The 72,089-nt window shown below is 34.4% G+C and overlaps 3 protein-coding genes, 2 long non-coding RNA genes and 2 other non-coding genes across 9 annotated transcripts; 5 read left to right on the top strand and 2 right to left on the bottom strand.

Annotated features, from left to right (window-relative positions):
• The first annotated feature begins 1,540 nt into the window (after positions 1-1,540).
• On the top strand, positions 1,541-1,648 carry LOC112760625 (small nucleolar RNA R71). Its single transcript, XR_003181057.1, has one exon. It is a non-coding gene; the product is annotated as a small nucleolar RNA R71 (small nucleolar RNA).
• Positions 1,649-34,559: 32,911 nt separating this feature from the next.
• On the top strand, positions 34,560-36,108 carry LOC112754559 (uncharacterized). The gene is made up of 2 exons (XR_003178604.3): positions 34,560-34,795; positions 35,850-36,108. It is a non-coding gene; the product is annotated as an uncharacterized lncRNA (long non-coding RNA).
• A 1,196-nt stretch (positions 36,109-37,304) lies between these two features.
• TRNAK-UUU (transfer RNA lysine (anticodon UUU)) lies at positions 37,305-37,376 on the top strand. Its single transcript has one exon. It is a non-coding gene; the product is annotated as a tRNA-Lys (tRNA).
• A 777-nt stretch (positions 37,377-38,153) lies between these two features.
• Positions 38,154-40,219, top strand: LOC112754558 (uncharacterized). The gene is made up of 2 exons (XR_003178603.3): positions 38,154-38,584; positions 39,991-40,219. It is a non-coding gene; the product is annotated as an uncharacterized lncRNA (long non-coding RNA).
• A 1,123-nt stretch (positions 40,220-41,342) lies between these two features.
• On the bottom strand, positions 41,343-46,338 carry LOC112754556 (small RNA-binding protein 11, chloroplastic). Of its 3 annotated transcripts, none has more exons than XM_072220876.1 (7): positions 45,723-45,891; positions 45,003-45,071; positions 44,799-44,905; positions 44,437-44,704; positions 43,909-44,170; positions 43,089-43,179; positions 41,343-41,838 (listed from the first exon to the last, which is right to left on the bottom strand). In XM_072220876.1, the coding sequence occupies exons 1-4, from the start codon at positions 45,826-45,828 to the stop codon at positions 44,594-44,596; spliced, it is 393 nt and encodes a 130-aa protein (XP_072076977.1). In that variant the 5' UTR covers positions 45,829-45,891; the 3' UTR covers positions 41,343-41,838; positions 43,089-43,179; positions 43,909-44,170; positions 44,437-44,593. The 3 variants fall into 3 exon arrangements, with proteins under 3 accessions (XP_072076977.1, XP_072076976.1, XP_072076975.1); XM_072220875.1 differs by having other exon boundaries at positions 43,089-43,174; XM_072220874.1 differs by lacking the exon at positions 43,089-43,179 and having other exon boundaries at positions 45,723-46,338.
• A 2,961-nt stretch (positions 46,339-49,299) lies between these two features.
• On the bottom strand, positions 49,300-53,570 carry LOC112754555 (mRNA-decapping enzyme-like protein). The gene is made up of 8 exons (XM_025802225.3): positions 53,195-53,570; positions 53,031-53,071; positions 52,869-52,918; positions 52,425-52,566; positions 52,157-52,213; positions 51,671-51,785; positions 51,090-51,527; positions 49,300-50,140 (listed from the first exon to the last, which is right to left on the bottom strand). Exons 1-8 carry the CDS (start codon positions 53,357-53,359, stop codon positions 50,084-50,086), a joined length of 1,065 nt encoding a protein of 354 aa, XP_025658010.1. The 5' UTR covers positions 53,360-53,570; the 3' UTR covers positions 49,300-50,083.
• A 15,153-nt stretch (positions 53,571-68,723) lies between these two features.
• LOC112757282 (uncharacterized) lies at positions 68,724-69,320 on the top strand. The gene has a single exon (XM_025805877.1). The coding sequence runs from the start codon at positions 68,724-68,726 to the stop codon at positions 69,318-69,320; it is 597 nt and encodes a 198-aa protein (XP_025661662.1).
• The last annotated feature ends 2,769 nt before the right edge of the window (positions 69,321-72,089 follow it).

Below are 72,089 nucleotides of genomic sequence, written 5' to 3'. Positions count from 1 at the left end.
ACTAATACATCTTCAGCAACACCAACCACTGTAATAATGATTTTATCTGCTAACACAAAACGAGCTGCCGATCTTTTTAAGGGAGGGAGCCTCAAAATATCATATATAGACAAATGCATTATACTCACACATGCTCCTAAATCACACATGCAGTCAGAAATTATCACACTACTAATAGTACAATTAACCATACAAGGACCTGGGTCACTACATTTTTCAGGTAAACCTCCCATTAAAGCAGATATGGAACTACCTAAAGAAATAGTTTCTAATTCATTAATTTTGTCTTTATGTATACATAAATCTTTTAGAAACTTTGCATATTTAGGTACCTGTTGAATAACATCAAAAAGAGGAACAGTTACCTCAACCTTTTGAATATCTCTACCATTTTGGGATCAGGTTCCAGCTGCTTCCTCGGCTTCCTTGCAAGTTGTGGAAATGGAATGGGAGTGGTGTCTTCTGCAGTATCTGCGCCCTGTGGTGCTTCCTCCTATGGTTGAACTTCTTCTTTTTCAGCTATGTCCTGTATGTCCTCTTCCTCTTCAACATCTTCTATTTCCACTACCTCTTCAGCTAAGGCGTGTTCTGGTGGGCTTGGCTCCTCCTGATTCCTCTCCTGCAGTGTGATTCTGGACCTGAGGGTGATGGCATTAATGCCACCCTTTGGATTGGGTAATGGTTGAGAGGAGATTCCACTGGAGCTCATAGGTTGGTTATTGGAGTTATTCATTGATCCAATCTGTGAGACAAGAGCTTGCAAAGTAGCGTTTAGACCATTTAAAGTGGCATTAATGTTATTTTCCATGGTCTGTTGTCTCCGATCAATGGATTGTAGTAAATCATCATTAGAAGATGAGGAAGGATAAGTAATTTGAGAGGTCTGCTATTGAGTATTCTGTGGTACTTGGGATTGTCTCAGGTAAGGTGCTCTGTAAGGCTGGTTCTGGTTCTGCTGCCTGTTGTTGTTATTATTTCACCTCTAATTTCCTTGATTGTCTCTGCCTCCTCTATTGTTGTTGTTGTCCCTCCAATTCTGGTTAGAATTGTCCTGCCATCCATGGTTGTAATTGCCACCTTGATTGTACCCTTGGTTGGGGCGGTCATAGAAGTTATGAGTGGCTGCCACGGTGTTGTCTTCCTGTTGGAGCTGCAGACATTCATCAGTATAGTGGCTATAATCAACACAGATTTTGCAAACTCTCTGTGGGACTAACTGTTGGTTTTGTTGTGGTGGAGAAGGTTGAGCTTGCTGAACTTGTTGTTGATTCAATTGCATCTGCTTCAGCAAGTTGGTCATTTCACAGATACTCTGAGTTAGAGCAGCAGTCTCTCTACTAGAGGATACTTCTACAACGGCTTTTGAACAACCTTGTTTCTGCCTGTGATTCCGAGTAGATTCAGCTAAGTCGCTGATCAATTGCCATGCCTCATCAGTGGTCTTGTACTTTTTCATAGACCCATTGCTAGCACTTTCCAATGTGGTTTTATCTTGGGGCCTCATGCCCTGTGTGACGTAACCGAGTAACACTATCTTGTCAATCATATGGTGGGGGCATGCTTCCAGAAGATTATTGAAGTGCTCCCAGTATTCATAGAGAGTCTCAGATTCATCCTGAACAATCATGGAAATGTCTTTTCTGAGTTTACCAGTAACTTCCGCTGGAAAGAATTTTTCCAAGAATTCTCTTCTTAGTGTATCGCAGTTGGATACAGTTGCTGCTGGTTGACTGTAGTACCACTCTCTTGCCTTCCCCTCAAGAGAAAACGGGAAAGCTTTCAGCAAAATTGAAGTTTCATCTGCACCATCACGCCTGACAGTAGAACAGGCTGCTTGGAAATCTCTCAGGTGCTTGATAGGCTCTTGAGCAGGCAAGCCATGAAACTTGGGCATCAAATTGAGCAGTGCGGTCTTTATTTCAAAGTCTGTAGCCACCGCTGGGTGATGCGCTTGAAATGGTTGCATTGTAAAATCAGGGGCTCCAGCCTCCGGGATAGTAACTCTCCTAGCTGCTGCCATGTTACCTGCACGTAAATCAACCAAATCAGTAGAACGGGGGCTGGTTTCTTTCTCAAGTGACATTTTAGATCTGCCCTCAGAGAGGACTAACCGACACCGAGCTTGCCTTATTCGTGAAATAGTTCTTTCAATCTCAGGATCGAATACTGGCAAGTTTATATCGGGAAGTGAACGCGTCATCTAACGAAAAAAACAAGCAGCTCATAGTAGCAAAATAAAATAAAATGCAAATAAATAAAATCAAATCAATAACTTTAGCACTCTATTACAATTCCCCGGCAATGGCGCCAAAAATTGACGTGGCAGAAATTGGCGAGTCAAGAATTGTTATAAAATATGCGTTGCAAGTATAGTTCTTAACCAACCAGAAATCCGCTTATCAATTTAGAAGGGTTGTCACAAAAATTAAAATTAAAATACTGGGAGTATGAATCCCAGGTCGTCTCCCAACGAGTTGCAGAAAGGTGTGCTATTTTATTAATCAGATATTTTCAGAAAGAGTTTGAGTTGAATAAACAGGAAATTAAATTGGAGAAATTAAGTAATTTAAATAAAAGCCTTGACTGGGAGTAGATTAGTTGGAAGCCCTATTCTTGTTGCAATACTCTCAAGATTAATTGATAATTGAAGGTTGTTCTGTTTAGTTATCCCTTACTAGGTAAGGAAAAGTCAAACAAGTTAGAATGCTGTTTCTATTCACAAGTCCCAATCCGCTTACTTGGAAGGACTGGCGTTAGTGACTAGATGGAAATCCAACAATAAACCCAATTACAATTTCTCTTTTGAGCATTCCAACTCAAGGGTCCCTTTCAATCAACTCCCCATCAAGTTAGGGAACTACTCGCTCATTGTGAATGTAAAACTCATAACATAGGAAAGGGAATTAAAGAAAGACATGATAAATAAAACTCAAAGGAATCAATTAAAAATAAAAGTAACTCTTGTATTAATAAATTCTAAAATAATCCAATAGTAAAATTGAGTAAATTAAAGGACATGGAAGAGTAAAGCCAAGTAAAGAAAATGAACTAGAATGACGAAGTCTTGATGAGGTAATAACTCTTCTCAATATCCCAATGCAAAGAGCAATAGAAATAAAAATCCTAAGAACTATGAATGTGTAGAGAGAAAACCTAGAGGAGGAGTAAAACTAGATCTAAAAACTAAAAACTGTGTAGAATGAATGTTGTTTTAGTTTCTGCATGTTCTCTGGCTCTCGTCTGCTTTTCTGGGCCGAAAACTGGGACAAAACAGGACCCAAAATCGCCCCCAGTGAATTCTGCAGATTATTGATACTCGAAAATTAAAATATTAACGCGCAACCGGCAAGTATACCGGGTCGTATCAAGTAATAAAACTCACTAAGAGTGAGGTCGATCCCACAGAGATTGGTGGATTAAGCAACTTTAGTTAAATGGTATTCTAGTTAAGCAGACATTGTTTTGATTCATAAGATTTTAATTCTTGAACGTAATTGCAAAAATTAAATGACAAGGAATCTAAAGAATTGCAATGAAGAAAGAAAATAAAAGTAAATGACTGAAACTTAGAGTGCAAGAAACTTAAATGACATTAAATATAAATTGCAAGGAAGTATAGTGCAAGAATATAAAGTGCAGAAATTTAATTGCAAGTAATTTAGAGCAGAATGTAAATGGCAGAAATGTTAAATTGCTTGAATGAAAAATGGAATTGGGTAATGGGTATTCAAAATAACTAAAGAACAAAAGAGATGAGAATAATAATAGAAAAGATCATTAGGGATCAGAGATACAAATTCTCATGAATTGATGTTGATCAATTCCTTCTCAATCATGGGTATAGATCCATGGCAATTTGTGGGTAATTGAGTCCCAATCTCTTGGTAACTCAATTTCTCTCAACACAACCAATTGCCACTCTCGTGATCTAATTGTTCATGAGAAGAGATGAAGTTCAATTTCTAATCCAAGCCACACAACTTCCAGAATCTCAACTAAGGGAGGTTACATCTCACATACCAACCCAAAGTGTATTGATCAAAGAAATCATGAAAGGATGAACTCTAAACTGAATTATGTAGCTCCTTTCTCAAGTTCACCACATAACTCATATAGATTCAATCCCTCTCTCGATGGTGATTAAATCTGCGAAGAACAAGAGTTTCCTCCCAACCCAAAGTGTATTGATCAAAGAAATCATGAAAGGATGAACTCTAAACTGAATTATGTAGCTCCTTTCTCAAGTTCACCACATAATTCATATAGATTCAATCCCTCTCTCGATGGTGATTAAATCTGTGAAGAACAAGAGTTTCCTCTTAGATGAACCACTTGAATTGAGAAGGAAAAGAAAAGTTATCAACCCATTCAAATGAGCAGAGCTCCTCCCCCTAATGAAAATGAGGTTTAGTGAATCATAGCTCTAAATTCAACAAGAAGTCCAAAAGTAAACATTCCAATTGAATAGAGAAGAATAATGAAGAATGAAGAAGAAGTTCTTGAAAACTGAAATTCAAAAATTGCAAAAGAAAACTAACTTCCTCCCTGCTATGCTTCCCAATTGGGAGTGTAGCACCAAGCAGAGTGAAAAGCTAGTAAAAGTAACTACTATGATGTAAATTGTAAAAATGTCTAAGAGTGTCCTCTAGTACAAAACTATTCTCTATTTATACTATTCTTAAAACTTCTTGAAATTCTCCTTTTGGATTAGCAATTTGGGCCTTGCTCTTGTTGATTTTGTTTCATGTGAGAATTCTTGTCAAACAGAGGAAACAGGGCTCATTCTCATTGCTCTGGCCCAATGGCCTGGCATTACTGGCAAACACGCCAGCCTTGGTACATGTTGCCAACGTGCATGGCAATTTCCTGGGAGTGGGACATGGTGTTTGGGCGTTGTTGCCCAAGTTGTTGCCCAAGTTGTTGCCAAACACTTGGCTTGTTCTTCATTCTTACTTCACTTTTTATGCTTGATGTTGCCTAAACTTTGAGCTTCAATTCTTTGCTTCAATATAAACTATTATATATCATTGAAAAGCTCGGAATGTCTTCTTTCCAATGCACTTAGGATCATCTCATTTGGACCTTTCTAGCTCAAGTTATGCTCCATTGAAGAGGGCAAGGTCAGGCTGCATTGGTTGGGCATTTTTGCCAAACACGCCACTAATAACGTGCTCAATAACTCCTCTAGCCCAATTTCTTAGCCTGGGCACTGTTGCTGAAGTTTCCAAGGAACACGCCAGTTCATCCTTGCCTTGGCAACTTGTTCGACCCCCTTTTTTTGCTCATTCATACCTCCTTGAATCTCAACCTCATTTTCTTATTTTTGGGGTCTAAAGATGACTCTGATTCGAGCTTCCATTTCATGCTTCACTATGGACTATTATATATCGTTGGAAAGCTCTGGATGTCAGCTTTCCAACGCAACTGAAAGTACCTCAATTGGATCTCTGTAGCTCAAGTTATATTCCATTGAAGAAGGCAAGGTCAGGCTGCCTGGCGTTGTTGCCCAAGTTGTTGGCAAACACGCCAACAACAACGCCCTTAGTGTTTGAGGCTATAAATAAAGCCAGCTTTTGAGTCTTCCAATGAACTCCAATCTCATTCTATGATATATGGTTGGAAAGCTCTTGATGTCTACTTTCCAATGCCACTGAAATCACCTCATTTGGAGTTTTCTAGCTCAAGATATGCTCCTTTGAATAGGGCAAGGTCAGGCTGCCTTGACTGGGCGTTTTTGGTGAAGTTGTTGGCAAACACGCCACCAAAAACGTGCTCGACCTCCTCTGGCCCAAGTTCTTGGCTTTGGCGTTGTTGTGGGCGTTGCCAGGGAACACGCCAGTTCATTCCCTGCCTGGCAACGCTCTCGATCACCTTTTTGTGGTTCATTCATGCCTCCCTAACTCTCAACTCCAAAATATGCCCAAAATTCCTCTTTTCTTCTTTTTAGCTTATTTTGTGCTCTTTTGCTTCTTTTTCTTCTTATTTCCTACAAAATTTATAAAATTAAAAGATTAAGGAAATATACCATTTAAGCACAAAAGAATGCAATAATTAAGCACTAATTATAAATTTCTTGTATGAAAAAGCATAGAAAAATATGACATGGTAACATGTCATCACAACACCAAACTTAAACCTTACTTGTCCCCAAGCAAGAAAAGAATCATGCAATAAAGATTGACAATCCAAGGTAAAAAGAATAGCAACTCAATGTTTATGGTAAGCTAGTTTTCTAAGGATGCTACAATCACAAAAGAAATGTAAATGATTGATGCTTCTATCTACTTCAATTTATGAAATCTTTGTCTTATATTCCTTCCTTGAAACAAGCTTTTGATTTTCTTATTAGCTTCTCCTTTTAGGTGCTTTGCCCCATGAGTTGATAATAAAGCTATGACTCTAAATGCTTTGTTTTCAAGTATTACCACTTGATACATAAGCACCACAAGCATTTAACTAGGGGACTTCATTAAGCTCATTTGTTTCTTTTCTTGATTCTCTAATCATTGATGCTCAGAGCCTTGAGCTTTGAGGGAGTGCTTTTGCACTTGAGCCTAGCCTTGACTTCTAAGTGTTTTGTTTTCAAGCATTTTACTTGATACATAAACACCACAAGTACTTAACAATGAAATTGTCATTGGTACTCAGAGCCTTCAGCTTTCTCATTCTTTCCCTTTTTCTTTTCTTGCTTTAATTGTATTTGATTCTTCAAGGTTTTCATGATTGTCAAAAGATTTCACAAAATGTCCTAGATGAAAACTTTAATTAAATAAAATCTAATGCGATTGAGCAACAATTAACCAGACTAGCCTTTCAATACTTGTATGCACATGCTAAGTTCTTCTTTAATTTCTTGTTTGTTTATGATCATGATGCGTTTTTTTTTTTTTTTTTTTGCTTTTGAATTCACAAAACTCAAGTTGGTAGTCATAATGTCACAGCAACATGTTGCAAATCAAAATTCAAGCTATGCTTATTCATACCACACATGCATACAGAGAGATAAAGACAATCATGCAATTTAGAGTACTAGAAACAAATGAGAGGAAAAGGGACTTTACAACCTTGTAGTTCATCTTCATCATTGTTGTCCTTTTTCGTCTATTCTTCCTCTTCCCTTGCCAAACTCAGAATGCTTGCTCATCCTCAAGCAACAATTAGAACAATGGCTATGGGGCTAAGATGGATCATGAATGTCTTACACAATGAAATGTTAGTAGTACATGTGTTCTAAGCAAGCAAAATTAAAGATAATAATCAAGGCACAAGAGACAGAGACAGTGTGATTGCAAACTTAAGACGGTGAGCACAATACATTGCATAAAAGATAAGTGGCATACCAAACTTAGTGTGACACTTTCACTTGAAATTAATGCAAGTATCTAGTAAAGATTGGAAGCAAATTTTGTTGCATAGCAACACCAAACTTAGAATGCAAACATATGTCAATTTATTTGAATTAAAACTAAACAAAAGGAACTGTTATATGTTGAATACAATCACCAAGCCAAAAATCTGTCATGAATAAGGATCTCTTGGCGCTTGTATTAACAAAAACAGTTAAGAAGCAAAATAAGTGAAAACATTAAAAGCAGAGAAATACTAAAGTAGACAGAATAACAAAGTGTCAAACCAAAAGAAAGATAAATTTGCAGAGGCATTGTGATTATGCAGACAAGTGGTGCTACTGGATGACTTGCATATAAAAATAAGTGGCACACCAAACTTAGAATCTTAGTGTGACACTTTCATGTAAAATTGATGCAATCATCCCAAGGGATTGAAAACAATTTGTTGCAGGGCAACACCAAACATAGAATATAACCATGTGCCTATTTATTGAATTTAAACAAAGCAAAGAAAGAAAACAAAGCAAAGAAGAGAAACGTTACCTACTGTTGGTATGTTGTTCTTCACTTTCTTCCTCTTCTTCCAGTTTGTTAAGAGGAATGACCTCAAGGGGGAAGAGGTTTCAGCTATTGTCCCCTTTCTTGGTTTCCTCTCAGCAAGCTTTCTTTTTGTACATGGCTTGATTGAGCTTGCTTGCTAGTGATCCAGGGGTTGGATTGCTTGTGGTTGACCTCCTCTTGAATGTTGTCCTTGATATCTTGGTCACAATCCTCTTCTTGGTGCTTTTGTTAATTGCCTTCACTTCATTGAATCCAAGTCTTGGTGGTTGTGTGATTGTTGGAGTGTTCTCTTCATCAAGAGCTTTTTGAATTGATGGTTCAATGGCCGCTTCCTTCCTGTAATCTTTTGCTTCAATTGAATGTGAATCTCCTTGATTTTCTTCCTCCATTTCTTCTTCATGATTTTCCATTAAGTCCTTTGGCAAGGAATCTTCATGTTCCATTGTCACTTCAATTAGCCTCTGTGGACATGGAATCCTTGGCTCATGTTCCTTATCCTTCATTGCAATTTCACTTGACATAGGGACCTTTTGTTCTTGTTTTTTCACTTCCTCACCCACAAATTGGTCTTCATCCTCACTGTTTGATGGTTTTAAGTTCTCCCTTGTTTTCTCTAAGGGCCCATTCATCTTCTTGAGGATGATTTCTTTCCAGGATTGGGGTTGTGTGTATCTTTCCACGAGTTTTCTATGTATTTTAATGGCTTGAAGGTAACCCTCATCTGCTGGTTCAAGAGATGAAGGTTGAGAGTAATTTTGGTGACATGGGTGTATTGTGGTGAAGTTGTGTTAAGGGATGTGGAATGAGTTGTGTAATTGATGGGATGACTTGTATGGATTTTGGAAGAAACTTTGTGTTGAGGTATAATCAAGTGATGAAGAACTTTCAAATGAGAAACTGGGACGTGAGGGTGGATGTTCTTTCATTCCTTGGTGATACTCCCAGCCACCATTAGAATAATGACTTGAATCATTTTGTGGTGGTGGGAAGTATCCCATATGATTCTCTTGCTCATCTTGTGTCTCTGAAGCAAATCTCCATGAATTGGAGTGCTCAGAATTGGTATTTTGTTGGTGATATTCCCAGCCACCATTAGAGATTGGTGATGGTGGGTAATATCCCATAAAATTTGTTTGATCATAAGATGAGTTGAACTCCATTTGAATTTTGTAAAACACAACACCAAGGAAAATTGAAATTCATATCTCAGAGATGAATTTCTTAGTGAGGCAATAACTCAAACACTTTAGTGTCAAAAAGAAATAAAAAAAATTAAAAGAACTGTACAAAGCAAAAACAAAGAAAATGCTTAATCTAGACCACCATTCACTTAATCATTGTTAATCTTTGCCAATCCCCGGCAACGGCGCCAAAAACTTGATACGCAAAAATTAGAAATATTAACGCGCAACCGGCAAGTATACCGGGTCGTATCAAGTAATAAAACTCACTAAGAGTGAGGTCGATCCCACGGAGATTGGTAGATTAATCAACTTTAGTTAAATGGTAATTTTAGTCAAGCAAACATGATTTTGAATTCATGAGATTTGATTTATGAACATAATTGCAAAAATTTAAATGGCAAGGAATTTAAAGAACTAGAATAGAGAAAGAAAATGAAAGTGAATAACTGAAACTTAAAGTGCAAGAAACTTAAATGACATTAAAGATAAATTACAAGGAAGTATAGTGCAAGAATATAAAGTGCAGAAATTAAATTGCAAGTAATTTAGAGCAGAATGTAAATGGCAGAAATGTTAAATTGCTTGAATGAAAAAGGGAATTGGGTAATGGGTATTCAAAATAACTAAAGAACAAAAGAGATGAGAATTAATGATGGAAGAGATCATTAGGGATCAGAGATGTAAATTCTCATGAATTAATGTTGATCAATTCCTTCTCAATCATGGGTATAGATCCATGGCAAATTGTGGGTAATTGAGTCCCAATCTCTTGGTAACTCAATTTCTCTCAACACAACCAATTGCCACTCTCGTGATCTAATTGTTCATGAGAAGAGATGAAGTTCAATTTCTAATCCAAGCCACACAACTTCCAGAATCTCAACTAAGGGAGGTTACATCTCACATACCAACCCAAAGTGTATTGATCAAAGAAATCATGAAAGGATGAACTCTAAACTGAATTATGTAACTCCTTTCTCAAGTTCACCACATAATTCATATAGATTCAATCCCTCTCTCGATGGTGATTAAATATGTGAAGAACAAGAGTTTTCTCTTAGATGAACCACTTGAATTGAGAAGGAAAAGAAAAGTTATCAACCCATTCAAATGAGCAGAGCTCCTCCCCCTAATGAAAATGGGGTTTAGTGAATCATAGCTCTAAATTCAACAAGTCCAAAAGTAAACATTCCAATTGAATAGAGAAGAATAATGAAGAATGAAGAAGAAGTTCTTGAAAACTGAAATTCAAAAATTGCAAAAGAAAACTAACTTCCTCCCTGCTATGCTTCCCAATTGGGAGTGTAGCACCAAGCAGAGTGAAAAGCTAGTAAAAGTAACTACTATGATGTAAATTGTAAAAATGTCTAAGAGTGCCCTCTAGTACAAAACTATTCTCTATTTATACTATTCCTAAAACTTCTTGAAATTCTCCTTTTGGATTAGCAATTTGGGCCTTGCCCTTGTTGATTTTGCTTCATGAGAGAATTCTTGTCAAACAGAGGAAACAGGGCACATTCTCATTGCTCTGGCCCAATGGCCTGGCATTACTGGCAAACACGCCAGCCTTGGTACACATTGCCAATGTGCATGGCGATTTCCTGGGAGTGGGACATGGTGTTTGGGCGTTGTTGCCCAAGTTGTTGCCCAAGTTGTTGCCAAACACTTGGCTTGTTCTTCATTCTTACTTCACTTTTTATGCTTGATATTGCCTGAACTTTGAGCTTTAATCCTTTGCTTTAATATAAATTATTATATATCATTGGAAAGCTCGGAATGTCTTCTTTCCAATACACTTGGGATCATCTCATTTGGACCTTTCTAGCTCAAGTTATGCTCCATTGAAGAGGGCAAGGTCAGGCTGCCTTGGTTGGGCGTTTTTGCCAAACACGCCACTAATAACGTGCTCAATAACTCCTCTAGCCCAATTTCTTGGCCTGGGCATTGTTGCTAGAGTTTCCAAGGAACACGCCAGTTCATTCTTGCCTTGCAACTTGTTCGACCCCCTTTTTTTTGCTCATTCATACCTCCTTGAATCTCAACCTCATTTCCTTGTTTTTGGGGTCTAAAGATGACTCTGATTCGAGCTTCCATTTCATGCTTCACTATGGACTATTATATATCGTTGGAAAGCTCTGGATGTCAGCTTTCCAACGCAACTAAAAGTACCTCAATTGGATCTCTGTAGCTTAAGTTATGTTCCATTGAAGAAAGCAAGGTCAGGCTGCCTGGCGTTGTTGCCCAAGTTGTTGGCAAACACGCCAGCAACAACGCCTTTAGTGTCTGAGGCTCTAAATAAAGCCAGCTTTTGAGTTTTTAAATGAACTCCAATCCCATGCTATGATATATGGTTGGAAAGCTCTTGATGTCTACTTTAGAATGCCACTGAAATCACCTCATTTGGAGTTTTTTAGCTCAAGATATTCTCCTTTGAAGAGGGCAAGGTCAGGCTGCCTTGGCTGGGCGTTTTTGGTGAAGTTGTTGGCAAACACGCCACCAAAAACGTGCTCAACCTCCTCTGGCCCAAGTTCTTGGCTTTGGCGTTGTTGTGGGCGTTGCCAGGGAACGCGCCAGTTCATTCCCTGCCTGGCAACGCTCTCGATCACCTTTTTGTGGCTCATTCATGCCTCCCTAACTCTCAACTCCAAAATATGCCCAAAATTCCTCTTTTCTTCTTTTTAGCTTATTTTGTGCTCTTTTACTTCTTTTTCTTCTTATTTCCTACAAAATTTATAAAATCAAAAGATCAAGGAAATATACCATTTAAGCACAAAAGAATGCAATAATTAAGCACTAATTATAAATTTCTTGTATGAAAAAGCATAGAAAAACATGACATGGTGACATGTCATCAATTATACAGATCGCGCACGTCACGCGATCGCGTCATTCGGCGTTTTGCTTTGCCACGCGGGCGCGTCGTCCACGCCTCTGCATCACTTGTGCTATTCCAATCCGCGCAGTCGCGTGAGCCATGCGGCCGCGTCACTGCGATTTCCTCTCTTCCGCGCGATCGCGTGAGCCATGTGGCCGCGTCACTTCTCGCTGGTCATCTCCTTAATTTCTTGTGTTCCTTCCATTTTTGCAAGCTTCCTTTCCAATCTCCAACTCATTCATGCCCTATAAAGCCTGAAACACTTAACACACAGATCACGGCATCGAATGGAATAAAAGAGAATTAAAATACATAATTAAAAGTCTCTAGGAAGCAAGTTTTCAATCATGTAATAATTTTAGGAAGAAAATATAAATGCATGCTAATCATATGAATATGTGGGTAAAGATCATGATAAAACCACACAATTAAACACATTATAAACCATAAAATAGTGGTTTATCACTTCACTTTGAATTTCAGAATGTATTCTACAATTCCAATTTCCATTTTGAGAGCAATGAACAACTAAACCCCTTTCATTGGGTTAGGGAGCTCTATTGTAATTCAATGGACTAATAGTAGTTTTCATCTTCTTTTTCTTTCTTTTCTCTTGATTTTTGTTAGAAAGCTTTCGGTCTTAATTCAATTGGATAGTTGTCTTGAGAGAGAAGCTATCCATAATTGGAATTCTTCGGAGCCTTGAGAGAGGAATGAAGAATTCATGCTAGAATTGCTTTATCACATTGGATTAGATTGGGGTTTGGATGAATATAGTGACATGTAATCCTATCAACACTTTGATCTATTAATTTGTGTGGTATATAGTCAGTGACCGAACTTCAACTCTTTCCATGAGCAATTAAATCAAGACATTGGGCAATTGTTCATGCTTAGAGAGATTGGTGAGCCAAGATATTGGGATCCAATCATCTAAGATTGCCAAGCAATGTCAATGAATGCATTGATTGAGGAAGAGGTGAAAATGATTTGATCTGGAGAATTTAATATCTCCTAAAACCCAATGAACTCCCCATTCTCTGATCTACCCATTCTATTTACTTTCTGCTCTTTAATTTCATGCTAATTATCCCTTCCCATTTAATTTCTTGTCATTTAAGCTTCTGCACTTTAATTCCCTGCAATTTAATTTCCAGCTTCTTTAATTTCTTGCAATTTAAGTTTTCCGTCAATTTTACTTTCTGCGATTCCCAATTCAATTCTGATTTAGCTCAACTAGTAAAATTCTCCAATTATAATTGATCGATCTACCAATCCCTGTGGGATTCGACCTCACTCTTTTGTGATTTTTTACTTGACGACAATCCGGTGCACTTGCCGGAAGAAAATAACACATCGAAGGTTTTTGACTAGCCTCTTTTCAACCAAACTTCCCAGATACTCAAACGAATGAGGATCGCTTTTGGGCTATTCTCTCTCTTTTCCACTCTTGCAAGAATTTCAACAATGATGACCTCAATTTCACCCCTTTTCTGCATCAAAGTTCTGGTCCTGCATGGCTTTAATACTTCCTCTTTCCTAATAATGACGAAGAAGATGAGATTTCCAATAGGAATTGGGAAAATTTACTAGCCGTTCAACTAATCCCAATTGGGCTACCGCAACATAAAAAGCGACGATTTAAAGCAAAGAGTCAAGAAAACTACTCAAAGACTAAAGGAAACATTCTATCAAACACCTAATGTGCGATAAAAGTAAACATCACAAAATGCAAGAATCAGTGGAAACCCATGACTACCACAAGCAAGAAATCAATAATAGCAAGCAAGATCAACATAAAAGAAGCATAGAAACATGAAATTGCATTAAAAGAAAATTCGATCCAACAATGTTCATCAACATAAAAGATAGCAAAACATGAAATTAACAAGAGAAACTAAGAAGATTAAGACAATAGAACACTAAAATGTAAAGAGAATTAAAATCAAAACAAGAATTGAAAGAGAGATTTGAGAGTGATTAACCTAATTTTACCCTAATTTTTATCCTAAATCTAGAGAGAGGATAGAGCCTCTCTCTCTCTCTCTAGAATTCTACCCTAAAACATTATGAAAACTAAACTATGACTACTTTGTTCATTTCCCCCTCAATCCTTGGGTTCAATAGCATCAGAAATGAATTGGATTGGGCCCAAAATGAGCTACAAATCACTGGCCACGATTTCACTTTTAATGGTCCATGTGCAGCATCGGCGCGCACGCGTACATGGCGCGTGCACGCCCCTGAACGTGAAGCAAAATATAGCAAATTTTCTATCATTTCGAAGCGCCGGATGTTAGCTTTCCAACGCAACTAGAACCGCCTCATTTGGACCTCTGTAGCTCAAGTTATGGTCGTTTAAGTGCGAAGAGGTCAGGCTTGACAGCTTTTCAGTTCCTTCATTTCTTCCTGAGTTCTCCCACTTTGCATGCTTTTCTCCTCACTTCTTCCATCCAATACTTGCCTTATGAACCTGAAATTACTCAACAAACATATCAAGGCATCGAATAGAATTAAAGTGAATTAAAATCACCAATTTTAAGGCCTAAAAAGCATGTTTTCACATTTAAGCACAAATCAAGGGAGAATTGCAAAACCATGCTATTTCATTGAATAAATGTGAGAAAATGTGATAAAATCCCCCAAAATAAGCACAAGATAAACCATAAAATCGGGGTTTATCATTAGGTTAGCATTAAATTTTATAGGTTGTAGGCTAGGTGGGAGCTTAAGTCAATCAAAGATTCAAAATTCTAGTCCACTTGACCAAATACAATCTTACCTTGACCCTAGCCCCATTACAACACATGGATAAGTTCTCATGATATTTGTATGCATGCATTGAATAATTGTTGATTGTTAGATGAAAAATAAATCTTAGAAAGCATGATTAGAGGAGAATTGAGTGAATTAACCCTATACACTTGAGCGACTAGAGCGGATACACATCCTGTGACGGTTCGATTGCTCAATTATATGTTTTCACCTATGATCATCTCCTTTCTTGTAAGTTGTTAAAATCTTTTCAATAACTCAATTCAATTATGGGTTTGATTTGATTGCTATTGCCTTAGCCCTCATGTTCATATATGCTTTCTTGGGAATTGATTTATTTTGACCAAGTAGTTGCATTCATTTAGATAGATTGTATTTAGATAGAGTACATATAGATAGTTTGCATTGAATAAATGTTGATACCCTTTATCTCTTTCTTGAGTTTAGCATGAGGACATGCTTAGTTTAAGTGTAGAGAGGTTTGATAAACCCCAATTTTGTGGTTTATCTTGTGCATAATTTAGGGAATTTTATCAACTTATCTCACATTTATTCAATGAAATAGCATGATTTTGTGAATCTCTCCTAATTTGTGCTTAAGAGTAAAAACATGCTTTTTAGGCCTTAAGATAGCTAAAGTTAATTCACTTTAATTCCATTCGATGCCTTGATATGTTTGTTGACTGATTTCCGATTCATAAGGCAAGTATTGGATGGAATAAGTGAAGGGAAAAGAATGCAAGTGGAGAATTCATGAAGAAATGAGCATTTGGAGAATTAACAGCCCGTTTGGTTGATGTCGATGTCCATCAGAGACATGGACACGGTGACACGTGTATATTGTTTGTTTAATGAGACACAAAATTATCATAGACACGGTGACACACAAATGGACAGAAAATACATGTTTTTTGTGTCTCACCTTTAACTTGTGACACAAATTTGAGACTAAGACACAATTTTTTATTTCCACTTTTATCCTTGTTATCTTTTTTTATTTTCATTTATACCCTTCTCCTTTTAACCCTAATCCACTTCTTTTTCTCTTCTTTCTCACCTTCTTCCTCATTACCTTCTTTTTTCCTCCATGCCTCCCACCCCAACCACCGCCTCACCTTCTCTGTCTCTCTTCACCACCTCCATTCCTTTGTCTTTACTTGCCGCCTCTTCTCCTCCTCCTCCTCCTCTCCACTGCCTCAACTCTTCTTTGAGTCTCCTTCTGCTTAGATTCGTCGCCGCCTCTGTCGTGCCTCCCTCTCCCTCTCTCAATCTGCCTCATAGATCTATCTTGGTCTCTCCGACTCTTCCAATTTCGCCTCCGCTTCTCTTCTACAATTTCTCCGCCTCTCTTCCTCGTTGTCAGATTTATTTAGTTCTCTGTTTTTTTTAATTCATATATTATTTATTTATTTTTATTTAAATGTTGATTGAAAATTGTGTTTATATATTAAATTAGATTAGATCTGAATTTTTTATTTATTCTGTGTTTGTTATTATTAATAGTTATAATTTGTATTGAAATGGTGCTAGAGAGGTGGTTATGGTGGTTTTAATGGTGGTAATTTGAACTGAAATAATGGTAAAGAGGTGGTGTTGATGGTTTGTGGCAGGGATAATATTGTCATTTTGTTAGAATGATAAATTACATATAGTGTTATGTCCTTGAGTACCAAACAAGTTCTCAAATTTCATGTGTCATTATGTCTATGTCATTTTGTGTATTTGTGTCTGTGTCTTATTTATCTCCACCCACTAACCAAACGAAGCCTAAGGGCCACGCGCACGCGTCATTTACGTGTACGCATGAGAAGGAATTCAAGTCTATGCGCACGCATCACTCACGCGTACACGTGAGGAGGAAATTTGCCAGCGACGCGCACGCGTCGTCCACGCGCACGCGTGACGCTGATCACGTGACCTCATTAAAGTAAATGTTAGGAGCGATTTCTGAGCTTTCTAGGCCCAAATCCAACTTATTTCTGAGACTATTTGATGCAGAACTCAAGAGGAGGTCAAGGGGGAGCAATTAAATTAGCTTAGGATCATGTAGGGTAGTTTTCTAGAGAAAGAAGCTCCCTCTTCTCTCTAGAATTAGGGTTTTAGGTTAATTTTTCTCTTAGATCTAGGTTTAATTTCTTGTTCTCATTTAGTTTTCCTTGCAATTTCTTGTTCCTACCTCTTTGTTCTCTTAAGTTTTCTTATTAATTTTCCTTTTTATGCCTCTTTTTATGTTGATGCACTCTTGTTGGATTTGGATTTCTTTTTAATGCAATTTATGTTTTATGTTTCTTTGATGTTTAATTGAGTTGCTATTGTTAATCTCTTGCATTGGGTAGTTGTAGAATTTATATTTCTTACAATTTATCATACCTTCCTTTTATGCCTTCCAAGTGTTTGACAAAATGCTTGGTTGGATGTTAGAGTAGATTTTTGAGCATTCTTGTCTTGGAAAGAGAAATTAGGCAATGTTGAGTTATTAATACCCAATTTAGATTGGTGATCTAGAGTGATTAGTTAGTCTTGTATCCATTAACATTACTCTCGGTTATTAATACTCTCGGTTATTTTTATTGGGTTGGACTTGTGACAACCAAAATTAAACTTTGCTTGTGTTACTTGTGGATTTGGAACTATACTTGCAATGAGGTTAATTCTCTTTTACCGAGAAGAAATTCTTAACTGACGGTAACGCTCTTTCAAGTAGCCCCTATGACAACAGCTGCTTCATTCTGCCTCTTTTTTCCTGTTGGAGACCTTTCATGTCCCCAATCATGGCGCTCGTGTTTTCTCGTAACTTAGGTGGGGGTGGTTTGAATTGGTCCTCCCTCACCGTCTTCTAGTTTGCCGTTCTTGCAACCTAGAGCGACGCCTCTCTTGAGGTTGCGTTCTCGAGTGCACCTTGGATCTTGGCTCATAGCGATCCCTAGCAGTGACCTCTCTTTCAAGGTTCTGCAACCTATGGTGTAGCTCCAGGATGATCCAAGCGCTATCAGACCCTGTCTCAACAAAGGGACGCGAGCTGGTTTCGGGGTTCAAGTTTTGGTTGTTTCGTGGTTGGTGACTGAGTGTCACCGCCGTGTGGACCACGGTCGGAAATCTTGCCCTGTTCGGTACATGTTGGTTTTTTGGAGGCGGGGTTGGTATTCCCCATTCTCTTCCAGTAGATTTTGGTTAACAATTGGTACGGAAGCCATCAGGCTTTCTGTCAGCAAAATCCCCACCGACGACACCAATGTTCAGGAGTTACCTAGAACAAGGGGATCTGCGATCTGACGAAGTTGATGAGATTCACGAATTTTGGCTTTTGGAGTGAGTGATGGAGGTGATCTGCAAAGATAGTCCGAGACTCAAGTCAGAATGGATTTTAGAGGTAGGGTTTTAGGGTTTTGTCTGTCATACCTGGGGGGAGTCCAAGACTCCCTCTATATATGCCTTTTTTCCCTCCTCCAATCTTTTAAAATAGGCAAGATTTTATTTGTATTTGAAATTCGAATCTCCTTTGGTAATCTGTGCTGAGTTATCCAAGATCGTGGGTCAAGGAGGTGGATTTTAGGCCAAAGGGGGGGGGGGGGGGCGAGTTCTCGTTAGGTCGTTGAGGCTAGAAAGCGAGCCCGCAACAGTTGCTGATGTTTGAATCTGAGATTGTCTGAGATTATTTTGCTTTTGTTGTTGTCTTTTTGTTGTTATTGTTTTGTTCTATCTTGTTTTTGTATAATGTGCAAAAATGGTAGATCTATAAAAAGAGTAAGAAAAATGGTGTTTCTATGAGAGAGTATTTTTGTCTAAAATTTAGAAAAAAGACTATTTTAAAATTAAATTAAATTTTAGACAATTCTAACAAAAAAAATATTGGACACGAATTTGATTTTTGGATTAAACTATAAAAATAAAAATTATACTTAACTCTCGAATATATTTAAATGAATAAGAAATTTGTCGGAAAATGTGAGTGAGGTGGTGATGACAGTGGTAAATGGAGAATTTAGGTCATTGAAAATAAGAAACGAGGAATTTATTTGGAACTGTAGGGATTCTGCCTGAAGATTTTTCAAAGCCTAATCATAATGATATACTGGGGTCATAGCCGAGTAGTGAATTTGTGTGCTGCTCTTAATTTTTTGGCTTTAATTTTGGTGGTGGCTTCTTAGTGCATGTGTGCCCTTGACTTTTTAACATGACACAATGCCCCCACCCCCGGAACCATAATTTTTACTCACTGAATCAAATCAACACAGAACCACATGCTACTTCCTTCCCCACCTCAACCTCAGCCCTATATATTATGTTCAAGTTAGGATATGTCTAATTTTAACTAGTAATTATAGAAATACTTATAAATTCTATGTTTATGAAAAAGAAGTCTTATTGTAATAGAGAGGAGTCGAATTTGTGTTTTTATAGAATACTTTTCACACTTTTACTATCTGTGTTAATTATTTTTAGTTTGTATTATTTTTTTTAACACGGACTAAACAAATATCATGCATTTAATTTGTCACATAAAAGTATATATTTGAGAATTGTGGTACTGTCAGTCTTACACGAAAATAAAACCCACAAACTTAGATAGCATAAACATACATATAGATAAAGTTCTGAAAATTGGACTAATTATTGAATTGACAAAATTAAATATTCAGATGTTTAAAGATTTAATAAAGGTTCACCGAAATTGAACTTATATATTCAAAATAATTCTCTTTCAAAAGATTAATTTTTTTAAACAGGCTTGTCAATAAAAACCAAATAGTTTTACCGATTTTTTCAACCAAATTTCAATTAATGTAGCTAAATCAACCGGTTCAATTCGATTTTCCTAACTATACATGTACATATGAATGTTCAGAAAAAATATTATAAAATAGAACCATATAAAAATTGTATGTTTATCCATCCCTAATCTAAATTTGTTACTACTCATTGTGGAAAAAAATCATGTAAGCGTGGAAAAGCATAAGGCAATTAAATTTTGGCATGCCAAAAAGCCATGGTCCACCTCCCCCACTCTGCTTTTGCCAGATATGTTCTTAATCATGTTTCCTGCAACTGAAGCCATTTTTGTCCTTTTGCCAAACTATAACCACAACGAACACGCGATGAATAAAAGAAAGAAGAAAAATGGGGGACAAACCCTCACAATTTAATCGAGTTACGTAAAATGTTAAACAAAGATGGGAAAATGGCATATCCTTAAAGAGTATGCATGAAATACAGTATTTCCTTCAAGGTAATGTCGTAATGCTAAGAGAAAATACATTGTCCCTTCATTTGAGTGATAACTGTTATATTCTTCTTGTTATTAATTATATTAATGGGTCATTGAATGGTCTTTTTTTTTAATAAATAAAAAATCACATTTATCACTTTACACCAAAATATAAATATTTATCATTTTTACATAGTATTTTTCAATTTCACCATCAATGTATGCGAAATAAAGATAGAAAGTTAATTTTTTTTCAATTTCGCAGAAAGTGCTGCCAACAAAATTAGAATAGTTGAACACAAATCAACTTATTGACATTTCTCAAATTAATCATTTATTTATTCTACAGTAACTTTAAAATGTAAATTAAATATCAATAAAAAAATATTTTCATTTAACTTCAAATAAAATATTAAAAAATTAAAACGAATAAGAATAAAAATTTAAATTTTGTGTTTTATTTTAAATTTCAAAAAATCTATATTTTCACAAGCTTATCAATTTAAAACGGAAGGATAAACGATTTCTTATAATTCATTAAAATTTATTGTTTGGCTCACTAGCTTCTAAAGAATCATTATCTGGACTTTTGATATTAAAAAAATTAATATAAAGTATATCTCTCCAAAATAGTATAAAAACTCAAAGTTAGATATTTCATAGTTAAAAATAATAGAAAATGCCATCAAAACTTTTGTTCTATACTTAATTTGATAAATTAAATAATAATTTTATTGATATAATATTTTAATTATTCTCATATTATATATTGTATAGATATAGTTGATCTCTTTATATTATATATTTATCTGTTACTTATGACTTTTGAAAAATCTAAATTTTAACTTTTATTTCACCTTAAAAATTTATATTTTATATTAAGTTTTTTAATATTAAAGTCTCGACAATTATTCTTTAGATACTAATGAGTTGAAAGATGATTTTTAATCAATATTAAGACGTCATTTATCATTCTGTTTTAAATTTATAAGTTTGTAAAAAAATAAATTTTCTAAAATTTGTACTAAAATACAAAATTTAAATTTCTATTCTTATTCGTTTTGATTTTTTTGATATTGTATTTGAATTTAAATGGGATTATTTTTTATTGATATTTATTTTTTAAAGTTAATAGAGAGTAAATAAATTGTTAACTACATAAAATTGTAAATATTTGTATTTTGGTGTAAAGTGGTAAATATGAAAATTTTTTACTTATTTAAAAAAACCGTCATTTAATAATGAAAAATTTACTCGTATATATATGTTGGCTTATAACTTTATATTATGTAAACTTTTTAGGTTACATTAAAAGAAATTTGATATGTTTGTAATATAGAAAATTATATGGTACAGATCTAAATCTGTACAGATTTAAAGATTTACTTACTTAAACCACACTTTTCAAAGCCACACTTTTCACTTAAAATCGTAGCTCTTCACAAAGAAAAGTATCACCTAATGGAAAAAAGTAAATTAGAAGATTTAAGAGAAGAAATAATTAAGTTATCAAAATTAATAGATCAAAAATTAATGATTTTAACTAATGTTAACTGTAATGACACCGAATTCTTAAAATCAATACAAAATGATTTTTCTCAAAATCTTTATTTTACTATAAGTTTTATTGAAGGATTTCAAAAACCTGAAAAAACTTATTTTTCACACGGAATTTCTAAAAAATATTACCATGGAAATGATTCCCCACATCTTTATCATACTTTTAACCCACAATTAAATTCTATAGTAGATATGCTTGAAGAAATTTTAGTATCCATAAAATTTCAAAGAAATAAGGAAAAAGAGAATCCCAAAGAAGAAAAATTTCAAAATATAATCAACATAACAGATTTAAAAGTAAAACCACCACTAAAATTATGAATATTGAAGAAAAATTAGAAGAAGTTACAATGCTTTTTAAACAATTAAAAATGGCTCAAGAAAATAATATTATGGAACAGGGTTTTCAGATAGAAGAAGAATTAGTAAATTCTGAAAATATAGAAAATGAAGAACGCATCCTAGATTATTCAAGTGACGAAGAACCAGTAATTCCAATACAAGTAAAAAATGAAGCTGGAACATCTAAGGATAATCAATCTCAATTTAAATGGGAAACAGGTTTTGATAATTATGCTTTTAAAAAAGGATTTATAAATAAAGATTCAAAATATACAAAAATACCATCAAAATACGTTCCTAAAATCCAGAAAATGGAAGGAGAAAGAATGCTCGATTTAGACTGTAAAAAGAATGAAAAAGAAATTTTCGAAAACTGGTTGAATTCCTTCTTATTAGAAGCCTTTACTAATCCAAAACTTAGTGAATTGTCTGGAAGAGACATTTGGAATTACATAGGGTTTCATACTAAAGGAACTATAAGAGATTATATGACATCAATAGAAAACCAAATAATAGAAGAATTAGCAACAAAAGCCACAGCTTATGATAAGATATTATATATAATGATGATTCTATATAAAGAATTTTTTGGAAAAAATATTATAGATCATAGACAAGAAGTTTATAATAAAGAATATCAAGAAGCAAAAAACCATTTAGCTAATATTCAGATATATGATCTATGTAATGTGGAGTCTTATATATGTGAATATAGAATACATTATTACAAAATAAAAGAAGAAGATAAAAATCATTATCTTAGCATGTATATAACAAAACTTCCATATCCTGCTAATGAATTTATAATGGGAAGATTTATAAGAGAAATAAATAGAGGAACAATTGAAAATAACTTTGGTGGAGCAACCTCTGCAATAAGAGAGGAAATAAAAGAACGTTGTATGCAAGAAGCAACTCAAAAAAGATTTGCAAATATAATTAGAATTTGCTGTCAAGATAATGAAGAAATACCTCAAAAATATGGTCTTAATAAAAATTTTCAAAGAAAAAAAATATCAATTTAGAAAAAGAAAATACTATCCAAACTGGAGAAAAAAGAGATATTTTATAAAGGAAAATAATAAAAACAAAAGACAAAGAAATAATTATTGCCCGAATAAAAAAGAAAATTGTAAATGTTGGTATTGCCAAGAAGAAGGACACTATGCAAATGAATGTCCGAAAAAGAAGGATAAAAAGGATCTTACTAAACAAATAGAAATTGCTAAGTCTTGTTTCATGGAACCTTTAGAAGAATCTGATGATAACTTAGACTATATTTTTGAATATGTTTCGGAAACAGACTCAGAGACTGAGTAATAATGCTACATTTATTACTATAAAAATAACAGAAAAGTTTATAAATGTTTTCATAGATTCTGGAGCAACACAATGCTTTGCTAGTTCAAATATAAAACTTGATTGGAAAAAATTAAAGAAACCATTAAGAGTTAGAATAGCTGACAAAGCAATACATAAAATTGACCAAAAAGCAGAGATGGTTGAAATTTTTATTCAAAATTATAGGTTCATTGTTCCATCTATATATATGTTAGATTCTGTAATGGATTTTATCATAGGAAATAATTTTTTAAAGCTATATCATCCATTCATTTAAGAATTAACATATATAGTTTTAAAAGCTCCATACGATTCTTCAATAAATCAAAAATCAAAACGTATAAAAATACCGACTACTACTATAGATAAGATCTTAAAATTTAAAATATTTTCTATATTAGAAACATGTTATTTAAATTTATACTTTCAGATAAATATCCCAAAAAATAATCTTGAAATAAAGATAGAAGAATTTTTAGATGAAATTTGTGCTGAAAATCCTTTAGATATTAAAAATACAAATAACGAATTAGTAAGTATTAAATTAAAAGATCCTACAAAAGAGATAAATGTTCCAAATAAAATTCCTTATTCCGCAAGAGGTAGAGAAGAGTTTTCACTAGAATGTAGAGATCTTTTGGAAAAAGAAATTATAAGATTAAGTAAAAGTCCTCATGCGGCTCCAGCTTTTTATGTTGAAAACAATAATGAAATTAAAAGGGGAAAACGAAGAATGGTTATTAACTATAAGAAGATAAATGAAGCAACTATTGGTGATGCTCATAAACTTCCAAGAAAAGATTCTATTTTAGAAAAAATCAAAGGAGCAACTTGGTTTTCATCTCTTGATGCAAAATCAGGATATTGGCAACTTCGTTTAGACGAAGAAACAAAGAAATTAACTGCTTTTACTTGCCCAACAAAAGAATCAACAAGTGTGTTGCTCTATGAATGGAATGTATTGCCATTCGGATTAAAACAAGCCCCAGGTATTTATCAAAGATTTATGGAAGAAAATCTAAAAGAGTTAAATGAATTTGTTTTAGTGTACATTGATGATATACTAATTTTTACAAAACAGGATAGAGAAGATCATCTTCAAAAATTATTAATAGTTTTAGAAAGATGTAAAGAAAAAGGATTAGTTCTTAGCAAAAAGAAAGCAAGAATAGCAAAACAAGAAATAGAGTTTCTTGGATTAATTCTATCCACTCAAGGAAAGCTAAAACTTCAGCCAAATGTCCTAGAAAAGGTAAATTTATTTCCTAGTAAAATAGAAGATAGAAAACAATTACAAAGATTTTTAGGATGTATAAATTATATTTCTGATCAATGGTTTTTAAAGAATATAACAGAATACACTAAAAGCTTATTTCCAAAAATAAGTACTAAAAAAGAATGGAAATGGGATGAAAAAGATAGTATGCAAATTCAAAAGATTAAAGAATTATGTGAAAAACTTCCAAAACTTTATATTCCAGAAGAAAATGACTACTTAATAGTAGAAACAGATGCTTCAGACATAACCTGGTCAGGATGTCTAAAAGCTAAGAAAGTTATAAAAAGTTTGGAACAAGAAAAAGAATCACTAGATTCTAAAGATTCCCCAAAGGAATTACTTTGCAGGTATATTTCAGGAACTTTTACTCCAACAGAACAGAGATATACCACTCATGAAAAGGAAACTCTAGCAGCAATTAAATCTCTTAAGAAATGGAAAATTGATTTACTACCCAGAGAATTTATATTAAGGACAGATTCAAGTTACCTAACAGGTTTCATACGATATAATTTAAAAGTTGATTATAATCATGGACGATTGGTAAGATGGCAATTATTTTTGTTACAATATCCAATAAAAATTGAATATATTAAGGGTGACAAAAATGTTATTGCAGATACATTAACAAGAGAATGGAGTTCGTCTACAACGCATTAGATCAAGAAATTCAAAAATATGAGCAAGAACTCGAAAAATGCAAGCATTGTCAGCAAATAAGGACACAAATCCAATCTCTCAAGAAGGCCATCGAAGCAATGAAATCAACACAACAAGCAAAACCATCAGTGTTCAGCCAGCTAAGCGTGGTGGACAAATCAAGTGAAGAAAAAATTTCAGAAAATAAAACAATTGCTGAAATCATTAAAAAATCCACCCAAGATAAAAAATATTATGTAATTTATAATGGCCCCATGAAAGGAGTATATGATGCCTGGGAAAAAGCAGCACCATTCACACATCAATCAAGGATAATTCATAAAGGAGGGTTTCTAACACTGGAAGAAGCAAAAGAATCCTTCAGGGAATATGAAACTCTCCATCCAGAGCAAACCCTAAAAAGAGCAGATAAAGCTCCAATTCAAACCCAGAGAATAGGGATAATCAGAAACATTCCTACAAGGGCTGAAATCAAGAAAAAGAAAAGGGTCTGTAGATCAAATCTCAGAGAAACCCTTAACATAGTCCTGAATTGGACTGAAGAAAAAAGGACAATTTTGGGATATTATCCTATTGCCAAAGAACAGCTAACAAAGCTGGTTATATTTCCAGATGCTTCCCCATCTGACACCTATCAGTTTTTTCAATATGGATTAATTGATACAATCTTAATTTTTAATGATCTAAAAATTATTAGTGAGTTTCCTGCAGGATTCGTTGATGCAGTAAAGAGATTTAAAAATATGATTGACAATGTAAATCCAAGGGATATATCCCTAAAATTTACAAACAGTCAACCTATTTTTAATGAAGAAGAAGAATGCTTGGTTCCAGCACACCAAGTAATATTCATGTCCGTCTTCCCAGGAAATTTTCAACCAATTGATCAGATTCAAGATTTAACAATTTACAGTCATGAAGGAAGGCTAGCCAGCACATTAGCAAGGGTCTTTGAAAGAACTCAAAAAATAACGAAGGAATCTCACACAAGGATTAATTATAAAAGTAGAAATACTCTGCTTGTGTCCAGTAAAAGAAATGAAATTGAAGAAAGAGAGATGAGACTCTTGGTGGAATTTGAATCAGCATTCTACAACTTATCTGGACTTTTAGAAAAGCTCCCTGAAAGGATAAAGAGGAATCTCTGCTATTTGATAAAAGACAGAGAAGACCACAAGTGCCAGCTATGTGCCTCAGAGATATCTGAAGAAAGCAATAATGAAACGGAATCAACTCACATGATGAAGGAAGAAGACAATGCATCTGACGGTCACATGATAAAAGAAGAGGACAGCGCATCTGAAGCATCTCTCAACATTATTGCATAGTGACGTAAGCACTTAGGTCATAGAGCACCAACAATGTAGCTGGTGAAAGAGAACAAACAATGACGTAAGCAATGACGTCATAAGAAGGGTAAGGATGGGAATTGTCCATCAAACCCAACTATTATAAATAGGTTGCTTAGGCAATTGTAAAGGCATCAGACAATAGGAAGCAGGAGGCTAAGAGTACTCATATGCTAGGAGAGCAAGGAGGAAGCTGCCGAGGCGATTCTATAGTCTGAGGAAGAATCCCCTTAGGAAAAAATAGTTCTAAACTCCCTTCTGGAGTTAGTATCTACAATCTCCCCTCTGGAGATAAAAACCCCTTATGTAAAATATACTGAATAAAGGAAGTTTTTCTCCAGAAAGGTACATCTTCATTCTAGTCTTTCAATTATGAATTATTTAGAAAGTTTAGAATTAACAGAAGAATCTGATTATTATAGATTAACTGCTTTATTAGATAATAAAAAGCAGGCTGTTCTAAAAACAGAATTAAATCTCAAATCAAATAAAAATTTTAATAAACAAAATCTTTTAAAAGAAGTTTTTAATAGAAAAAATATAATATACTATGGAAAAATTCAACTTGAAGCTCCTATAAAGATAAAATCTGCTAATGGAGAACTTGAAATAGCTTTGATAAATAATGAAGAATTAAGTAAACAGATTGAGAAAATTAAGGATCAACAAAAAAGATCTAAAATTGGATGGATTCATATTAGTACTATACAAGTCTTAATCAAATCTACATATATGAAAGGAATTAATTCACCAATAAGTTTAGCAATCTGTGACAAAAGAATTACTGATGACCCGATAGATCAAATAATTGGAATTGTTCATGGAAATTTGGCAAACGTAAATGTTAAATTTAATGCCCATCTTGGATATGCTATACCTTTATCAACTGAAAATCTTGGAAGATCTATAAGTTTGGCTTATAAATTTCATAGAAAGAATCTAATGGAACAAGATGATGAACCATTTTCAATAACATATGCAATAAATTATGCTTTAACAAATAGTCATCATAGTATAATATTTAAAAACAGAGAAAGAATTTATGTCGATGAACTATTTCAGAAAATTGTAAAAACAGAAATACCAAAATATAAAGCTATTGAAAACTCAGTTCTATTATTAAAAGAACCATCAGAAAAATTGGTTTCATCAAATTTTCAAATAAGAGAATCTAAAATTAATAGCCCTTTAAGTTTATCTAAGTTAAAGATTAAAGAAGAAAATTCTGAAATAAAAGAATTAACAAAAAAGGTCGAAAAATTAAATGAAACCCTAAATACTAAATTATGACAATAAATAAAGAAGAAATATATGTAACTTATCAAGATAAGAAACAAGAGCTCTTTGAAAGAGAAAATCGTTTGAATTATTTGCAGTTTTCTGAAATAAATCAAAGAGCATTTGAAGCTCTAAAAATAATCTATGACAAGTTAAAAAGAGAAGTTGAAGAGCTAGAAAAATTAATAGAATCTCTAGAAAATAGTGATGAAGCGATGATAGAAATTGCAGAAATTCTATCATAAATAATGAAGCATACAAAGATTGAAAGACCAGAAAATAAAATAAAAAGAAAAAAAGCGAAAAAATTAAAAAGTAAAATAAAGGAGTATAAAAGGGAATTAAATAATCTTCAGATCGAAATTGATGACCTTATAATAAAAAGGATAGAAATAAGAATAAATATAAACAAGTTGGAGTTAAACTTAAAAAATTTATAAATGCCTGGAAAATCATATTATGACTTAAAAGAATTAAAGCTGTTGAAAGAAAAAATGGAGAATGAGGTTGAAAAATTAAAAAGATATTTAGAAACAACAGAAAGTGTAGAAATAAAAGAAGTTTTTGAAGATTTGAAAAATTATATTAAAGAAAAAGACAAACAGATAAAAGATTTTATATACAATAATCCTTGCAAAAAAGAATATTATAAACTAAAACAAGATTAAAAAAAAAACTACACAAATGAAATCAGAATTATAAATACTAGTAGAAATGGTCAACATTTTTTATGAATTTACAAATTATACAAATTATAAACTTATTCGAAGTAAAATATGAAGAGTAAAATTGGTATCAGAGCCAAGTTAACGATTAAGGGTAACACTTTCTCTTTAAGCAACATTTTTAGTGATACGCTTTTAAACCAAATAAAAACAAAAATCTGTAAATTTGTACCAAAATGCATCTGTACACTAGATGGACCCTTGTAATATTATCACCCAACTTGAATTTGATCAACTTGGCTTCACTCCGTGACAAAAAAATATATTGATCTTGTTTGGACGAAAGATATTTTTTAAATGCTTTTTTAAAATATATTTTTTTAAAATATAATTTAATATTTAAATATCTTATATAAAAAATTTGTATCAATCAATTATATTTGAATATAATAATAATTTTTCTAAAATAAAAAACATTAAAAAATGAGAATTATAATTTTTTAAAAAAGATATTTTTTATTTTTCTAGTATTTTTATTTTAAAAAAATTTGTCAAACAAAATAAAATTTAAAAAAAAAATCTTTAACCGTATTTGCTAAATATTTCAAAATAGAAAATGCAAGGAAATTAAAACAATAAAAGCAGAAATAATTACGTTTGTCTTATTGACAAACATAATTTCTTATTTTTTTTTGGTGACTAATTTTTTTTGGTGACAAACATAATTTCTTATTGAATAAGAAATTAACCCTAGAATATAATTTTGATTACTCCAAATTAATTTGCACTTTCTAATATTTTAGATAGATTTCTACAGTGAGACAATTAACAAACCGAACATTATGGATATGTTCAATATTGTGTAACAAATATGGGATAAGGATTTACATAGACAAGGCTCTCCTCTGTCTTATTTGTTCCACCCTCGTGCGTCTTTAGACACTGAAGTGCGTCTTATTTGTTCCAAATTTCAGGTAAAGGAAGGTCACTTCACTGTCTAAGAACTAAGAAGTTTTAGCTGCCGTACAACTAACCGCTTCTATAGACGACAAATAGGTGGTTAAAGATAAATGAGGATCAGAGGATGTGACCCCTCAATTAAGTGCTTCTTTCTTTTATCAAATGATTCCCTCCACAGAACAAAATATCCACCTGCTACAAGTCTTCACCACTGCCTCTACCACACAGGAAGAAAAAATAATAATCAAATATTTGAGGACCAAAGGGGAGGAGGGAGGATCTTGAATAGATCACTGTGTTTGAACAGTGGCTTCATAAGTGGCAACATGATCAAAATGCAACTACAAACAACTCATGCTTCTAAAATATAAAGGTTTTTATTACTAACCAAAACCAATACAGTACTTAATAGGTACTCAATAATAAACTTTTTTAATTTTATAATGGCATTGAAAGCATAGCTAATTTTAAAATTTTAAATTGAGTTAATTACTAATTTGATACCCAAAAAATACAACCACTAACAAAAAAGTCTCTGAAAAATATTACCGCTAAAATAGCCTCAAATAATTTGGTAGTTTATTCTTTTAAATTACATCATCTATAAAAATATATTCACTTTTAAAACTTAACAAGTGTTTTAGGCCATACTTGATAATTATTTCAGGACATAAATGCAAAGACATAGATAAATATAAAAAAAATTAAACAAAAAAATTATTCTTATTGTCGCTATGTTTTTGGAATTTAATTTTTATACATGGTCAATGTTAAAAAGTTTTATACATACAACCAATAAGGTATTATCATATCAACAAAAATAACTAATTTTTTAATACATTACTTAAAAAGTCATCTACATATATAAATAAATAATTATGTAAAATACTTTATCCAATTGTGCATTAAAATTAAACTCATATTTAAATAGACCAAAAACAGAGAAATTTATTTGAGATAGATATTTTATCTACTGTTTTATATTTTTATCATGAAACATTTTCCAAACATAAACTTTAAGATACTCATTAGCAAAATCCAACGGTTAATTATGCAAAAGAATGACAGGAGTGCAGAACACCTTTACGAGTAATCAAATACAGTGTCAAGTGATCAATGGGGACCCATATAGATTTAGAAACAAGATGCCATTAACATCTGCTTAAGAAGGCCTCCATTTTCTTATGTCTCTCTCAGTTGTCTTAAAACTGACCCTGCAAGTGGAAGGAGGGTCCCCAAATATATACATGTGGTGTTTATCATTAGCCTCCACATAATGGCCAGTGAAAGAAATCAAAGGATTTGATCTGCAGGTGTAATATGATTATGCATATATCTATGTATAAAATCTAACAGTTGACAATATAAAAAGGGGAAATGGGAGAAGAAAAATACCATGTGAGTCATCACGTTCATTATGTCTCAATTGAATGTTGCCTCAGAACAACAAAATATATGACATGTCAATCTCTTAGATTATGCCTCCATTGTCACAATATGTGCTTCAAAAGATTAGCTTATCATACAGGAGTGAATATAAAACAGAATCCCCACCCACAATATAGATAAGCCTATCAAAATTCAAATTTTTATAAAAAGAAAATCTATTAATTAGACTCCTACCTAAAATAGATAAAATATTCCAATAATTTCGAGCTGGACTGTAGTAGATGCCAGATACAACAGCAGGTTTAATGGCTTACCATCCACAAGATATAGTATATATAGGGTAACAATATTTGGTGGGGCCTTAAATTTTGTATCTCAGATGTTGCACACTATGCAGGGTCATCATTTTCAGTATTCTCAGCCTCCACAATGAAACCAAACTATTCAACCTGGAATCTCATGTCTGCCATAACATCTCAAAGCAAAATATGGGATCAAGTTTGAGAATGTGCAAGCGAATCAAATAGTTTCATGCTGCCAAAAATTTACAGTAATTAGCATTGAGTAAGGATACAATAAAACATAATCCATAAACAAACACAAAAAAGGCTGACCTTATTAAATCATCTTCTGACACGTAAACTCGAGTATCTTACGGGTGTTTGTGAGTTGAGATTTGGAAGGGAAGGAGAAGGTTTCCAGAGTTATGGAAATCTCATAATTACTCTTTTGGAACCTTTCCCTGTGATCATTTTCTCTGCAAAACAAAGCAATGGCAACATCCTAGTTTATGAAACTTACACTGATTATATTTTCCAGTGATGTTCGCACAGATGACCAAGCTCATAATCACAAATTACAAGATGATCATGGTTTGAAGATGCGATTACTTGCAAATAAATGAATTTACATACAAGATGATACTCATAAACCACTTAGATTTCTGTAATCCTTGGCATAATGTGCAATCCTCTGCAAATGACGGCTTTGTCAACAGTTATTTAATAATAAATCCACACAACCACAGACAATATACCATTTTATATAGCTGTTAAAGTAGCACGGCATCAATATATCCCAATGCAACCATTTTATTAACAAATTTAACATAAATGAGCACAGAAAATTTTAAAGTAAGTACCAAATTTGCAAGAACAAAAACTCAGGAGCATCACTGGATTTTGGTACCAAAATACACCAAGTATTTCGGAATGCTTAATTATATCAGTTCCGTACAATGTACATCAAAACCTTTAGTTCAAGGAAAAGTTACCAATTTCTGCAAAGCTGGGTGCCTAAGCGTAAATGAAAGTGAAAAATAACATAATGCTTGATACAAGAAATTTCAAGTTAATTTTTTGGGCACATCAGCATCTTCTTGAGTTTTGGAATCTTCTTTCTTCTCCATTTCAAATTTGCAATTATAGCAAGAGCAGAGAGTTCTAACGCTGAATAAGCAAGGGAGGGCTCGCTAGTTAATGTTTATTGAAGATCGTTCTTTTCTTTTATTTGTTTAAACCTGCAGCTCCTTTCAGCTAATACTCAAAAGCATCATTGATTACTATAACAAATCTCTCTTGGTATATTAGGCTTCTAAGCACTATGAATTTTTCCCTCTGAGGGATAATTCATTAATTTACAAGAACAGATTATGTATATAGTGTAAATAATTCACTCAATTACAACAACTAGAAACTGGTATGTAATTGTAATCTTAGTTTTGGCAAGCCATCAGATTCCAAGCTGGATAATGATGTTGATATAAACTTTGGACAGAGATGGTACCAAGATCCTCCAGTGTTGAAGGCTCTTTTCCTGTAGCAGGTTTCTTTTCACCATTATGTTCTTCGGTCATTTCATCCTTCTTATAATGTTCTGGCCGAAGATCAGGACCAATGTCATGAACCCAACTTGCAGCATAAAGCCTAGCAGCTCTCTTTAAACCTGAAGATTGAATGTTACAATGCGGATTTAAGCAAATCCACAATTTGGCAAGTATACGAATCGTATCAAATAATACCATGATGGGTTATGGTTTCTACGAGGATTAACAGATTAAGCAACAATGATTAATAAATTAGTCTAGTTAAAAGATTCAAAATGTGGTTAAGGATTGTGCGCAAAATAAAGATATAATTGAAAGAAACGATCTAGTAGAAATTAAAGCAATTAAATGAAACACTAATGAAATTAAAGGAAAGCAACTAAACGAGCATAAGTAAATGAAGCAAAAGAAGGAAAACAGTAAATTGAAGTAATAAACTGAGAGTAATCAATTGACAGTAATTAACTGAAAGCTGGAAATTAAAAAAGAATAATTAATTGACAAGAATTAGAGGAAAGTAGTAAATGACATGAATTAAAATAAAGCAATTAAATGACTGAGAGAGTAATTTGAATAAAGAGGTTAAGGTTTGGAGATGTGGATTCCCCAAGATCAATGATTCTCACTTCCTTCTCAATTATACAAAGAATGATCTCTGACAAATCATAACTAATTGAATTTTAATTTTTTGGTGATTCAATTTCTCTTAATTAATTGTCAATTTTTTGATCAATTGCTCATGAAAAGAGATGAAGCATACTCTCTGGTCATAAACCACACAATTCTCAAGATCTAGATAAGGTTGATTCAATATCACTTATCAAATTCAGATCAAGAATAATAAGAATTGTGAGAAAGAAGTTTTCAAACTCAATTTCTATGATTACTTTCCCAAGTTAATCATGAAAATCAAGTGAGATTCAAACTATTTTTCAATAAAATTGAATCCTTGTAGTGAAGAACATAAACTCTCTCTTAGAATAACAATGCATGAATTTAGAAGAGAAAAAAAATAATAAATTCATTAGAATTTCACAGAGCTCATTCCCTTAACAGAGAGAATTAGTGACTCATATTACAGAGCAAAACTAAAATAGGTATTGATGGGAGGGAATTCGCCGGTTAGGAATTTTACAAAGTAATCCCGTTGCTAGTATAGTCCCAACCGACAAATAACTCTCGCAATCAAAGTTTAATATGGTTGTCACAGGTTCAATCCAACGAAAATAACCGAGAGTATTACTCCCGGGTCGTCCTCAAGAGAATGGACAAGCGTGTGAATTAAAGTTGATTAGAATTCTGGGGTTGAAAGGCATAAGCAAGAAATTGAACTAATAAGCTTGACATGTAAGAAACTTAATTAACAAGAAACTAAATCTAAATAAGCAAGCAATGTCTAATTAAATAGCAATTTATCAAGGCAGGATATGAATCTAATTATATTCTAGAACTAGTTAAACTACTGAAAGCAACTAAAGCAAGAATTAAACAATTGAGATTTTTGGTGTCTCAATTATGTGCAAAAGAACTCTTGGCTAGGTGTGATCCTTGTCTAACAACCATATATTGACAATTAAGAAGAGCCAACCCCATCAAGTCTACTTCTATGCTTAAAGTAATTCAAATAAGCTAATCAATATCAACCATAAGTCCCAACCTAACTACTAATTAACATAGTAGTAGGTTAGTGTTAATGGATATCAAATTGATTAACAAGGAATCCAAATTTTCAATCCACTTAGATCCAATGACTCAAGGTCATGGTTCTGAAAATCGGACCGAACTGGCCAATCAAACCAGTTTAACTAAAAACCGGCGCTACAAACGGTTCGATCCACTATTCAAAACCGTTGGAAAAAAAATCGTTCAAAAACCGTCGAATCGGCCAAGAACCGGTTGATTGGACCGGACTGATAACCGGCCGGTTCGAATAAAACGGCTTTTATTTGAAAAAAAAAAAAAAAGAAACAGATCCATGAAGTGTGAACCAACCCCCCTTATTCCCCCAATTCATTCGTCTCACTCACACTCTGGACTGGAGAACTCTGAACTCTGAAGCAAAGGGAACCCTAGCCCTTCTTAGCCGCCGCCGGTCCCAGGTCGTCAGCGCCGCCGCTTCTTCCTCTTCTCCGTGTCCAGAACCCAGTTGCTCGGCACGTCCTCTTCATCTTTGCTGGCTTCTCGGCACGGAACCCAGGTTAGTGGCTTCTCATCTTCATCTTCACTGAGGGCTCGGTCTTCTTGGTTTGAAGTTTCGAAATTGTTGTTCTTCGGTCTTCTTCTTCGGTATTCTTCTTCAATTTTTGTTCCATTTTTCTTCAATTCTTCTTCTTCGGTCTTGGTTTGAAGTTTGGTTCTGAATGTTTTGTAAATTGTAATTTCCTGTTGTTGATGGATCTGTCTTGTACTCTTGATTTTGCTGGTTGCTGATGGTTGAAATTTTACAAATTTGCAAATTTGTATCGTATGGTTTTGAACTTCTGATTGCTCTGTTACTCTGTTAAATCATGTTTATTAAAATAAACTTACTCTGTCATATCATTTGTATTAACCAGAACACCTAATACTTACTCTTTTACTCTGTTTTAGTGTTTTCTAATTGCTCGATGGCTCTGATAGTGTTTTACTGGTTCACCAGTTGCTGATGGCTCCTAACTTTTTTCTTCATATTTGCTCATGGGATGTGGCTGTGGCTGTTTTTAATTTCTGTGGCTTAGACTGTTTTTACTGGTTTATACTTTTTTATTTTTCATTGATTTCTGTAGCTGTTTATAATTTCTGTGACTTAGGCTTTTTTACTGGTTCATATTTTTTATTTTTCATTGTGCTGTGGCTGTTTATAATTGCTCGATGGCTCTGATAGTGTTTTACTGGTTTTGTGCTTCTCCTCATTGATTTTGTGCTACTGCTGTTTTTCAGTTTCTAAAATTTTTGTTGAAATTTTCTTGCTGTTGCAAAAATTAGAAATCAAATCATTATTGAAATTTTTTTATTTTTGTTTATCTTTATTGATTTCAGGTTTAGTGTGGTTACTTTATGCTTGTTTTATAATGTTTGTTGCTGGATGCGGATTGTTCTTGATTCTTGGCTCTGTTTAGTCTCTTGTTTTCATGAATCAGCATTTAGTCAAGCAAAGCCACATAACTTTGTGCTCAAAAGCATGATATTCATTACTCTAAAAGTTGTTATTGGTTTGAGATGGAAACTTGATCTGTGTAAACACTCATTAATATGTTTACAACTTATTTCAGATTGCTGCACTAAATCAATTGAGAAATATATTTGGAATTTTGGATTGGACAAACACGAAGCAGAAGCCATTTCACTTGATGTTAGTTTGGTACTTGATGTTAGTTTAGAAGAAGAAGCCATTTTGGAGTGAAATCAGTTTTACATCTTATTAGTTTGGTGCTTGTTGACTGTACTAGATTAGTAGGAAAATCTTCACCAAAAGCTATAATTATATTTTAGGATGTATATTTATAATTTATTTATTATTTTATTTTAAAACGGTTTTTTCGGTTGAACCACGGTTAGACTGGTTAGACTAGTGAACGAGTGAATTAGTGACTAGAGCAGTTCGTGAATTAGTGACTAGAGCAGTTCGATGACCGGTCTGGTTCTTAAAACCTTGCTCAAGGTCACTCAATCTCCTTTACCTTGGCCAAGAGTATGAGAAACTACTCCATAATTGGTAAAAATATTTTGTCAAACACTTGGTGTACAAAGGCTAAACACATAACTAAATTGCAAAATTAACTAGAAATTAAAAATACCTACTAACAATTATCAAGAGAAATAACTCAATCAAAACCATAAAACATGAAAAATATCAATGCATTAATGAAAACTCAAGATCAACAAGGTTCACAAGTGAGAAACAAAAGAGAACTAGAAGAAGACATAACAATAACAATGAAAGTAAGCAAACTTAGAGCTAAAGAAACTAAAATTAAGACTAATAAACTAGAATGAACAAGCTTCAATTCAGAATTTCTACAAGAGATTATCAAAATGCACTAAATCCTAGAGAGAAGTGAGAGTTTTTCTCTCTAGAAAATAAAGAACAAAATTCTCTAAAACTACTTAATTCTCCATTGTCGATGTTGTGTATTGTAACTTGGTTGACCCTCTATCAATTTCCCTTCAGTTGGAATTAAATTGGGCTTGGAATGGGATCCAAAACCCTCAGAAATTGCGGGTCACGTGTTCTCATTAATGAGAAATGTTTTTTCCAGTATGTGTACGCATACTATGCTTGCGTACGCAGACGAGCCAGCACTCCAAGCTTCGATTTTTTTTCATAATTCCTCACTCTAATATGCTTCCTCTTCACTTTTTATGCCATTTTTTGACCTATATGACATGAAACAATTAAACGCACACATCAGGGCACCGATGGGATGAAATAGTGAAATAAAATCAACCGATTTAAACTTCAAAAAACATACTTTTATCATTTAAGCTCAATCGCAAAGAAATCACAAAAACATGACAATTTCAAAGAATAAGTGTGTGATAAGTTGATAAAACCACCCTAAATTAGCATAAGATAAACCATAAAATTAGAGTTTATTAAACCTCCTCACACTTAAACCAAATATGTCCTCATGCTTAAAATTACGTGTTTTAAACTTGTATATGATATTTTCGGGCTTCAATAGTAAATTAATAGTTAAAAAAATAAATCTCATTGAAACATATCTGCCGTCTTAGCTCAGTGGTAGAGCGCGTGGCTTTTAACCACGTGGTCGTGGGTTCGATCCCCACAGACGGCGTTTGAACATTTTTTTTGAATTTTCATGAAAGAAAAAAAAGGTATCTAAAAATCAAGTAATTAAGTTTCTATTTGTATTACTATTAAGCCCGTGCATGCAGCATGCATAGAAAAGTTTGAATTCACAAATTGGTTATATATTTAGAGAATAAATTACAAAAATCGTTTCTAATTTAATAATTTTTAAAGCCCTAACAAAACTATCATCATTTTTATTAAAGATAAAAATATTCTCAATTTCATAAAAATACCTAACATTAAATATATATTTGTAAAAAATATTTTAAAGATTGAATATTGATGTGATTTTTTTTAAATATAATTAGAAAAATAAGACAATTTTATTCTTAAAATTTAGTGATTTTATGCTAAGTAATTTCTTTTATATTTTTTTATCAATAACCAAGAATACTTTTGACAAATAAAAAAAATAAATATCAAATTTTTTACTCTTTTTTATATACTTTTTAAATAATTATCTAAATATATTATTGTTACAAAATTTTGGATCAAATTCATAAATGATTTGTCAAAAATTAAAATCGTTTGCTACTTATAAAATAATATTTTTATTTTTATTACTTTTTATGATATTTTGAGTATATTCCTGTCTTTATCAAGAAGTGAAGGTTATTTTTGTTGTCATCTTTAAAAATTGGGTGCGGTTTTAATTATTTACCCATAATTAGACGATAAAAAAAAAACTAATTTTTTGTTGTAATGTTTCATTTAATATTGAAAAGATATATATAATTAGTTAACGGACTTATTTATGGCCATGGATTCCTTACTCCCACTTTTATGTGGGAGTATCATTAGCCAACACTAAAATAATTATAAAAAGAACCCCATTTTTTTGTTTTTAAAAAAATCAATAATTAGATATTGACCCTCTAATTACTTTTTTTTACACATTTTTCTTTTTTCTCTTTAATTTCACTATTTCAGATTCAACGTAGTGGTGAGAGTGAGACATTTGGTCTGCTAGGGTTTTTTTTCCCTCTTTCAATCACTGTAGCGGTGTAGCCATTCTCTCTTCCTCTCCCTCCGCAGTCTCTCTCGTTCCCTTCAGTCGCCGCCGCAACCCGCTTCATCCGCCGCTGCAACAAGCTTCCGCCGCCGCGCAACAATCTTCCGCCGCTGCGCAACCCGCTTCCCCTGCCGCCGCGCAACACGCTTACCCGCCGCCGCAACCTAATTTTCTATTAGGTGTCGTTTTCTCCCAATCTCTTGTATATGATATATTTTATTGTTAATTGTCTCTTTATGTGTTTTAATCTATGTTAATTGCTTTCATACTTTTTGTATAATTCAAATGTGCAGTTGTCGTTTAAGCTTTTGATTTTGTTCTTCAAAGTCTCGCCTATTTGTTTTTCTTAATATTATACAGTAATTTTCAATTCTCTTTGAAGACATGTTATGGCTTACGAATGAACTTGTGTCAATTTTATATGAGAAATAAAAAGTTCCACAGGTCTAGCATACACACACAAGTGGTACTAAAGCTGCAAAGATGATTCTAAATTTTACTGACATTCAATTATATTTTTGTTTCTGAAGCAGTGTCTCTTTTTTGTTTTTGTCATATTAATTACAAACACAACAATACTACATGAAGATTGTATTAATGTTGATCGCTGGTTTTAGAGTTCATAATCTAGAAATAGATGTTATCTCAAAATGAAAATGAAAATAACAATAATAAATATATAAAAGTATTGCTGGGTTTTTAACATGTGTGGAATTATAGCATTGGTTAGTTTTAGCAATTTTAGCACTTCAGAGAGTTATGTTTTTCTTACTTTCAGATAGCATTGATTAGTTTTAGCAATTTTGACTAGTTATGTTTTTTGTCGGTGGAAGATAAAAATTTTGCAAAACCGTTTACATTTGTTGTTGAGAAACATTGCTATGCCATTATTATGCATGGACTAGGGTTCAAGTTCAGAAGATATTATAGCATATTCATAGAAGTTGTTGCATGTTAATTCAATCTATTATGTTTGTATTATATTTTATTACTGTCAAGCGATTACTTGGCTTAGGATTATGCTGTTCTTGATTCTTGTATCTGACATTGTCCTACCACATTAGTGTATCATTATGTTTAAAACACAATTCTTAGCCTTTTCATGTGTTTATGCAAATTAGATTATTAACATTGTGATTGAGTATCTATTTTCTTTTGTTTGGCTTGGAGTTGAAATTGTCCCTGTCCTCAATGGCCCAGTTTCATAGTGGTTGCTCTCCAAGCCTGCAACTAGTATGATGATGACTTGATTTTCACTTTATCATGCTTAATTTCTGTATTTTTCTGTTCATATCTGCCTGAGTTTTTAGCTAATGATTATGAATAGAACCAGCTAGGCTTGGTAATAATTAGTCATGTAGTTCCACCTGTTTAGTGTTTTATTTGCTGGTATTTATGACTGTGTTTTATGTGATTATCTGATTGATGGATCTTATGTAAAACTAACTGTATTATGCTGGTTCTTGTTCAATAAAGTGTTAGATAATTAGTATATCTTAAATTTTTAATTGGATAAAAAGTAACTAGGAATTGAATATTAAAATCAGGCTTGGCTGCTTTTTTTATTACTTGACTTGTTTTTTAGGTGAATCAAGAGCAGTTCTGATACACCAATTATCGAAGAAGCTTACACAAATATTTCCATTCAAGTTTCATGGACTTGCTGTTAGATCAACTTTCTATTCATCTCGTTCCATTTTCTTTATTTGTACAGAGTGTTTATTTGTACAAAGCAGAATGTTCGTGTGTATGATAAACTCTTCTTTATTAAAATAAAAAATGTGTATAGTATATATATTTTATAACTATAAAAACATTTTACTTTTTACACAGTAGCATTTATCCGGTTGTAAACCATTAAACCATTTACTTGCACAATTTCGTTGTCACTGTATTTACATCTAATTATTAGGAAGCTTTAAATTAATTAAAAAACTTAATTTAAAACATTACCTAAGAAATTTTAATTTAAACCCAGGAGAACATGGCGCACAAATTTTCACACAACCCATATCCCTCTTAAGACTCTAACCTCTAATAGATCATGCATGGAAAAAGATGAAAAATTTCATATTTCTATTAATAATATTACGCAAATAAATTTTGTATAACTATACAAGACAACTACATAAAAAGAAAATATAATTAATAATATAATACATAATACATATTACATGATCCTCTATTTTTATGTAACTTGCCTTGTATAATTTTCTATTATAATTATTTGTGCTACAACCTTGTTGAACATTTTATATCCGTTAATCAAAATTTTTATTAATTATTACTTGTTATATATTATAATAAAAAACAAAAAATTATAGTTTAATGGTTAAATTGTGTTGAGCTCTTTTGCTTTTAAAAAAAATATATAATTTAAAAAATAATTATATTATATGTATATTAAAATCAGTTATTAAAATTAACTATTAATATATGATGCAAAAAAATACCAAATACACACTAAAAATGAATTAAACTATATATGTATTTATAATTTGACTGAGTTTGACCAGATTAATTTTTCTAATTTTAACTAATTTTGACCAAATTTGAACTGATTTTTACCGAGTTGATTATTTAACCATTCAACGGTCTGGTCAAATTAAATTTAATAATTATGTCTAAAAGACACCAATAACAAATTAGTTCTTAAAATTTTATCCTTGACGACCTTGATTTCTCTCTCTCCAAGTGGAACACCCAGACTCCACCTCTACAACTGGTTCGACATCACATGCAAGTGAAAGCTAATGTCCAAGGATCGATTTCTCTCTCTCCAAGTGGAACACCCAGACTCCACCTCTACAACTGGTTCGACATCACATGCAAGTGAAAGCTAATGTCCAAGGATCGGAATAATAGGATGCCTTGATTGTTTTTAACTAAGGTACAATGAAAGTCCAAGTTATTGATATATAAATGTAAATTCGAGAATAGGGTAAGGAGGAAATAAATTAGAAGAACCAATCTTTTAATTAAGAATTGGTTTCAAAATATTAGGTCTCTAGCCAACTACTTTTATCTAATTCAAGACTTTGGTTGAATCAGTAGAGTCATGCAAAATATACTTCTATATAGAGAAAACCAACTTCTGAATGGTATAGCTATTTAGGTAGCGTTTCCACAAAACCTTGTATAAAAAAACTGCTATATAAGGTATAGATTCAATCATATAAAGAAAAAAACTCTCTAAGATAACCAATCTTCGGTACCAAACAGAAAAAGGTTAACCAATTTTCACCAGCTCATTCTTGTAACGTTGCACTTGAACAGGCACTATCAAATTGTCATCTCCTTGCTAAATATGGGCTGAACCTTCATTAGTTGGAAATAGATTTTGCAAATCCAAAGGACTGAATTCCCACTTCCCAAATGCAACATTTAAGTCACGGTGGACACTTTTATGTTCTCCTAGCTGTCTTACCTGTGCCTGTTTAAGACCCAAAATAAAAACAATTAATATGGCAGGAGCTGGAAAACTAATTATTTCTTTAGAGGCTGGAAGGCATAAAGTATTCACGTCAAATGATCCAGCAGAAAAAGAATATCAAGTTAAAAACAATTACAAGGAAAGCTCAATTAAAATGAGATTAACCAGAAAGTAAATGGTACTCAAATCCACTACATCTCAAAACAAAAACATGTCTGAATATAAGTATATACTACTTTACTAGTAGACAAGACATACAAGAATGCTTAATTAGCTTCTTATATGTGATAAGTTGCTTTTGCATTTGTCAAATAAATGTAAAATCAACAAGCATGATACAGTTCAACAGTGTGTAAAATATAATTTTCTGTGATTCGACAAGAATATAACATCTAAATTTGTAGTTATCACAAACATATAATTTCAATAAAACCTTTAAAATTTCAAATTTCATTATTACTAACAACATTTCTGGATACAAAGGATAAAAATATCAGGAGACATCAGGTAGTTTACTTATTTATTCATTTTGGTGAAACTGGATTTATTAAAGAGGCAAAATTAAAAAAATAAGAAAACAATTAGCTCCTACAATATCCATCTCCCAATGTGTTTTTCTAGGAAACATCTGGCAGCTTGCCCTATGACAGGAAAGAGAATCCATAATATACAAGAGAGCAACAATGACAACAGATCGTCTTTAATTCGAATAACAATTTTCTAATACTATTTAAATAAGTTGCTTAAGTAATTTGAAAGAAGATAAGAAGAAGAGTCTTGTCCCACTAGATGAGGTCAGCTAGTGGAGCAAGACTCTTCTTTATGTGTGAAAAACAAGGCTGAACATATTAAAAGATACTAACAAGTTGAGACAAACTATTTTATTTTTGAAAGAATTGATAATTAGATATTTTCAACAACATAAAAGTATGTACGTAAACATTACCCCAAGCCACAGTGAATTTTTCACTAAAGTCAATCTCCTTATTTCTTGTTTTTTGTTTTTTTTTTTTTTTTTGCTTGAATAAATTATAGTATAACAGAGATTGGAAGAAGATAAAGTCAGCACCAAAAATCCCCAAAGGTTATTTCTATAATACTTCTAAAGGCTAAATAAAAGTAAGTATTTTGTGGCTTGGATTGCCTCATTCTAAATAACAAAAAAGAAGGAAAAAAACACAAATACAGGTGCTACAAATCTCAACAAGCAATTTCTTATGACAATCTTCCGCATACAAGATAAAGGTTACCTCAAAAAACAAGAACAGATGAGGCAGAAGCTCCTTAATTAAAAGATGCACAGCAGCCGTTGGGTTTTGTGTGCCTCTTTCCTCTCCTACACTTTTTCATATTTTGTTTATTAACTACTTGTTATGCTCTAAGATTCAAAATTAATGAATATTGTCTTATTATTATACTTTAATTTTATATGCTATTACACCTTTTCAGTTTGCACTCGAACAGTAACTGATCTAATTAACTAAATCAAAATTACACATGTAGTCAACTTTATATATTTGTTATTATTATTTTCATTTTGAGATCACCGCTATTTCTAAATTATTGGAACTCTAAAACCAGTGATCAACATTAATACAATTGAGAATGATTTCATGTTCAATGTTCCAGTAAATATACAGCAATGAGTATTTCAATTGAATTATGTAGTGTTGTTGTGTTTGTAATTAATATGACAAAAACAAAAAAGAGACACTGCTTCAGAAACAAAAATATAATTGAATGTCAGTAAAATTTAGAATTATCTTTGCAGCTTTAGTACCACTTGTGTGTGCATGCTAGACCTGTGGAACCTTTTATTTCTCATATAAAATTGACACAAGTTCATTCGTAAGCCATAACAACACGTCTTCAAAGAGAATTGAAAATTACTGTATAATATTAAGAAAAACAAATAGGCGAGACTTTGAAGAACAAAATCAAAAGCTTAAAGGACAACTGCACATTTGAATTATACAAAAAATATGAAAGCAATTAACATAGATTAAAACACATAAAGGGACAATTAACAATAAAATATATCATATACAAGAGATTGGGAAAAAACGACACCTAATAGAAAATTAGGTTGCGGCGGCGGGTAAGCGTGTTGCGCGGCGGCAGGGGAAGCGGGTTGCGCGGCGGCGGACGCTTGTTGCAGCGGCGGATGAAGCTTGTTGCGGCAGCGGCTGAAGCGGGTTGCGGCGGCGGCTGAAGCGAACGAGAGAGACTGCGGAGGGAGAGGAAGAGAGAATGGCTACACCGCTACAGTGATTGAAAGAGGGAAAAAAAACCCTAGCAGACCAAATGTCTCACCCTCACCGCTACGTTGAATCTGAAATTAAAGAGAAAAAAGAAAAATGTGTAAAAAAAAGTAATTAAAGGGTCAATATCTAATTATTGATTTTTTTAAAAACAAAAAAATAGGGTTCTTTTTATAATTATTTTAGTGTTGGCTAATGATACTCCCACATAAAAGTGGGAGTAAGGAATCCATGGCCCTTATTTATATATCTATGTAATTAATCAAATCAAAGTAGAACATAAAAACGGCCAAAAAATTTCTCCAAACGCCAGTATTCTATTACATAAATCCTTCACCTATTACTTTGTTCTGCTGAGCAATTCTTGTAATTGTTGTAATTGTGTGCATCCATGATCCTAAAAGATACTCAGTTCTGCACATGCTACCTACTCGGTCTGCAAAATATTGTGGGCTTAATTCAGCTGCATCAAATACAATATCTCATATGGAAAATCAACTATCAACTGTGGGGAGTTCAGGGGGTCCTCTTGCAATGGGCATTCCAGTACTCTTGGAATAAGTTGGTTTCGCATAATCAACAAAGATATCGCGGCCATTTAGTGCCTGCAATATGTAAAAACTTAGTGCCAATTTTCACTCTACTAAATTCTAAGCCTCCCACAACAGAAGAGGTGTGTGGCAAGTTTGATAAATTTACCTTCCCATTCATCTGTGAAATGGCATTCGCAGCCTCATCCCGTGAAGCAAAGGTGACGAACCCAAACCCTTTAGATCTCTCCGATACCCTGTCTGTTATAATTTTAGCTGTAAACACAATTAAAACAGTCACAACTCCAGAAGCCTAAACCATGAGATACTAGCTATGAATAATGTTAGTGCATTTTTCTTATTCTGAAGCTACCTTCAATTACTTGTCCGCAATCAGAGAAAGCATCAGTCAATCCTTTCTCCGTCGTGTGCACAGACAATCCTGCAAAATAATGAACCGCGCAGCACAATTCTAACGATGAATGACCCTTTCCCAAAAGCTAAAATAAAACACAAAATTCATGCATTCAAGTTAACTAGATGTTGAAAACAGCAATAATGGGCAATATTTTGACAGCAGCATAAAGCCCTGAGATTGATTTGTTATGTGATGTTCCATTGTTTGCCAAACAAGATGATGATGAATGGCTAGATCCCATTGAGCAACAAAGTGAACACGGAAATGATTCTATAACACATAACAGTGACAACATACAACTCAGTGAACATTCATTTAAAATAAATGAAGAAATAAACACTCTAACTTTCCTAATTTAATTTTCACATACACATCCTGTTTTGCACAAAGTAAGTTGACAATTATATTGAATTAACATATGGTTGTTCAATCATCTCGTTTTCAAATTATTCAAACCAGTGAATTAGTTTTGGATGGGTTCACATTGGAGTCACTTAATATAAAGAAGTGATACAGGAAGACAGGTTTCAGACGCTTCATCAAAATAAATGAATAAATCAATAAGAAAATAATATAAATAGGGTTGCAGGAGATCAAAAACGAGAGAACTCCAATGAATAGAGAAGTAGCAAGAGAAAGAACAAGTAAGAGGTTTTGAGAGTTGAGAGTAGAGACCTCCAACGAAGAGCTTGAAAGCGATTCCTCTGCGGAAAGTGAGAAGAGAGGGTGGAGTCAAAGTTCTGTTCGATCCTAAGCTAATCATTCTCCGAAAAGCCGCCATCGAGTTGGAGCTTCCAACACACAATAACGGAAACAGTGCCGACCAGTTTCCAAGCTCACACCCAAATTACCAAATAGTCTCCTCTCAGTTGTAAGTGGGCTTAACACCCACAGCAAGCCCAGCTTTGATGTGGGCTAGCTTGCAACAACTTGATCAACATCTAATTATTTTTTTTTGCTTTGGTTACTCACAAATATAGCAACCAATTGCAAACCAAAAAAAAAAAAATATATAGCTACCAATTAACCAACTTGAGTTAGTCGAGTTGTCAACTCACTCATATCCGCTTAAGAAAGTATCAGGGATTTGAATCCCACCTTATGCATGCAGCAACTCATTGGCCAGCGATAAATCTTTAAATGGAGCTTAGATCCGAGATCGTCCCTAACGTTTGGGACGATTTCTCCTCTGCCATTCTTTCTACCTCTCCTCTCTTAGTTCTTGATCTCTTTCTTATTTGTGCAAGCGTCTTCTCAATTTTCAGATCGAAAAGAATACAATCCTCTTCCCCTTGCATGCACAAAAACAACAAGAAATCAAATGTACCGTGTGGAGTAAAGAAGAAAAATACAATAAGGAAAGAATAATTAAATGGAATAAAGAAAATAAAATAAAACAAGATCTATGTTAGTAATTCAACAGGATGTTTGTTTGTTGTCAATCTCAATTAATCTCCAACAACTGCACCAAAAACTTAATTAGCCAAAACTAATACGCTTGGATATTGGCAAGTGCACCAAATCGTATTAAGTAATACCACGGTAAGTGGATATCGTTCACACGATAATTAACGGATTGAATCAAGCAACGTCTAATTAAATCTCTAATCAGATCAATCAAACCTTGGTAAGAGGAATCTTGATAGTGAAGTAGAAGCAAGAACAGTTAAAAAGATTGTTATTATACATGAGAGAAAGCTTAGAAATTTTGGAGAGGTAATCAAAAATAGGGAGGATGTCAAAGGCTTCGCAGATGTTAAATTCTTAGAAATAGCAACACTTTGGATTTTTCTAAACTCATGCAAAAATCTTTTCACAGCAAATCCTTTATAATTAAATTCCAATTTCTTGGCAATCTAATTTCTCTTAATTAATTGTCAATTTTTTAGTCAACTAATTAAGAGAAAGGTAAAGAACGGTTTCGATTTAAAACCACACAACTTTCAAAATACTATTCCTAGTCAAGTTGAAAACCATGAGAAAGAGTTTCAAGCTAATTTTGATATTAAATTTTCTAAAGTAATAACAGAATCTAAAACAAAGTTAGAATATTTTCTGTTATTTCTAATCATTAAATATGAAAAACGAAACTCAATTTTGAAAAAGTAGAATAGCATGAATTAAAATAAAGAAAACGCTTGTATTATTAATCCATAAAAATAAAATAGAACTCCTAACCTTTAACAGAGGAGGTTTAGTTACTCATAGTAGAAAGAAAATTAACCTAAGACTAAAGAGTTTTGATCTGTAGACTCCAATATCTCCGATCCTTCTTGTGAACCTTGTTCACGTATTTATATCTTAACTTCCTAACTTTTGAAATTTAAAAACTAATCTTATCTCTCGAAAAGAAAGATAACAACCTATTCAAATTCAAATGTAATGTAATCTAAATCCTAACAAACCATATCCTATCTTTCTAGAAGAAGTTATTGATAACTAATCATTTAAATCTTAAATCTTAAATTGAATTGAAGCTTTCTGAGAGTTGAATTTGGTCTTGATGCTGGGCTCCTTGAATTGGCACTGGACTTTGAAACATTTTGAATCATTGGGAGTGAAATTTGCACTTGGAATTGGGCTCTGGATTTGGGCGCTGGGCGCCAGCCCACTTTGCCTTCTCCCAAGCACGAAGGCGCTAGGCTTGGTGATGGAAGAGTTGGGCGATGGGTATGGGATTAAGGTGCTGGGCGCCACTTCCTTAGTGTTGAGCTTGAAGGTTGGGTGCCCAACTTGGAGCAGGGGCATTGGGCGCCAGTCCAGGGTGCTGGGCTTGGTCTTTTCAAGCCTGGCACCAACCTTATGTTCCTTCTTGGAAGTGCACTTGTGTTTTCTCATAAAATTCATCCTAGTTTGAAAATACAATCATTCTAAAACAACTCCAAGCATATGATTACATCAAATCTTCACTAAAAACATAAGAACTTTGATTTAAATCTAAGAAAACTAATAAAAAAACTAAAAATAACTAAAGAATTGAAGATATTGTGAATTCAAGTCCAAGTAAAGGTGGAGTTTATAATGATCTCCCATTATTACATACAGACTTCTCTTATTTTTTATGGATTTTGTATACTTAAAAATCAAGGATCTTTCAAAAACTAAATTCCAAATTGTATTATGAGGATCCTTGAAGTTTACAATTCAACCAAGGAAAGATGTTTGAAGTTATTGACTCTAAGTGTTTTGTCTTAAGGCAGCTCTTGGCCCGGATCTTTTAGATCGATGAATTTCTGAGCTTATCTTGTGTCCTTTCGGGTTTGACTGATATGTGTCTCTGGCAACACCTTTTTCTTTATCCATTCGAAAAGGTATGACTAACACTCATTTATCATTATGTGGCTCTTCTTCTCAGGCTTCCGAATTGGAAGTCGTGTGTCCATCTTCCGAAATGTCGTCCGCTATCGTACGGTATTGATTACCAGATCTTTGGCAACGACGACAATGTTCTGAGACTTACCTAGAACTAGGGTGGCTTGAGCCTGAACGTGAGGTCTAAATGCCTTTGGGTGAAAGGTTCGACGTCTTCTCCTGTAGGGGTGAGGCCGTCCGAGTTCCTCGTGGGGGGTGGTACCTGCAAGGAACTCCGATACTTAATTTAGCAAGGGTTTTTAGGCAGGTTTTTAATAAATTGAAGTTCGAAGAATATTTGAGAGTGTCAGGGTATTTATAAGTGTAGATATAGAGTCAATAATCACCTTTGAAGTAGTTCCACCTTTGAAATAGTTCAATCTTCGATGGTGGGTTTGTTACTTCCTTTTATTAGGGAGATTGTTGAGATCTCCTTTCTAAATGAGTAGGAGAGATTGTAACAGTTAGTTACTTATTCGGACAAACAAGGTTAGGATAGCGTCGCTATGTCCGACCTTTATGAGGTCGAGTAGGCGTCAATCCGGATAATATATGTTGATTGGGCTTCATTCATTTTAGGTATGGCTAAGTAGTAGACCAGAATATGAACAGAAACCAAATTAGGATTTGACTCAAAGGTTGGGGACTAAAATAGTACTATACCTTTCTTTTTATTATTTATATTTTCAAAATAGTAAATGTGATTTCATCAATTAACAATAATGAATCATCAACTAAACTATCAACTAATCTTTTATTGGTTTGGCTCATATTGAGTGCAGATTGTACCTACCCATATGTGTGGCATTATCCACAGAAATTAGAGCCTCTTGCACTCCAACAATGTTTAACATGATGTAAAATAAGCTAAACAGCTTGATCCGTCTAAACTCGAAAGATATGTTCTAAACTTCTAATGTAATAAGCAAAGCAGAGTACTACACTGCAATGTATTTATTCCAAGACAGAAGACCTGATATAAAACTAAATTACATAGGATCCCCATGTTTATACAAAGGAACATAGGTGCTAGCAAACTGAAAATAAAATGTAGAAAGAAGAAAATCGAACCACCAAATTACCATTAGATCATTACAGATGACCACTTCAATACACCGGAATTAGAGACTATGAATTCTCCATAATATTTCACCATTAAATCTCGCGTACACATGGACGGTTACAATAGTATTTAGTGTATTAAATTTTTATATCTCTATATAGAGAAATGATATTGTCACTCATTTTTTATAATGTTACTCCACATATAATCATACATAATTTTTTTATATTGTATATTTGCATAAATTTATAAAAAATGACATTATCAAACTAAGAGTGACAATATCCATTCTCATATATATTCATTATCATTTTATTTCGTCATTGTCCACAAATACGTACATGAATTCGGTGAATATTATGTGTTAATTTCACTATATTATGTCATAGTATATTGGGAAATCGGCCATCACAGAGATACTTGGAAGAGTGGTGGCCAAAACTCAGTAGATTCAAACAGACGAAGCACTGAACGAGGACAGACTTAACAGGCATACAGTCGGACATCTATACTACGTTATAATGAGAGATATGAGGCTCCTGTTAGTAATGTGGGAGTGTAACTATTATGTACAGCGGTCATTTATACCAGGTTTTCACCCAACACTCAAAATTCGAACTCCTCAAGAATGATTCAGCTTCAGAAATGTTTGGAACACCAAGTCAATGAATTGATCATCCTGGCACACAGGAATTTTGTCAGTGGACAAATATTTAAAAAGTTTCATAGGGAGGAAGTGGGGTAGAAACTAGAAGCTAAAAAGATGGTAAGACTTCGGGTAAAAGAAAAAGCACTGATTCAATTCTCTTGCAAAGTATATACAATACAAAGATTCATTTTTATACTGAACATTTCTAGGATGGAAATTTGACACTCCATTATAAATACTAGTGTATCAATAAGCACTAACACACTTTTATTTATTAAATTTGTGTAAAAGCAATAAAAATGAAATTAGATGAAATAACAAGTGACTTATAGCTGGATTTAAGTCTTGGAAATAATAAAACAAAAATATTTTTTTATAAATTATATATAATGAAGGGTATTTTAGAAAAGAAAGTTGTACACCAATCGTTCTTATATCCCCATAATATATAGTAGAGATAAGAAGTTAGTAAACCGCTCAAAACTATAAACTACAACTTAATGTCATGCTATAATGAGTTCAAAGATTAAGGTTTTTCTTCTCCAATTATTCTCAAGGTGGCAAAACTCTGAAATTTTCTACTAACTCATAATAGTTTCATATTATTAGTTTGGATAAATTGATTATGGTATATGCTTTCCCTCTAAGGGTAAAGCTAAATATATATCGCTAACTACATACTTTCAAGATAGTTGATACTGTTTATACTGTACAAATAAGACTTGGTGCACTTAAGTAGTGTCTAATTAGTATATAACATTTTTCACCCTTCCCTTAAATCCTGTGAGCAGTAGTCATGGCTCAAACCAGACACACTGCCTTGGGAAATACTCCAAAATCATATGGTAAAAAACTAAGGTGGGTTGCAACTCACAACATTAGGTGCTTGGTGGGTAAAGTAGGAGTGATGAATGACACCCTAAAATACAATTCAAAGTATCAAATTATAAAAAGTCACAAAGATGGTAAAATAAAGTACCTGAACCAGAGATAAGAGTGCATCACGGACTTTGTCCCGGCTGATGGTGAGGCTAGAACCAGTGGGAATAGACGGAGAAAGATTAGGTGGTGGAAAGGGTTGCGGCATTGTCCTTCCATATTGGTGTGGCATATTCAAGGAATGTTGAAGAGCTGTGCTAGGGGATGAAGAAGAAGAAATAGGTGCACTTATTTGTGAAGATGAAGAAGCGGAGGCAAAGAAACTAGAAGGCTTAACAAGATTCGTGACTTGATTGCCACTGTTGAATGTTTCAAAAGGGCCAACCGGGAAGCCAGACAAAGATAAACCTGAAGGAGAGGCAGATGGTATTTGTATAGCAGGTGCAGGGGACAAAATACCACTTTGAGATGTGGAAGTTACAGTGGCAGAAGGCTGTCTAAAATTTTCTATATCTGAATTTCCAGCAGTCTTAGATGTCTGCAATAGTTTTATGTGAATAAAATACAATAAAAATAAAAATAAATTGAAAAGCGAAAGAAATGATATAGTACAATGCAAAAGTTTTTTTGTTAGGGAAGAAGACATAGTTGAAGTAAATGGCATGCAACTAGATTACATACACTGAAGATGGTAGAAAACACAGGACCTCCAAAAGCTTCAGCTGCAGAAGCAGGAGCTGAAGATGACTCCAGAGGGCTTTCTGCTACAACTGACACTGGCACTTCCTTGGACTCACTGCATTAGATACAAAACACAAGGCATGAGCCATGCAACTACGATCACTTCTAAACACAAAATCCCAATAGAAGAGTAATTCAGTGAAAGTAAGAAAATTAGTTTAAAAATAAATAGACCGAATTTGGAGAAAGACGATTTACAAACAAGAACCATTAGATGAAGAAAATATATCCTGACCTTCTCATCCCATAAAACACAATTAGAATAAGGTTGTTTGACCAATTGAAAGATCAATTTTTCTTGACAATTGGCATATTAAATACAGTATTATTTGTAATAATTAACATGTAGGCAGCAAATTGCAATAGAATGTAACGCTAACAAAGAGAGATTAATTTTATAAGCGCTTTTCTTAAAATATCCCTTACCTTTTGACTGAAGGCATTACTGCATTTGGAGGTATCTTTGAGTATTCAGAAAGTATCCTGTAGATAGAGGGTTAAACATCCTGCCCAATTACATAAGGTACACTACAATCCAACGAAACCCCCATCCCAAAAGAGGAAATAAGAACATGTGTGCACACACACAAATATATAATCAACAGAATCCTGATATGAATTAGCATCTAAAGTTTGAAAGCATTAAGAAAAAGACAGATTACATAAATAACTTGAACAACAAAAATTAAGATACCTATTAAAGAGATTTGCAACTTCTTCACATTCATCTTCATTGTAAAACCATATACCATTAACTTCTTGAGCTGCATTCCGATATAATAGGTATGGCTTCTTAAGTTCATACTCAAAATCCAATAGATTCTCTACTAGGTTGTCTGTCAGAACAAATATTACAAAGAAAGTTGCAAATTAGAAAACTGATAGCACAAATCAGGCACACAGATGAATGAGAGCAGAGCACTAGTACATGTATATTTCTCCAAACAATGAGGAAATAATAAATCAAGCACTGCCAAAAAGAGAAAATGTGATCTACATCAACAATAACGCAAAATATATTTGAATGATTGAATCTATCCAGCATTGAACATTAATTAGCATTTAGCGGTTAATCTTGGAACTAAAACACCACGAAATAGATTCAATTAAAAAAAAAAAAAGAAACACAAATCTGAACCTGTATTTCGTCGATTCATGACAATGAACTGAAACTGAGGCTGCACATTCCTGAAAGACGCAAAATAAAAAAAAAAAAAAAAACAAGGGAAATTGGTCAAGGATCAAAGTGCACATGAACCGAAGCATATGGAAAGAGGAAGAAGCAGTGTTCATTGATGACCTCTTGACAACAAATAGAGATCCTTCGACATCCTTACGACTCTGAAAAAAAAAAAGAGAATACATCCAGAAATTGAAGAAACGAGATGAGAGATTATAGAAATGTGTCGAGAGAGAGAGAGAGAGAGAGAGAGAGAGAGAGAGAGAGAGAGAGAGAGAACGGACCCACTGATTAGTTTCGATGTTGAATTCGTAGAAAGAGACGTGAGCGGCGGTGAAAAGAATCTCGGCGATGAAGGGATCGATGCGCTGGAGGACGGTGAGATTCAGCACCTTGGTGCTCTGCCTATCCAGATTCGGCGTCAGTTTCTTACTCTGACTCTGCGACATCTTTAGCTCACAACTCAAGGAAAGAAAGAAGAAACCTCACTCTTTGGATCAAAACAAGAAGAAGGAGGAGAAGAAGAATTGACTCTGACCTCTCACTCACTCTAGAACCTAACTGACTTCTACACTACCTAAGTTGAATCTGCTCAGACCAAAAACCACCACCAACATGAAATAATCATTTCCTTTTTAAAAAATAAAAACATAAATCCATGAAAATTTGATAAAATTTCACGGTTAGTATTTAGAAATTAATTCAATAATAATAATAATAATAATAATAATAATAATAATAATAATAATAATAATAAATAATTAAAGTGATAAATGTCAGTGAAAAAGTGACTAACAAGTGACTCTCATAATAATAATAAATGTTTCTCAATACCTATGTTCTGGAATAGAAAGAGAATTACAATTATGAGCTATGTATTATAAAAAGGTGATTTCTTCTAAACCCATGGTAATTTTGTGGGTAAGTTATCTTTGCATATGTGTCTTCATCTCGGTCGTTGATCAAAAAAATTTTCAACTTTTCATTAATTGATGTATTAAATGTTTTCACACTACATTGTATTTTATATTATTTACATTATATCCCATGACGTATTTATATTTGATGCAATACGCAAATAGTTGATTTTACAAATCTCTCCCCAAATACCATACAAATCAAAACCTTCCCCAAATACCATTTCAATGTGTACAGCTTCTTCTTCTACCTCTCAAAAGACACTTCAAAGGAACTGCTTCATTCTTCAACCTCACTGCTTCTTTTACCCTTCTACGATCTCACTTCTTCTTCTTCTCTATCCTTCCTGTGGGTTATGGGTTTGATTTTTCCGGCGACCCACTCCTAAAACCTTCCCCAGATACTCCTGTAGTATCCACAACTTCTTCGTCTACCTCAGTGCTTCTTCTACCCTCCCCTTAACTTAAGCGTTTGATTTTTCCGACGACCCACTCGCAAAACCTTCCCCAAATACCGCTGTAATGTCCACAGCCTCTTTTTCTACCTCGTTCCTCTGATTTCAAGGTCAGTCATCGTCAGCGACAGATTTTTCCGAACCCCGTGGAAGACCCTGCCTACTGCGTCTTCGTCCAGGGTTACGCGGGTATCATTTTCTGTGATTTACCGTCGAAGAACGTAACTCATCCCCTTGCTAGCAAGGTTCCGGCGACCCACGTGCAGAACGCTCTCGGAAAACCCTTGTAAGCCCTACTGCTTCTTCATCTAGGTCATTCGTTCGTTTTTTTGTTTTTTTAGCCAATTTGCGTGATTTGTTCTGTTAATCACTTTCTGTAATCACCGTTCATCGAAGAAGATTGATTCAATTTCGAGTGCAATAGATGATGATAGTTGTCCATGATGGTGTTAAATGTTAATCAGATCGATGGCCAGTGATGCATGCTCCTCAAACACGAGACGAGGAATAGGGGGAGCCGGCGAACAATGGGAACTGAGAGCTGGAAATGCAACCTCAAGTTCGCTGCAACCTAAGGATGTAATAGATGGTGTGGCCCCAAAATGCTTCTGTGAAAAATATGCCATCAGTTACATGTCGAAGACAGACACCAACCCAAATAGGTTATTTTTTGGATGCCCATTATTGAAGGTAACCACGCAATTCTTTATGTATGAGAACTAAGATTATGCTAAAATTTGATTAAAATTTGAATTTTCTGGAATGGAGCTTTAGACTCTATATTTTGGTTATTCTCCACCTTGCTCAAGTTGTTGTGGTTGTGATTTTGAATTGTTGGGAATTGCATGCCTATTGGTTATGAAAATGATTTGATTTTGTTATGGATTTGATGTTAAATTGGGTTGATTTTGTATATGATTTGATATTGGTGCTGGTTAATTTTGATGAATGACTGAGAATTGGAAAAAAGTTGATTTATTCAAAATAGATCTACCTAGATTAAAAATCATGATTGTGACAAGAATTGACATGGTACCTGATCTGATATTAAAAATGGATGCTAAAATTTGAAAGGATTTTATAGATGTAGAATTTAGGGATTAATTACAGTGACGTACATGGATTAGACTGAATTGGAGTATTTTGTAACCCCTTACATTAATTGTGTTCTATTCGTTGTAGGTGACAGAAGCACATTGCAAATTCTTTCTCTGGGTTGATGACCACATTGTTAGGGTCAGAGCGGGGGAGGCTACAAGGGGATCGGGTGACGGGAAGCAGAATGATGTTGGAGAACATTTGGGAATGGATAACTTGATAAACCATGTAGAGGAAAGAATAGCAAAACTAGAGAAGTTGCTGAACAAGAAAAGTAGAGAAGCAGAGTTGAGGAAAAAGGCTAGAGAAGCAGCTGCAAGAGACATGGAGGCTTCATCAACAATGTCTATTGATTAGCTGCAAACCAGAACCCGAAGCACCTCGATTAGGTTCAGAAACTTAAGAATAATTTCCTTCTTTGCTGAAAATTGCTACTAGAATGTAGAGACACAAATGTTTGAAGCTTTAAAAGCAAAAATTGTCGAAGACGTTTATTTGATTTGGGCAACATGGTTGGAATTTGTTTATGTTTCTAGTCACGTGTTTTTGTTTTACCTATAGATACGTATATGTTTTATGGTATTTATTTTTGTGACTTAGTTATCAAAGTTCCCTACTAATTTCAGTAGCATATGAAGGCTAATATGTTGTAGTAAGTCAGCCTGAATACCAGAAAATAGCAACCTTTTTATTAGTGAAACGAATGCTTAAGATTGCAGTCATGTTATAACTCAATCTTCGACAATTATGTAAGAGTAGTAAGGTGAAGGGCATGACAATATACACCGATGATTTGGTGACTTCCATGACAAATCATGCAGCCACCACAATAGATAATTGACAAGATCTGTTTTTCTTCTTATATACTAGTGTGCAGCATAAATTTTAAGTTGTGAGAGAATGAAGAAGCTGAAAGTAAACTAGAATGTTATGTTAGGCTTTGGAAATTTGTTGAATTACAACTTGTTAGTCAAGTTTAATTGCTTTCCTTTCAGAAAATTTCCTGCATAGATTTCCAAATTTCTAATCTCTTGAACCTAAATAAATCTTAACACTTGTAGTTTATTTGATCATGATGAATGGCCACTGCTTTGTTCTAATACACTAAAATTGTTCAACAAGCTATGATGCTTGAAATAAGCTAGCCTGTCTGTTTACATAATGGATTTTAAAGGCTTCATCTCATTAGGTATTGAAGTTGTAGATCATCATCTTTATACCCTTGCACATGATGTATAATACTCCAATTGAAAGATCTGACTTTTTAAAAAACCATAACTTCCCATTATTGCTGAATCCTTTGTTTGCTCAATTTGTTTGACTTTATTCACCCCTTCATGCACTTGTTTGAATTCCTATTACTCTATAATCCAAAGTAAATGAACGAGTGCTAACGGGTTGATTATTTCAGCGACGTGGCCGTGGAGGTAGAGTGCAACCTGGGGTTTGTTCATGGAGTGCTAATGGCTTATTGCAGGTCTTACCAGGTTACCATGTACTGGGTTGCTCTGTTTTTCTTCTTATAAAGTAATATTCAACGAGTATATGGCTTATTGCAGGTTTTACTGTGCACTGGGCTGGGTTCTGCCATCGTCCAACAAAGCAGTGGTGTATACAACTGTTCTCCTAAAACCCAGGGCCAGCATGTAAGTTTCTCTTGTAACATTGCCCGTTTATATGTCTGTTTATATGTCGTCTTTTTTGGTCGAATCGTGTTACATAGGAAAACTTTGGTCGAATTATAAGTCGAATTGTCTCGATTCACGATTATCCCGTATGAGTTCTGGTTAGGTATTAAGGTGTAACATAGTATATGATCAAAGGTCATCGAAATCTTTTTTCCCCAGCGTTTGTTACTTTAATTAACTGAATATTTAGTCTTTCTGTCATACTTGGGATTGGGCTCGGTCAACTAACCTGGAAAGACATTTATTTTTTGGTAGTTCAAGTCTATCTAAAAATAAAGTAGGCTATCTATCAATTTGGGCCAGCTACAAAAACAATTAGTGGATAATTCAAGTGAGGATTAATGCAGCAACTGGCTTGAAACCTGTTAAGCCCAACTCTCTCCAGAATTTTAAAAGAAAACCAAGTTTTTCCAGGTAACTATTTATTCCATTCATGTATGTGTTAACCGTTAATTTGATCAATGTTTTTTTGGGATAGCATTTCTTGATTGAATATTCGCGTAAAATGTTAGTAGCTTAACTGTTATTTCTCACATAATCCCTATACTAGGATGGTTAGAAATAGAATAACACCATTATAAATCTCCTGTACATGAGGAACACTACATGACACATCGAATTAGATAGATTGAGGTTGTTATGCAACCATTTCTCTTAATTTTGGCTCTTTCAAACCAATGTAAAACATACAATTGTAAAGACAAACTGAAAGAAAAAACACTAGGAATTAACCATTGTCATAACAGTTCTAGGGATTCCATTAACAAAAAAAAAAAACATAATTAACATCAACCGGAATACTAAACAAAGAGTTTCAACCAAGTTCCACAATACATGTAGTCGGAGTATATCTAAATGTCAATTATTTCTAGACAGGAAACATCCCTGCAAAATACTTGAGTGTAGACCTTACTGTGATCGGGTGTGGCATTTCTGGGTATCGCCATGCTCTCCTCACCAATAGATTTCTAGTGCCATGTTCGATGTCATATTCTGTCAACACAAGCTCTCTGTACCTGTAATTGACGAGTAACTCTCTTTCCTTTGAATTGTTCACCAACAAAAGTAGGTTATCATCCACGAATAGTATTGGATTTTCTCTGATGCTTCGACTCGCAAACCTACAGCATTGCTCTAATATTTTGTTTCCATCCGTGTCTTCATTCAAGTGCCAAATTGCTGCGACATAACCAAATTCGTTGTGTGTATGAGCGAGGAGTGCAACTTTTTCCTTGTGGGTTAGTAAATTGTGAATGGTATATATTGCACCTACTGGGATAGACACCTCGCTAAATGATTCATCTTCAACACTGTAACATAAAACAGACTTGGGTGTAGCATAGCTATCTCCTGTACCAGTTATCCAATACGCATGACCATTATTAAAAACAGAGTTAGGGTCAATTTTTTCTACACCAGGGAGACAATCAACGCAGTGAAACCATGTAGAATGCCTTGAACAATATCTAGAGAAAAAAAACGTAGGCATCAGCTATGTCCCTTTTGCACATATGTATGATTGTGTATGCATCTGAGTTTGGAACATGACCGAAACCATATACTGGGAAATACGATCTACCGTGGTCCCTGTGGGGGTCGGAAATTTCTCTAGAGCATTGTGTTGTCGGATTCCATACCAAAAGTCTTGTGTCGTCTTGTTCACGGGAGAACTTGAAACATATGTTCCCATTTGACACTCCAACAATACGAAACCACCCATGGACGCCAACTCCGAAAGGTTGCTGAACATGCACTTCTTCTCCAGAAGCAGCATTCACTATATATAGTGAATCTGAACCCATTAACAGTAGTGAGTATCCAACATGAAACAAAACATGTTGATCTAACACTTTCTGCCTTCGCATGTGGTGTATGCATGTCTCTGGTTGGCGTAGCTGTCGGTGCCAGAATTTATTCAAGCACATACATCTCCCTACAGTTTTGGCACTACTACGCAGGAAGATTTCTTGTAGCAGTTCATCCGGAATAATTGGCAAGGGAAGTTGGAATTTAGCCATTTTACTAGACGCGCGTTTCGTATTCTTGGTTTTCGGTTGTGTTTACGTTGTAGTTTTTGAATTATTGAAGTCTGTTACTCTCTTTTAAGTAATGAACCTAAATTAGTCTAACATATTAATTGTGTGAGATGTTGCATCCAATGAGAATTGATGAGGCAGAATATTGTATTTACCGGTGTTATCGTAACCTGTTTGAACTAGGTGTTTAGTACCATTAAATTTGTCTCGTCTACCTAAGTTTTTGCCTACCCTAATAAATAAATTCCGTTGGAATTCCAACATACTCCAATAAGCTTATCTTTGATTTTTTGTTTTTTTAGTTTGAAATTAGAAGCAGCCGCAAATTTTCCCTATTAGGTTTTAATTTGCTAATGTAGTCACTAATCTGTTTACTTGATTTCCACTTTTGTTTGCCTTATCACATTACAACCCCTCATCCTAATGAAAACCATGTTACTCCCAATTTAATCATTTCCGCAGATTCAGCATAAAGTATTTCCAATACCTAATTAGGTTGTTACCAGTAACCACTGCCACACCCTCATCCATGTAGCCACGGGTAAACAACATTCAAGTTTTCCACATGATAAAGTATTTGTTACCAATTTTTCTTACAAATAATGACCGGGATAAAAAAATACTTCTAATGGTAGACTTGTGTGAGACTTGATCAAAAATAAACCCATAGATGTATATACATTAACAAAATAACGAAGTCCAACACCATAATTTACATTCAGATAATCAAAGCTATTACAAAGAATACCAATCGAAGATTTCCACAAAAGTAAACATGTATATATAGACATGGCTACCGAAACACTATTACAAAACATTAGTTCACTAATAAACCTTAAACAAATTAATTTGTCATCTTATCTCCTACGATGATGGTGTTATCTGGTTCACAGACGAGTCGAAAGAGTCAGATGGTGAATTTCTTCCATACCTCCTACTAGGTCCTGCGACTGCCCTCCTACTAGGTCCTGCCACTGCACCTCTCCCCTGTTGACGGCGGTTGAACCTGCAGTAATTTTGGAAATTTTATTATACAACAATGAATATAATAAAGTCTGTAGATTTACTTTCATAAGTAAACAAGTTATTGTTACCTTGACTCGTGAGAACGCGGTGGTGAACCTTGTTGCCTCCGATGCTGTCAGCGTAATAACCTTACGTTGCATCTGTCCGCCAGCCATTGTTTGATTTGGTCCGGCAATACGTTTGAGGCATATATCTCATCAACGGCTATGGGCATTTCTACCGAACGACTATGGTCCCATGCAAGCATGTAGAAGATACCCCAACCTACGTAACTGAGTTCCAGCATAAGCCGTGGAGTTGGTCGAAAGAGAGATCTTATCCTCCCCATGTCGGCTGCTTTGATCCAGTACTTATCACCGTCTCTAGTTGGGTGGATATGGAGACAGTTGTCTTGTCTGTCTATTAAGAACAGATCACTGGTTGTGAAGAACGAAAAGTGCCATATAATGTGATGTGGAATCCTTACATCTTCCTATAGTTAGAGAAATAAAATTAGACGTTAAACAGATTTTGAAAAAAATTAGATAAAAAAAACGTAAAGAGAAGTAGCGTCTGCGGCGTCGGAAGTAAACTTACATCTGTTGGGAATAGGTTTAGGACGAAAGTCTGGTCAGGGCATCTTCTCACGTTCCTTAAGGCACTGACGTAACTAGCCGGTAGCCACCACGAACCAAATGATTAAAAGTCAGAATTGTTAAAAATAAGAAACAATGGAAGGACAGAACCGAAACTTGAGAAGTAATCAATGTTAAAAAGAACAAACAATGCAAAGACAGATGGTCATGTGTGTGGAAAAAATAGTTAGGAAAAAGAAAAAAATAGTTATCTGCTTACCGAAATTCTGGCTCCATCTTTGTTTGCTAATATTAGTGACTAGTCTCTGAAGTTGATAGGCACGGTGAGTGAATTAGGAGAGGGTTTACAATGGTGTTGTCAAATGATTTTCTCTAGGAAGTCAAGTTTTACTTTTAAAGAGGGTAAAACCAGACATCACACCGGTTGGAAATGAAGTTGAAGGGATATATTGAAGCCATCAATTAGGATTCAAACCTCATCACTAATCTAACCTTTTCGTAAATCTAAACTAAATAATAAATACACATAATAAACTCTATTTGAATTGTATTACTCTTGTTTTGGTAAAGGTAAATGTAGTTTAATAACCATTCATTGGTATACGTATCACTAGATGAATAAACATAACGAAGGTTACAATTAATAAAATTAAAAAAATATAATAAGTTTAATATCGTGTTCATATTTAGGTAAATTATTGAAATCATGTTTACTAAGTTGTTTTACAAAATATACGAAATCATGCAAACCTTTCTTTATTAACATATCAGAATGTGCGGTTCCATTAAAAAATTAACATAAAGTACTTCAAATAACATAATCATAATTTTTACGACCCAATAGCTTTTTCCCAATCAGTAAGCGCAACACAAAACGTTAATCAAAAGTTAACATAAAGTACTTCAAATAACATAACCAGAATAACTTATTGCAAGCATTATAGTATTAAAAGTCTATGCAATGGACACAACTATTTTAATGCCTTAGGTATAAATAACTCAGAGCATACTTCCTAACCCCTTAACCAATCGCTCTTCCTTTTTAGATATTTCGTTGTAGTATTTCTTTGCTGCCTCAAGGACTTCCTGGAATTTCAAATTGAAGGGATTCATGACCAGATCAATAGCCAGCCGTAATCTAGTGCTATCATTTACCTAAGAGGAAAAACAAAAAAATTCAGACGCATAGGTTAGATTAAAATTTTGAGATAATATATGAAACCATGAAACCAATTTTATTTTATAATTACCTTAATATTGTAGTTACTCCTCCATTGGCACTCCCTCATCTAGGTTGTCACCCAAACTCCACAATCATTCCTTGTATATGTAAAAAAAGTTTATTGAAGTCTATAACCAACTTAATTTCTAAGGAAAAAAAATCATAGCAGACGAAATGGTACTGTAAAAAATATTATCTTCCGTAACCAAGGCTGGCCGGAAAATCAATGTATAGCACTATTACAATGTCAATAAATATGTTAGCGGTCTCTTTTACTTGTGCAGAAGGAAAATGTATTCATCACACGTTAGCAAATTCATTGATGTATCTCAGTAATTCAGAACTCAACAATCAATAATAACTTATAAGGTTTCTTACGAGTCATCGTTCTGCTCGCCAATCTTTACAGGTGTATTATAGGATACTCCGAAATTACTGGTCTGTGTGTTGTTTGGTTAGCATAGAAGGTCGAGTCATCAAGCATCTCCTCAATAAACAGTGCTTGTAATCAAAGTAAAATTTAATTCAGGTGTCAACTCTAGTGTCTGTTCAAGCAATTTAGCAATTTAGAATTTATTTCCGCATATTAGAAATTTCGAAACACTACCATTAGCTTCGCACAACGACGGCGCCTGGTTCTGCTTGAGACGATGGTTTAGAATCCAGTAATATTAGGTGTCTTTTTTCTATATCAATTACAAGCAGGTACCAGTGCATGTTATCCTCATTCATTGGAACAAAAATCTATCCTAGTTTGGAATAAGCATTTTTTATTTACATTATCATATATTACGAGAATTAAATTAGAAAGTTACCTTGCATAACGACTCAAACTCTCCCATGTATTCCTCAGCGTAATAGCGTTTCAAAGTCTTTGGGGAGTGAGTCCAATTAAGGGCAAATCGCTGAAATTTGATTTTTCATAAACATGTATAAGATCAATGGAAACTAGGAGATGGAGCTCCTCTTAATGGTTTTCACTCACCGAAAATGTAGTGGGTAAAAACCACAAGCAGGGAAAACTGGTGTCCTTGCGTGCATCACACATGAGCATGCTTGTTGTGAGGTTTATGATCTGCTTCAGCGTTCGTTGATTGACGGCCAATAAGAAAAAATATAAACATATATTCCCTTGTTAAAATTATTTTATATGTTAGTATTTCATTTATGAAATTAACGAAGGCTAATGACTGAAAATCCATACCTCGTCCACCAATGGTTTGTTGGCAGTAGAGTATACATGACTCTCCTATTAGCGTGCCACAAGTTTGTCTGTAAATTATCTCCGAATTCAGTTCTTCATCCTCCATATCTGAACCAAAGACGTAGGTTACGACTGAAACTTCGTCCTTGCACAGTGCCATATCAGCTGGGGGACGGAACAGAACAGGCTTCCACTGATACAATGAAAACTAAGCCGTTATTATTAATAGTTAACTACCACAACAAATCTTTAACACTTAACATGATATAACCCACCGTAGGTATCTTTGCGGTTTCCTTCGCTAGTGGCAATTTTCTGTCAGCCGGGTTGAAGTAGCTAACATATACAGCCTTGTCTAAGCTACTCGTTATAACTGGTTCTGTAGCTGTCTTATTTCCAGTATCATCATCGCTGAACAAACTTCGGCGAATAACATAATCATCTGGCGGTGTCTGTTCACACTTCGGAGACATTGAACAACACTTTGTAGCCATATGCGATATTGAATCTGCGGCTTGATGAATGCTGGACATGTTGGATCTAATCTTTTGGAGGAATCCAGATTCCTCTCAAGAGTACCAGACGGCATGCTGAATCCGCTCATGATCACAGGCATTATGTGGGTTGAAGTTATCAGGCGGCCCATTCCGAAGATTATTTTTGTGGCATAGTTCCAAACACAGGATAACACGTCTTGGTCTGGGAAGCAATCAGGTTTGTAAGTGTATTCATCATCATCGACATTTGCGTTACCACTTCTTTTAGGGAAGGTTCTACGACTGTAGTTTTACCGAAGTCGTCGCCTATCGCTTTGCTGGCTCCATCGTTAAAATTTACATGTAGTCGCTGGTCATGCATGGTGCTTCCTCGGAGACTATGAGAAACAAAACTTAAAAATATGAATACTTTATATTCAGAATCGTTTAAAAGGACTCACTAGTTTTGGAAATGTAATTTAATTCTAACCTTGATGACAGTTCTATCACTTCCTTGTCGACAACTTTTCTCGAATTTTTCTACTTTGTTCCTTTTTGGCTTCGTCGTCTCCCTTTTCTATTTTTTGTGTTGAGCGTCGCTTTCCTCTGCAGCCATTGGTGTTTTAGCTGTTTAATTTTTTTATTAAAAAAAAATGAAAAGTACTGCAATGTTCAGTTAATGAGTTGCACTCCACTAGCAAGCACAATTTCTTAAAAGAATAACAAACATGGTAGGTTGTCCCTACTATTCAAAGGAGTTTTGACATGATGATATTTGGATTTTGGCCTTTAATATAATATATAGGCAGTTTACGTTTCCACTTTATATTCCTAAATTTTGAAAAAAAAAATTTACAAAAATTTTTTTTCTGATTTGTAAAAGATAAGGCTACAACAAATTTTTTTTTAAATTATTTTCGTTTGGTCGAGGTATCGATCTTTATATATTTGAATTATTCAGTCAATACATTTGTTTAATTTCCTTTTCTGTAGTCAAAGCTATTAAACATTTTCTGGTAACCGTCTATTTTTTTTCTTTACCAATCGGTGACTGGAAGATTTGTTTTAATTTTCGTAATGAATGCTTGTCTCCATTAAGTTGCTCATAAAGTAATATGCTCATATAACAGAATTTTGTTTGTTGTTATCTCTTTGTTTCACACACTCGGTCAAAGATCTAGTCCGCAACAGAGTTTAATGCGACGGCTAAACACTCGAAAAGGTTAGCATGAAAATAATACACGTATTTGCTGCTAGCTCGAGAAAAGGGGAATTTTTATTCCATTTCCTATGAGTTATATTCCTTTTCATTAATATGTGTATACCATTACCTGTCTCCACACAGATCTTTGATTTTTCCTTTGTCATGGTCACTCATCATCTAATTATGGTGCACCCTAATTATGCCTAATGACTTTTTTGTTTTCCACCTTTAGGCCCGTTGCCTATCACTTATAGGAGACTGAACTTCCCATCCCTCATCGCAAAGCACTTCCTTCCCCGAAAGATAATAACGAAACTTAAAACTAACTATTAGTAATGTGTTTGGAAATTTTTTATTAGTATCATAACATTGGATTTATTCACTCTAAGACTGGAACCATTAAGTGTGTGTTTGGATTTCAGTTTGCAAAGGTGCGTTTGCTTAAAATTGATTTTACAAATTGATTTTGATGAAAAGTAAGTTTGGGTTAACGTGATTTATGTTTGGCAATATTTGTATCAAAATTGATTTTTACCTGTACTCTTTAATTTAGTATTATCTTGGACTATAAATTTTCACTATTTATGGCTCCTGTTATTTATAATTAATTTTTTAGTTATTTTGTCTTTTTTATAGGATCATAGTTTATATTATACAAAATTTTGATAATAAACGTAATAAATAATAATTACAATCACAAATTTTACAAAGTCAAAATAAAAAAAATTAGTATAAAACAAAGATATAGTACATCAAACAATAGGAAAAAAAATCATACAGATAAAAAATAATAAAAATTTCATAAAACCAACAACATATATCATATGAACAAAAAAATACAATAAAAATTAAATAAAATTTAATTGAATAAAAAAATAAAAAATTTCATACACAACATAAATACAATGTAATAAAAGATAGAAAAAAAAGGAATTGATATGAACAAAAAATAGTAAAAAAATCAGAAAAATTAACACTGGACCGTGCGCATTGAACCGGAAACCGGCAAACCATAAACAAGATACACGAAGCCGTTCACTAAAAGACCTAGCGATCAAACCGCGAACCCTAAACCGTTAACATTGAACCGAAAACCGCCTAACGATAAACCATAGACACAGAACCATTCATGATAAGACCTACTGACTAACTCGTACACATTGAACCGTACACGTTGAACCGGAAACCGCCAAACGAAAAACCAGAGGCACAGAACCATTCACCATAAGACCTAACGACTAAACCGTACACATTGAAGCAGAAACCGCCATACAATAAACCATTAGCACGAAACCGTTCACTCTAAGGCCTATTCACTATAACCGTACACACTGGACCGTGCGCATTGAACCGGAAACCGGCAAACCATAAACAAGATACACGAAACCGTTCACTAAAAGACCTAGCGATCAAACCGCGAATCCTAAACCGTACACATTGAACCGGAAACCGCCAAACGAAAAACCAGAGGCACAGAACCATTCATGATAAGACCTACCGACGAAACTGCGAACCCTAAACCGTACACATCGAATGGGAAACTGCCAAACAATAAACCGTCGGCACGAAGACCATTCAGTCTGAGATCTAGTTGCTAGACCGGACACACTGGACCGTGCACATTGAACCGGAAACCGGCAAACCATAAACAAGATACACGACGCCGTTCACTAAAAGACCTAGCGATCAAACCGCGAACCCTAAACCGTTAACATTGAACCGGAAACCGCCTAACGATAAACCATAGACACAGAACCATTCATGATAAGACCTACTGACTAACTCGTACACATTGAACCGTACACGTTGAACCGGAAACCGCCAAACGAAAAACCAGAGGCACAGAACCATTCACCATAAGACCTAACGACGAAACCGCGAACCCTAAACCGTACACGTTGAAGCAGAAACCGCCATACAATAAACCATTAGCACGAAACCGTTCACTCTAAGGCCTATTCACTATAACCATACACACTGGACCGTGCGCATTGAACCGAAAACCGGCAAACCATAAACAAGATACACAAAGTCGTTCACTAAAAGACCTAGTGATCAAACCGCGAATCCTAAACCGTACACATTGAACCGGAAACCGCCAAACGAAAAACCAGAGGCACAGAACCATTCATGATAAGACCTACTGACGAAACTGCGAACCCTAAACCGTACACATCGAATGGGAAACTGCCAAACAATAAACCGTCGGCACGAAGACCATTCAGTCTGAGATCTAGTAGCTAGACCGGACACACTGGACCGTGCGCATTGAACCGGAAACCGGCAAACCATAAACAAGATACACGAAGCCGTTCACTAAAAGACCTAGCGATCAAACCGCGAACCCTAAACCGTTAACATTGAACCGGAAACTGCCTAACGATAAATCATAGACACAGAACCATTCATGATAAGACCTACTGACTAACTCGTACACATTGAACCGTACACGTTGAACCGAAAACCGCCAAACGAAAAACCAGAGGCACAAAACCATTCACCATAAGACCTAACGACGAAACCGCGAACCCTAAACCGTACACGTTGAAGCAGAAACCGCCATACAATAAACCATTAGCACGAAACCGTTCACTCTAAGGCCTATTCACTATAACCGTACACATTGGACCGTGCGCATTGAACTGGAAACTGGCAAACCATAAACAAGATACACGAAGTCGTTCACTAAAAGACCTAGCGATCAAACCGCGAACCCTAAACCGTACAAATTGAACTGGAAACTGCCAAACGAAAAACTAGAGGCACAGAACCAATCATGATAAGACCTACCGACGAAACTGCGAACCCTAAACCGTACACATCGAATGGGAAACCGCCAAACAATAAACCGTCGGCACGAAGACCATTCAGTCTGAGATCTAGTAGCTAGACCGGACACATTGAACCGTGCGCATTGAACCAGAAACTGGCAAACCATAAACAAGATACACGAAGCCGTTCACTAAAAGACCTAGCGATCAAACCGCGAACCCTAAACCGTTAACATTGAACCGGAAACCGCCTAACGATAAACCATAGACACAGAACCATTCATGATAAGACCTACTGACTAACTCGTACACATTGAACCGTACACGTTGAACTGGAAACTGCTAAACGAAAAACCAGAGGCACAGAACCATTCACCATAAGACCTAACGACGAAACCGCGAACCCTAAACCGTACACGTTGAAGCAGAAACTGCCATACAATAAACCATTAGCACGAAACCGTTCACTCTAAGGCCTATTCACTATAACCGTACACACTGGACCGTGCGCATTGAACCGGAAACCGGCAAACCATAAACAAGATACACGAAGCCGTTCACTAAAAGACCTAGCGATCAAACTGCGAATCCTAAACCGTACACATTGAACCGGAAACCGCCAAACGAAAAACCAGAGGCACAGAACCATTCACTATAGTTTTCCACTTTTTATATATTATTTTTATTTTGGTCTATAAATATTATATTAAATTTATTAGAGAATTAATTAGTAACATCTATTCAGTTATGTAAATTAAAATGATAATGTAGTATACAAAAATTATTACTGCATATGGTAAATAACCTGTTATGATTCATATAGAATATGGCGAGGTTTACGCAATTAAATTTCAATTTCGCCTTACTAGATAAACTTATCACATGTTTTTTTCAAGAAGAAACTATAAACCGCACCTAGTGGTATCAATAAAATCATATACATGTATAGAATGTAATTAAGGCCAATAAATAATATTCCAATTAGGTAGGTGATGGTTAGTCTAGGACTACGAGCAAGAAGATGGTGCAATAAAGTGGAGACCATGCTGCATGACTACAAGAAGGAGGAAATGAGTTGGTGGTCTAAGCATAAAAAACTACAACTACAAACTATATACTTACAAATTCTAACCCATACAACATGGATACTAGAAGGAAGCCCTCAACCATGGCAATCGAATGTTTGGAAATGTTCCATGGAATCGATCGAACTGCATTCAGGATGCTGACGCAAGTCCTTCACCGCGAAGTTAAACAGTCCCTGATGGTCATGGCATTTCTATTGTCACTGGAGACAATGAGACTGAATGGTATTGTGCAAACAACCATAAAAAATGAAGGCTGGTTTATGAACAGTCTTGCCGATGAATGTGTCATCTGTTTGCAATGCCTACTATCTCAGGAGTTGTCTGGGGTTGTGGAAAAGTCCAGAAAACTCGAAACCCTCGGACACGTGCTGAAAATTGATCTCACGTTATACCAGGTTCATAGGATGAGATCGATCCTCCTAACTCTAATTCCCGATACCCTATCAACCATTTGCGCTAGAATTCTAGGCGACATAACGATGGATACGGTGTGGTTGGAGTACCAGAGGACTCCTAAAGAACTACCGGGTTTCAACACACAGGACCAGTGCATATCGGTTGCACCAGAGGCATCGAGTAGACATAACGATGGCCGAGGAATGCATATGCAACAAGGAGGAAGGCAAACTGAGCAAGATAAGGGAAAGTAGAAGTACGTCTGCAAGGAGCTGGATGACGCGGAACGTCCAAAGACACTGACCGTATGCTTCGGTCGAGAGTCCATGCCAACTGCAGAGGGCATTGCTGAGTTTTTCTGCAACATGTTTGGTCATGTGGTTCAAAGGGTGACAGTCATGCCTCGGAGGGACAAAGAATCGGGTGATTTTGCTTTCGTTCTTTTCAACGACGCATCAATCCCCCGCATTATCATGGGGGACAAAAATGTCGTTCATCATACGATACAAGGCATGAAATGTTGGATCAGATGGTGGACAGGAACACATTATCGCTGTGTGAATTAGTCATACAATATACGATAAAGGTTAGTTTCTTTTTTTCAAAATAATCTAGTTCCAACAGAATCTTTACTTGTTAAGGGAGATGAAATATACGTTGTAGGCTCATTTTTAATATCCAAGTTAGATTATCTTTCCATGTTACTTGATTCTGTTGATAGAATCTTGATCAATCCGGTTCCTTATTCGGATGTGGTCATGAAGTTTAAATTGGAAATAACAGACCCTACGACCATTAATTAAGTTAATGTCGTTTGGAGTCCTTCACCATGTACCTCCCAAACACAAGATATTATTATGTACTTGGACTTACTGGGACTAACGTAGGAGATATAGCAGGAATGTTTTTTCAACTATATTACTTGAAGTTCACCCTTTTTAGTTGGTCATTTTAAATTCGGACTGGTGTATGTGGTAGACAATTTGTGTATAAGTTTTAATTTTATTCGTGGGCCCTAAAGGTGTTGTTAGGAAAAAAAATCTTTTTTAAAACGTCAAGGACTATACACTATGACCAAAAATTCTAAATGACATTTAAGTGGGCCCGTGAGAATGTAGTTGTTTTGGAAATATAGTACGTTTCTTTTTTTTTTCTTGACTTTTTTGAAAACCCAAAACCGGGAGAGTGCTGCAACTTAAAAATAACAAAGTTAAGAAATCAAATAAACCCAGCATTCTTGAGGGAATACAATATTGTGACGATTATTTTGTTATGGCCACAAACAAATCTTAAACAAGAAGAATAGTTAAACCTCTAAAATCATTTTCATGGTAAAACTGATTTTTTAACAGTTAACCGAAATTTTTTTTCATCTTTAATGCTTAACATAATCCATTGTTTTCCCACATACTAATGTTATCATATATGTTACGTGCGTATAGGATCATTTGCATTCAGTAGCATTGTATTTGTATGCTGTAGCAGTCAATATCTAGTCGATACACTGCTGATAACCAAACATAGACGCAATAAAATAGAAAGCAACATACGCACCATAAATACAAACCATAGTATATCACAACTGATCACCAAATGTCAAACACATTACATCACATACAAAATAACACATTAAGGATAACATTTTGATTAATTACACTACACAGGAAAGTTTATAGGTCTGCATAAATCTGTTAATTTGACCCCTGGTTGACAAACGATTCAGGAGAGGTCTGGGGTCGCTGTCGCTTACTAGGACCTGCCTCAGCCCCCCACCATGTTGCCTCTTGTTTACACTGTAGTTGAGTTGAAAAAACTTAGGCAGAAAACATGAAAACATGAGAAATTAGACCAGAAAATAATGGTCCATTGTTACTCACCCTGACTGCTGAGTATCGAAATATTGCTGTTGTTGGATCCGGCGGTTATTCCTCAGGAACATCTCGGTCTGGTAGACTCTAAGTTGGGCTTCTTTGTTGAAGTAAGCCCCGCACACCGAAGCTAAGCGTTGAACGATATAGTCAGGCAAAACCTTCGCCGCATACAGTTCATCAACAACACACGGAAGTTCATCTTTCCGGTTAATGTCCCGGACGAGCATGTAGAATACTCCCCAGCCGACGTACCTAAGCTCCACACTCAGCAAAGAACTTCGTCTGTACATGCGCCGTATCCTCCCTAAATCAGCTCCCTTTATCCAAAACCTGTTACCTTCTTGCTTGGGTGTGATGTGGAGGCAATTGTCTTGAGTGTCAACCAAATAAAGATCAGTGGTACTGTACCACTTGAAGAGATTCACAATATTAGGTGGGAATTCAACATCATCCTGTGGCGGAACAAGACAAAACCATGGCAACTTAGTTTTCCAAACGTTTTTTAACAGAATCATAACAACAAAGAAGGCAAAATTGTGGATATACGTACATCTGTTGCAAAGAGCCCAAACACATAGAACTGGTTGTACGATTGTTGAATGTTCCTTAATGCATTAACATACCTAAACCAACATGTAGAAACAACAACGAATAAAACAGAGTGGCCCGAAACCATAAAAGAAGGGAGTAGCCAAACATTTTGTGACTCTTTATTTAATTAATCAATGCATGCATTTATTTCAATATGCTCCATTTTATTCTTTACAGATACGGCTGCAATCAAACGAGATGGCAAAAATTGAAGAAGATGCTTACCGGAATCTAGACTCCATTCTAGATTAATTACTTCAACGATGCTGTGGTTGAAGGGAGGGAGATGCCAACGAAGTTTTCAGACGAACAATAGTTGATTAATGAACGTAACTTTTTTCTTATCAGTTGTTTTGCTATGTGACTATGTTAGTTGAGAATTTATTAATCCTTTTAATGTAAAATTAAACCAAACGTCGAATCAGTGGTAGAGGGTACTTAATATTAGCCAACTCTGTGTTATCCGAAATTTTGGAAAACGTAAAATAAACTTTAATTCATTGATTATCAAAATGTTTTGGAAATGTGTCGTTTATAAATGTGCAAAGATTTTTTTAGTTT

This window comes from Arachis hypogaea, chromosome 16 (assembly GCF_003086295.3).
Source record: "Arachis hypogaea cultivar Tifrunner chromosome 16, arahy.Tifrunner.gnm2.J5K5, whole genome shotgun sequence".
Lineage (NCBI taxonomy): Eukaryota > Viridiplantae > Streptophyta > Magnoliopsida > Fabales > Fabaceae > Arachis > Arachis hypogaea.
The sequence above is the reverse complement of the archived record's forward strand: the minus strand, read 5'-3'. Positions and strand labels throughout refer to the sequence as shown.

What these genes read in the sequence shown, in the direction of transcription:
- LOC112754556 (XM_072220874.1), bottom strand. Translation starts at nt 45,828, where the DNA reads ATGGCGGCTTTTCGGAGAATGATTAGCTTAGGATCGAACAGAACTTTG. An exon ending in TTGCGGACAAGTAATTGAAG is followed by an intron (nt 44,906 to 45,002) that starts GTAGCTTCAGAA and finishes TTGTGTTTACAG; the next exon opens with CTAAAATTATAACAGACAGG. An exon ending in TTTCACAGATGAATGGGAAG is followed by an intron (nt 44,705 to 44,798) that starts GTAAATTTATCA and finishes TACATATTGCAG; the next exon opens with GCACTAAATGGCCGCGATAT.
- LOC112754555 (XM_025802225.3), bottom strand. Translation starts at nt 53,359, where the DNA reads ATGTCGCAGAGTCAGAGTAAGAAACTGACGCCGAATCTGGATAGGCAG. An exon ending in TCTCTATTTGTTGTCAAGAG is followed by an intron (nt 52,919 to 53,030) that starts GTCATCAATGAA and finishes TGCGTCTTTCAG; the next exon opens with GAATGTGCAGCCTCAGTTTC. An exon ending in GTTGCAAATCTCTTTAATAG is followed by an intron (nt 52,214 to 52,424) that starts GTATCTTAATTT and finishes CTCTATCTACAG; the next exon opens with GATACTTTCTGAATACTCAA.
- LOC112757282 (XM_025805877.1), top strand. Translation starts at nt 68,724, where the DNA reads ATGGATACTAGAAGGAAGCCCTCAACCATGGCAATCGAATGTTTGGAA.